The sequence below is a fragment of the Chaetodon auriga genome, chromosome 17, assembly GCF_051107435.1.
Source record: "Chaetodon auriga isolate fChaAug3 chromosome 17, fChaAug3.hap1, whole genome shotgun sequence".
Taxonomy (NCBI): Eukaryota; Metazoa; Chordata; class Actinopteri; order Chaetodontiformes; family Chaetodontidae; genus Chaetodon; species Chaetodon auriga.
This window is the reverse complement of record NC_135090.1, coordinates 21538908-21595921: the sequence shown is the minus strand read 5'-3', so window position 1 is coordinate 21595921 and position 57014 is coordinate 21538908. Positions and strand designations below refer to the sequence as shown.

General features: G+C 43.3%; 4 protein-coding genes across 4 annotated transcripts; 1 reads left to right on the top strand and 3 right to left on the bottom strand.

Annotated features, from left to right (window-relative positions):
* Positions 1-8683: 8683 nt before the first annotated feature.
* LOC143335158 (cell division control protein 42 homolog) lies at positions 8684-19021 on the bottom strand. The gene is made up of 6 exons (XM_076754363.1): positions 18946-19021; positions 15560-15664; positions 10398-10470; positions 10075-10184; positions 9439-9636; positions 8684-9341 (listed from the first exon to the last, which is right to left on the bottom strand). The coding sequence occupies exons 2-6, from the start codon at positions 15662-15664 to the stop codon at positions 9252-9254; spliced, it is 576 nt and encodes a 191-aa protein (XP_076610478.1). The 5' UTR covers positions 18946-19021; the 3' UTR covers positions 8684-9251.
* Positions 19022-22952: 3931 nt separating this feature from the next.
* LOC143334819 (gamma-enolase) lies at positions 22953-42227 on the top strand. The gene is made up of 13 exons (XM_076753737.1): positions 22953-23411; positions 32382-32467; positions 33001-33096; positions 33431-33489; positions 35129-35198; positions 35958-36091; positions 36208-36299; positions 36413-36543; positions 37137-37334; positions 37422-37623; positions 39250-39358; positions 39506-39564; positions 41220-42227. Exons 2-13 carry the CDS (start codon positions 32383-32385, stop codon positions 41287-41289), a joined length of 1305 nt encoding a protein of 434 aa, XP_076609852.1. The 5' UTR covers positions 22953-23411; position 32382; the 3' UTR covers positions 41290-42227.
* A 1097-nt stretch (positions 42228-43324) lies between these two features.
* Positions 43325-47077, bottom strand: LOC143335154 (triosephosphate isomerase). The gene is made up of 7 exons (XM_076754357.1): positions 46818-47077; positions 46016-46139; positions 45745-45844; positions 45381-45498; positions 44703-44788; positions 44351-44438; positions 43325-44027 (listed from the first exon to the last, which is right to left on the bottom strand). Exons 1-7 carry the CDS (start codon positions 46927-46929, stop codon positions 43909-43911), a joined length of 747 nt encoding a protein of 248 aa, XP_076610472.1. The 5' UTR covers positions 46930-47077; the 3' UTR covers positions 43325-43908.
* A 1028-nt stretch (positions 47078-48105) lies between these two features.
* Positions 48106-56765, bottom strand: gnb3b (guanine nucleotide binding protein (G protein), beta polypeptide 3b). Its single transcript, XM_076754356.1, has 9 exons — positions 56494-56765; positions 53509-53625; positions 52801-52946; positions 52385-52448; positions 51444-51600; positions 51261-51327; positions 50366-50567; positions 49832-50048; positions 48106-49217 (listed from the first exon to the last, which is right to left on the bottom strand). Exons 2-9 carry the CDS (start codon positions 53575-53577, stop codon positions 49111-49113), a joined length of 1029 nt encoding a protein of 342 aa, XP_076610471.1. The 5' UTR covers positions 53578-53625; positions 56494-56765; the 3' UTR covers positions 48106-49110.
* Positions 56766-57014: the final 249 nt, after the last annotated feature.

The following is a 57014-nucleotide window of genomic DNA, read 5'->3' as shown; positions in this document are numbered from 1 at the left end:
TCAAGTTGGAAAATGGTGTAACATTTTTGCTGTTTTAAATCTGTGATGATATATTTAAAGTAATAGCTACAAGCAACACAACTAACACTTGTTAAATCAGCGTCAACAGTTTGACAGAAGACAGCTGAACATAAGTAATGTACCCTGTGTTGTTTTGTGACGATCCGTGTGTTTAGTGGCATTTCACCAGACCTTTGCTAGTGGTCAAACAATGGTAAAGTAAATGTTTGTTGCTAAAAGATCACAAAAGCAACCGTCATCCTGGAGCACCTTGATACCGAGGTTGTGGACCCGTGATTTTCTGTTAATACCGTTCTCTCAGAATTTCATCTTATCTAGCCCAGTGAGAACTTTCCTCCAACTCGTCCATTGCGGTAACCCTAACCTCAGAACCCATCGGCTATCGTCTGATGATTTAACCTCTGGGGCCAACGACTAATGTTTCAGAGCTTCCTGTGTAGCCAGCAGATATTCAGTAACAGATATTGGGCCAAGGCTTCCTCTTCTGGTCATTGTTGACTGTCCGAACTTGCCTCCCCTCCTCCATGAGGCCTCTTTGGTTATATTATGACTGTCTTCTGATACCTGCAGAGACAGACATGATCTTCATCCATGTCCTCTATCACATTTGATCTCTCTGGAAACAGAGCAATGTTTCTGAAATCTGTTATAGTTGTGATTCCGCCTGATGTTAAACCATTATCGTAATCAGAGCTGCGTGGATCCTCCAGGTGCAGTCACCGTGACTTACTCATGTTTGCAGCTGCATCAAAATGTGAAAGTCGAGGTACAAGGACACAGGGAGCTGTACATACTGATCGCTGAAGAAATCAATGGCAGAGTGGCTGATGGGAAGTCTTTCAGACATGGAGCAGTGACGCTGAGCAGCAGCTGAGGAGAAGCCGGTGTCTGATGATGCTTTTTCTCTCGCCGTGAAGTCTGTGCTCATCCAGAGATGAGTTTTTAAGATACATTGAACAACAGGGACTTAATTCAGATTCTTTGCTTCAGGACCACAAACAGCTGTTATGCTGTATGGGGACAATTTCCATCTTGCGTTTGACTGCAGATGAAATTATCAAACATGTTTAATAGTGACAATAACATAAATGGCAGTTAATCTGACCCTGATTTGACAGTTCTGGAGACGCTGTCCTTATCAAAGAAGGTCCTAAACCTTAAAGAGCTGTGTCTCCAATGGACTGTTTCTGTTATCAGGCAGCCATTGGTCTTCATTTATTTCTATAAAGTATAAAAATCAGTTAGCAGGCTGCTGACACTTGGTTGCGATGTGTAATCCATCAGTGAACACGAAGTCTGGGTTTTGACAAACTTTGATCAAAAGGTCAAAAACATGCAACATCACAAGTATGGTAAAAGTTTAGTTACAGGAAGTGATGTTTTGAGGTGTTCTGGCAGTTTTTGCCTTAAAGTTTTCTGCTTCCATGATTACGCCTCTAATTCCTGTTTACATCTCCTCTCAGGCTGCGGTCAAATCTGACAACAAATCAGAAGTCCTGAGCGTCAAACCTCCTGGAATCCACTCTGAATAAATGATTAATGAAGAGACGAGGATGACAGCAAAAAAGACATTTTTTTTCAAACTTTGAAATTCAACCTCACAGGCCTGCATGCACGCACACACACGAGCCGCCATTTTATCTTACCCTCTTACCTTCTCCAAAACACATGCATGCACTCGCTCGCTCTCTCTCATGCACACATTATATGCTCGCACGTCCGCCGCGCAGACACGCGCACCCAACCCCCACCCAATCCTCTGAGCGACACACACATGCAAACACGCACACACCCTTTTCCCTGGTACACCACCCCCCCCCTCCACACACACACACCAAAACACACATACCTCCCCCTCACACACGTATACCCCCCCTCCCAAGCACGCACACACTCTCGTGCACGCTAACACACACACCCTGTTCCCCTCCCCCCTCCCATTCCATACCAGGGCACATCGTGACAAAACAAAGAACACCCCATAATAGTCAGAGTCGCCCAGTATGCATGGTAACCAGTTATGTCAGAGATGAAGGCACTGTGAGGGTGTGTGTTTCACTGTATATATGAACACACACACATTCATACAGCTGTGTGTCTGCAGATAATGCTCACTTCATAAGTAAACACGCAAACACACACATTGAGGATACACAAAATTACACACAGACACACAAACATTCCACAAACCCACATATATACACCACCCACACACACACGAGAACATACACAGACACACAAAATTACAGGCTTACGGGTATACATCCAGACACTCATGCTAAAACACAAGAGCGCATGCAGCCACATGTACACACCCAAACACACACACACACACACATAAAAGTCCACAGAAATAATGACATTCATGAACAAGAACAGTGAGGCAGAGGAAAGTACACAAAACACACACAAAACCCGACACAGACGGACACAAACCGATGGGAGCAATTCAAAAGGAGCACGAACGCAAGATTTAACGTCCGGACACAAAAAGTGACACGAAACATGAAGGAAAGACGTGACGACAAGGCTTAAAAACACGTAGCACACGGACAGACGGACAGACGGACAGGAGGTGGACGCACAAAAGTGAGGTGACAGATCTGAGCACAACACAGAGACACAAAAGTACAAACCGAACAGACACACCAAATGAAACATACTGCACACAGTACGTCCATCATTGTATATGGACACAAACACACACAAAAGGAAAGAGAAGAACAAAAGTGAAGGTCAGAAAGCCTCAATTAAACACACACATCCTTAAAAGTTCAGACACACAAATATAAACAAACACCAGCTGAAAGACACAAAAAACTGAATTCAACACAATGTTGCACACACATAGGACAATACATTCGACACACGTGTGCAGGAATACATGTGAGGCCACAAACACACACAGGAAACGATTAACAGGGAAATGAAAGTTAGAAGGTGTCTCTGGTGATGGACAATCACTACTTTTATTTTTAGAAATAAAACCGTTCACTGATTGAAAAACCAGTTCTTGATGGATCAGTGATCAGAATAGTATTTAGTTTCAGCTCTCGTGAATGTTTGATGGTTTGTTTTGTCCTTAATTCTGATCATTTTTAGGGTTTCAGTGACAAACGGTGTCACAGTGCAGCGTCACTGCATCCTGCACGTCTTTTTCTTTACATTCAGCCGTAAACAGACGTGGTCGCGTCGTTCAGACTCAGAATAAAGAGGCTCGACGTTCTGCTTCTCCTCCTCTCTAACGTATCTTTGTTTAGGCAAACTGTGCACGCGTGCACGTGTACACATGTGCGTCTGTGCACGTGCGTGTCCTCCGAGAGACGAGGAGAAAAAAAAAAGGAAGGGAAAAAAAAGAGAGAGAGGTCAGGTTTCTATCCCATGATGCAACTGTCCCCCCTCCCCTCTTTCTTCTCCAAGCTGGTTGCCAGTGGCAACGCACTTATAATGAGGTCAGATGGACATCCAATAATATTCACCAGCCAAACCAGCAAGCAGCGGAGAGCGAGGCGTGTTGGGACAGACAGCAGTCAAAGTGTCAGAGGCTGAATCAGCAACAAGACAAGATGGCCACCAAAGAAATGGAAGACGCTGGCACTGACTCATCAGGTCCCACAAAGCAAAACTGAAACTGACCTGGAATCAGGTCATTCACTGCAGCGCTCACGTTAGCTCACCTGGTCGTTACCTGGTCGTTAGGTAAGTTTGGACATGCGAGAAGTTTGACTTCAGTCGCAGCTTTAAAAGACAGAAAAAGTTCTGAAATGTTTAGAAAAGAAAAAAGAAAAACATCCCAGAACAAAACTGAAATGAAAAACGTCACCGTCAGAGTCACAGCTGAAGCACAAATCTTTCATCAGAAAAAAGTACTTCAATTCTGAAAAACAGAAGTACTTATCATGCAGATTGGCCCCATTCAGACATTTGATTGGGTTATTATATGACTGACAGATTGTACTGTTGAATTTAACCAATAATAATGCATTTTGTTTTAATAAAATCATGTTTTGGGACAAAGTGTTTGAGATGCAACTGTCGACCAAAGAAGTGGAGTAAAAAACACAGTATTTTCCTGTAAAACTCAGTGGAGCAGAAGTATAAAGTTGCATTAGCTGTACCTTTAAAATTGTACTCAATGTTCAGAGTCCATTCATTGATTTTGATGCCATGAATCAAATGAATGGAAGCCAATGGTGGCCTGGAGGTAAAAAAAAAAAAAAAAAAAAGAATAGATGTGGTCGACACACAGCTTAAAGCTCATTCATGACTCGACCTTTGAATCGCAACATTTAATCTACGAATCAGTTAACAGACTCATTAAAAACTCATTTCTGAAAACACACGATTCATCTTCTTTTAATTTAACTTTAACTTGATGAACTCAAGCTCAAGTTTTGGGTCCTTTTTTTTTTAGACTAAATATCTTGAAATTGGAGACTTTGCAAGTAATAAATGCTTCTAAAATGAAAGTGATTTGGTACTTTCCAACAGAACTACACACCTGCCAGTGAAGAGAAACAACACAACCGAGATTCACATTGACAGGAAATAGAGTTCAATGAATAAATAAACTGTTAGATTTTTCTCAGGGGGGTTGTAGTTGGGGGGTTGAAGCGTCATGGCCTCCGTGTGAGTCAAACACACAACCAGCATAAAAGAGAAAAACATACAAACACGCGATGACCGCTTTTGTCTGCTCTGGGATTCTCCGTCATTTTAGGGATCAAACACTGTCAGAGTGAAAAATCAGCGGCGAATATCATCATTTTGGTAAAACAGTGTATTAAACTGCTGTTAAATGGCCTTTTTCATCAAAATGGTTTAAGTCTCTGGTTTCAGAACAAAGACCTGCAGGAAGCCTGGCTGATGATTTGTTTTTAATATACCTTCAGTCCACAGTCATGCTCCCACATCAACAGCCAACGCTGGGAGGAGTGAGCGTGTTGTAATAATGAGGAGAGCTCCCCGCACTCCCTATCAGCACAGTGATTACAAACTGTTGTGAAATGGAGGTGACTCAAGCGTTGAGTGAAGACCTCAGCTGAGAGGACTCAGTCCTCCACACCTCAAACCCAGAAAGGACAGAGGGATGATGGGAAAAAAGGGAAGAAGGGATAGAGGAAGGGGGAGAAATGAAGACTAGATTCTGGCGGTGGATGAAGAGCGAGCAGGTTTCTTTGGTGGCTTCGTCAGTCAGACAAAGGATTGAGCCGCTCTGAGCCTCCATGCCACATCGGTCTGAAGGATCCATTTTAGTCTGCCAATCAAAATGAACCCAGGTCATTTACATACTGTATTCACCAGGGCCTTCTCAAAACCAGTGGAACACCTCCCCCTAGTGTTCACTGTCGGGCACTAAATTAACTCTGCAGTCACCAAACTTCATGACAAACATGTGAGCAGGGAACAGACTGAGTGCAGAGTCCAGAACGTGCCACTGGAATAATTAAACTCGTAAAACGAGTGCTTAAATCAGAAAATAATTAATTTATATGTATGTTTCTTTTGAAATGACACGTCTATGAAGAGACGTATTAGTTTAAAAAATGATCTTCAAATGTGCCAAACAATAGTTCTGCCTTATCATCCTTATCATTTTTAATGATTTCCTCAGCCGTTTTCATCAAACTTATTATAATTACACTCTAAAATGCCTGTTATGCCAGTAATCCTGCATTTTTTTTCTCATGTACTTTTAATGTATTTTATGTCGACTCTTATATATTTCGTGTCCAATAAACAAAAGACAGTAAAGGTTAGGTTGAATTTTACTTTCGTTGTTCTGTTTACAAATGTGTATTCTTGTCAGATCTTAAAATCTATTAATTCATTTCCATAATTCAGTATCTTTAATTTAGAGGTGTTGTCCATAACAGAGTCATTTATGTGGAAAATTCACACCGAGAAAAGTATTTTCTGAACATCTAGTACAACTACATTTCCAGATACCTATTATTTGTTTTTTCCCATTAATCACAAGCAAATTAAACTGTTTTATTTTGACCATTTTAGGCATTTTTATTAAAGACAGTAATTTTATGCAGAATTATGAACGACAATGCAGAAGGAGGAAACAACATTCAAGTACTGTTTTTATTATTTCCAAACACCCACCAGTTCCAACATTCATCTTTCAATACAGAGCAGTTTTCCACATCTGTAATTATTGCTCCAGCTGTTAAGTTTTTTTTTTTTTTTTCCTGCCACTAGAAGCTTATTATGAGGATTGTTTAGTTTGTCAAACCAGGCTGACTGCGCTGACTCTGGCTCAAACCGTTGGCACTCAACCGTCAAGTAATAGTACAAATATCTAAAAAGAAAAGAAATAAAAACTCAAGTGTCCAAAAAAAGCTAAAATAATGTTCCTCTAGAAACAATAAGGAGCAAAGAAAATATATATAATACTTGTAATTAACCATACATCATCAGAGTAAAGTGTAATCTCCAAAACACTGGAAAGAAGCAAAGTGGAATTTTAGTTCATATTAATGGGGAATGCCCGCAGAGTAATGATTTCAGTCACTGTCTCTTTGGCCCTGGACCAAGATTAACAACCTATAATACACACAAATATGAAATCTCATCAATTATTCCACCTCTAACATTAAAAACTGGTCCTCAGATCCTCAGTTAACAAACTGCTTTTGCTTGTTTGTTACATGTAATTTAGCGAAAATGAAGGTCACTCGTCTTGATTTTGTTTTACATTTTGAGTTTTCTGGAGAGTGAATTCGAACAGATGACTTGAAAAACGCTTTTCGAAGGGACACGGCTGCATGCTCTCATTCGAAGAAGATAATAGCAACATAAAACAAAGCTAATTTGTGTTAAAATCCTCAACAACGATTTGAAGTGTGTGAAGCTGCTGAAAGACATCTAATGGTTTGACTGATGGCCTTACAGGTTCAGCTCTTAAAGACCTGATTTCTGGGGTTCAGCTGAGATTCTGAGATGCCCACAAACAGGATTATTCTGCTGCTGGCCAAAGGGACAACACAGATGAACCTTTACACTGAGCGGTAATCACCTTTAAGGCCTCCAGGAGGTGCTAACACACCCGTGGGCACTTGAGGTTCCAGTCGGGCCAGGAGGAGAGCGAAGCAGGAGCAGTGTCAGTGAATGTGAGCCAAGGAGGTTACAACACCTGTGACACTGACAATTAGCTGTGTGTCAAGAGTTGGCTTTTTTTTTTTTTTGGTAATGTAAGAGGAGTGCTGGGAAACCGAGGCTATGAGATAAGATCCCCTCTGACTGCATCGAACCACCAGCTGTTAGCTTAGCTTAGCATAAAGACTGGAAATAGAGGGAAACGGCTAGCCAGCACCTCTTAAGTTCACTAATTAACACAACCAAAATCTGGCTTTCGTTGCCATCAGACAGAGGCAGGGCAGGCTAGCTGTTCCTGGTCTGCAGCCTCTGCGGTAAGCTAAGCTAACCTGGCTGCTGGCTTTAGCTTCAGCACAGAGCCAATAAGCTTTCCATTAAGGGTCGTTAGGAACGGCTGGTTGCTGCCAAAGAAAACATTTTAGGCCAATAATCCAACCCTGACCCTGACTGGTGGTCAACTTTAATCTTAGACAGGAAAAAAGTTTCAAAGTATCCCTGACATCTCGGCTCAGCCAATGAAAAACGTGAATTAATAAATTTAAGTTAAAAAAAAAGCATTTCACAAAGCTTCTGCTGTTTTTTTTTTTTTAGGATTTGGCAGACTTCAAGCAGTAAGGCAGCCATGTTCTCGAGGAAGAAAGAAATGTTTTAAGGCATTTGCAGCTGACAGTTTCAACACACACAAAACTGAATGAATGAGGTGAAATCTCGCACTGAAGCTGCAGTAAAATTAAGGCGCTCGTGGGTTTTTTGTGGGCTTAAAGGTGAAATATGAAGCACAACATGACTAAAATCAGATGAGTCCTCATGAGCACTGTAGAAGTGCTCTCTATTAATGTCAGTCGAACTGTGATCCTTCGGTTTATTTACCGTGAATCAGTTCAGTTCAGACGGCAGGTGGTTTACTCATCCTCCTCCTCCTCATCATCATCATCATCAGAAAAGCCTTAGCTGTTATTGTCCTGTGTCGTGTCATAAAGAGATTGAGGCTCTCCTCTGTGACGGAGCAGGAGTTTGATACCAGCGTGATACTGTCTCAAAATGACTGTAGTATGGATTCATTGATGCTAAAATATATATGACACCTTTAATACTTAATATTAGGTGGGATGCATTTGAGAGCGTTCAGTTACAGCCAAACGTGATGAATGTCCACTGACGGTGGAGTTTTGAGGATGTGACGTGTCCACAGTGACCCGGCAGGAGAGAGAAAAGGCAGCGAGCCCGCAGAGAGATGACAAATCAAATGTCCAACTGCTGCTGATCACTCCGCGTTTTCATTCATGGAAGCGAACTGAACACAGGACATTTTTAGAAGCATCGTTTTCACGTTGATGTCGAGTCTTCGATCGTCTCTCTCGCTGTTTGGTTATTCCCAGTATGCATGTAGGCATCATTAACATGTACGTGTGTGTGTGTGTGTGTGTGTTGTCAGTAAAGCTCTACTGGAACTCTAATTTGCCAGTTCTGCTCTAAGTAATCTGAATCTCATCTGGATGAAGTCAGGTTACAGTCACCACTGCGTGTTTTTTTTACGTTTCTTTTTTTTTTTTTTAGCAACAACTCTCAAAATCCTCGAGTAAACATGACTGCTGACCCCCCGATGAGCCAATGAGCTGCAGGGACTGTTGCTCACCAACTGGGTCATGTTTTTATGTCTGCCTCTTTCCATTAAAAACATCATTTTTGCTTGAGGAATGTGTTGTTTTTGCTCCACCGGCTCCTCTTCTCGTAGTTTTAATCAGATTGCCGGCCGGTAGCAAACATCAAAGATTGAAACGACGCGTCTTCTGTTTCAGCTGTAACCGTGACTCCATCCACCTGCCTCCTCCTGTGGCTAAAACCCCGTCTCCTGGTTAGTGAGGAGTGTTGTTCACGTGTGTTAGTCATTTTATATGGAAAAGTATCTGTGATGAAAATAAAGCCTGTCTGTTCCAACGCCACGCCCGCATCAAGTCACCACGGCCGAAGGCACTGTTTAAACGTGTCTACCTCGTCCACCTTCACACCCTCCACCTCCTGCCCCCTCTTCCCATCTGGGTTCATCCCCACCCACCCACCCCCCCCCCCGTCCACCCCCCGTCCACTTCCACCTCCACCTCCGCCTCCTCCTCTTGTGTCGTCTATAGCAGGATGCAGCGCTTCTTGGGTTTGGTGTCTGGAGGCTCCAGAGCTGCCAGGATGGCCTCATCAAACACGTTCTTCAGCCCCCGCTGACAAAGAGACAGAAAGGGAGACACACTCGTGAGCTTAGTCGGAAATTATCCCCCCAGCAGTCACCATGAAAACATCACTTCCTCCTCTCTGTACCTGTGTGAGAGCTGAACACTCCACATATTTGACGGCCTTGAGCTCACGGGCCAGTTTCTCTCCGCTCTCACAGGCCAGCGCTCGCTGTTTGTTCTTGGCCAGTTTCTCCAGAGTGTTGCTGTCGTCTCTCAGATCCACCTGAGTCCCGACCAGCAGGAAGGGCGTCCGCGGGCAGTGGTGTGAAATCTCTGGCACCCACTGTGAAGAGACGAGGCCAAAGGAGGGTGAGGAATGTAATCTGGGAGGCCGGGCTCTGCAATCAACACTCGTCAAGCTCAAAGTCATAGTAAAATATGCGTCTGAATGCTGAATAAAAAAAAAAAACGAGTGCATCTGACTTTCTCTCTGACATACAGCTGTGTGTCTGATGCATCTTTTCAGATTTTGTTTTGTGGATAACCTCTCTGCCATCTCTCCAGTCTGGGACTTTGAGCAGCTTTATGGAAAAGACATAACCACAGTAATAGAAACTGAGTTTACAAAAAGGGTGAGGATGTTATCTTAAAACTAAAGGTCTTTGCATGTGAAGTGTGTTACTTAGGTCTGAAAAATGGTTGATGTTAGTAAACAATAAATGAAACCTGTTTTGTTTAAAACTCACAGCCTAACAAATAAAAATGTAACCACTGAACTTGCCTTCTCTCTGACGTTCTCAAAAGAGGAGGGTGATACGACAGAGAAACAGACGAGGAAGACGTCGGTCTGAGGGTAGCTGAGGGGTCGCAGCCTGTCGTAGTCCTCCTGACCTGCAGGGGGAGACACACAAACACTCTAATCAACAGCAAACACTATGTATGAAATGCACATAAAGCTAAAACACACCCACCCTGTTCTCAACGTTTCTAAACTCAGAGCTTTTTGATCACAGTACTGCAACAAATACTGTTGCTACTACCACTGCTGCTGCTCATAGTACTACACACAGTACTTTATTAACTGCAAGCAGCCTTTATCTTTACCTGCAGTGTCAAACAGTCCCAGCGTGTACGGCTCCCCGCCGATCATCACCGTCACGGCATAGTTATCAAAAACCTAAGGAGGGGTGAGGAGTGAGGGGTGAGGCAGGGGGAGAAGAGAGGAGTGACGGGAGGAGAGGGTGGAGGTTAGAGAGAGAGAGAGAGAGAGAGAGAGAGAGAGAGAGAGAGAGAGAGAGAGAGAGAGAGAGAGAGAGAGAGAGCACAAAGGAAGGAGAAAACAGGAAGTAACAACATTAAAAAGACATATGATCTCAGACAAAACAGGAAGTGTACGTCTCATCTTTATGAGGCTCGTGAGAGTCCGACAAAAGAGACACACACACACACGCACACACACACACGTTTTTTGTACTGTACTTGTAAGGACACACACCCCTCTCCTGTAAGCCAAACCTAAATCTGACATTAGAAGAAGTGACGACCTGAAGACAGAAAAGTGTCCTTTAGTTTGCACATGTCCAAACTGACAGAGTAAACAGGGCAGAATCTTTGGCCGAGGGAGTGGGTGCTTCGTCATAAATAAGCCACAATGCCCCCCCCACCAGTCAAAGGTCAGAGGGCTTAAACAAGAACGGACATGAAGTGCTGCAGAAGCTGGTTGTTATGTTCAACAGCACACAAACACTGACTCACGGCGGTAACCAGCTTACTTTGATTACAACATTCAACAAAACAAAAGACTCAATGTTCCTGATTGCAAGCGTAGACGACAGTAAGCAGGAGTCTTTTGTTTTGGCGTCCACGGTCTTCTCCTACGCACCTGTCCATCTGTGGGTGTGTAAACACCTCTGAGATCACAACATTTACAAAACGCCTCTAACATCCCACATCAGATTTATACGCCTTCCATTAGCCGTTTAATTAACAGCTAAGTGCTTGATATGCCTCTGCACCACGTTTCCCTCTTTGAAAACAACCCAGAGCGTAAAGCATCTGCTGACATGCACGTACAAGACGGAGAAGCTGGACAGAAACTGACTGCAACTCTCACACTGTGACCTAAACCTCCAGCAGAGCTCCACTCTGCTGCAGCTCTATTTCTGCTCCACTCAAACATTTGGGACAAATAAGCAAAAATCACGGTTTGAAAACTCAAATCTGCTTCTTCGCTTGCTCGATAATCCAGCAGTTTCTCTGAGTTTTTAACTTGTTTAATGTGTTCATGGCAGACAGAAGGAGATGAATCGCACAGTCAGCACTGACTTTATCAGAAATACAACATTTCTCAGGCTTCGTTGTTTCCATACAGCTGTGTTGATCTCATCCACACTTATACTTTTTGGGCTCTGACACAGGGAGATGACGCATTGTCTTAATCCTGCCTACAAAGCTCTGATTATACGCTCAATTATTTCATCGACTGTGGGAAACCGCAGCTAACGAGCACAACATCAGGCCTACTGTCTGAAGACACCAGAGACGAGGGCAGCAAGTCAGAGGTCTGCAGCCCGGACACTTCTGCAGGACCAGGCAGGCGTGGTCTGATGACATTTGACTGACAGCGCTGTTCCCTGTTTATTCTTCTATCTATCTTTTATAATTTGCAGGTGGAAGTAGGTGACATGACCTTTTTCCAACAAGGCTCATCAAACCAGAATAAGACAGAGTAAGAGTCTACTAAATAGGTTTTAATAAAACCTGAAGAAACAAGCTGAGCGGTGTCAGCGAGCAGCGTTTTGTTTTGCTGCTGTTCAGGTGAACAGACTGTGAGCTTGTGTCTCTCCTCCCTCCTGTTTCATCACTCGTGTACCTTCAGGCTGCTGCCATGTGCAATGAGAACGGCCCCAACACGCCTGCTAACCTCAGCTTTGTGAGCGTGGAAGCGAGCTGGAGCAGGGAGTGTTTTATGGTCGCCGTGTGCCTGCCCGAACGCACGGCGCAGCTTCCACACGCCGACCCGCTGCGGTCTGCCGTAGCCTGCGGACACTGTTTGGTTTTAATGAAGCTCCGTATGCACAGACAGGTTCCAGATCAACTGGAGGATGTAGCCTGTAGGAGAGGAAGCTGCATCGAGTATTACAAACAGGGATTCAAGCTGGGTTTACTCCTGTATCTGTTTAGTCTATATTTAAACAGGCAGGCTCACAGCAGGTGACTGGAAATGCTCGCCGCGCAGTATCTCCTACGTTTTGGGTTACATCAAACAGCAGTACTTTCCTGGTACTGACTGAAACCGTGGCGCCGCGTATTAAACATTCAGGTGGTGAAAGCAGGCAACGAATCTGCACTTGCTTTGTGGATTAAAAACTAGGGGAAAAAATTAAATTGATGGCGATTTTCCATAATGAAACTGAAGGAAAAGTACATAAAAAGAAACATTAAAAAACAAGTAGAATTACTGCTTCATGGAGGATGCAGTTTACATCCATGTCTGTCCAGACTCGTAATATATGGACTTTGAAGGAATTTAATTTACATGTATGATTGCAGGGAATAATCAATGTCAGTTTGCTTTATCAAACGCGATGTGTTTTGTTTCTCCAGAACTGAGAGGATACCTTTCAGACAGACTGACAAAGCAGCTCAGGGCGTAACACGCCGAGAACGACGCGCTAATCTGTTCAAGTCGAGACAGAAACACTGTGTGATATGCTGAGGCACGGACAGACGGGGGGGGGGCATGGAAACACACACCCCACACACACACACACACACACACACACACACACACACACACAGCCTAAAATACTTCAATAAAATCCACACACATGCTCATTGTTCACACACACAGACCAAAGCACATACAGGTTTGTGATGATAATGTGTTTGGACAGAGCTCAGACTGCAGAAGCTGCTGGAAACAGTCTGATCACAACACGCTGGTCACTGTGGAAAAGAGCTGCGGCGGCACGGAGGACAGGCCTCAGCGCTGAGTTATTCAGTGTTACAATGATTTTACTATTCTCTATAACTGATTTACACTTTCCTCAATCGTTCTGCAACACATGCGGTTCTTATATTTGACCAAACCTCGGCCTGAAACGAACTGCATCACAAAAACACTCCTGATAAAAAGTTACGGATGTGCCGTTTAACTCTGCGAAGACCAAACGTTTATGAGGGGTTTCTTCCTGGAGGAGACTTCCTCTCTCCTGATTTCTTATTGTGGTGAAGAGCTGACTGACAGGAAAATGCTCAGCGCAAACACAAACACAATGAAGTGAGACGAAAGAGAAATCATGATTATCGTCATGGAAATAATGTGCTTACTGCCGAAACCCATAACTTCTATTACAACTTTCATCTTAGAAACATTAAAACTTCTGGAAATATAACGACTTTATGATGTACACTGAGACGATTTGTTTACCATCAGAGTTACAGCTGGTTCTCCCCTTAATACCTCTGGCTATATCAGGATTTTTGAATAATTGATAGTTTGATTTGTCAGGTGTTTCATTTACCAGATCAGACAAAAACTGACATTTTCGTCTGCGTATTCTGTGCATAAATTTTGATTTAAATTCCAAAACTAGAGCTGCAACAATTAGTTGACTAATTGATGCCAAAAATACTACTACTTTCATAATCGACCAACCGTTTAAGTAATTTGTCATGCAAAAATCTCAAATATTGGGATTTCCTGTTTAATTTCACATTAAAATGACTATTTCCCACTAAACTCGTGACTCTTACTGTAAAAATAACTGCAATGTGATTTTTTTGCACATCGTTCAGCCCTATAGGATGCACATTTTTCACCACTGTCTGCAGACAATCAATCAATAATGAATCCTTAGTTCCAGCCCTTTATTGTGATAAAATGACATAAAGCACGATATCGTATTTCATCCAGCTGCTTTAACAAATATCCAAAAATGTGTGACGAAAAAGAAATATATATTGTGTGTGTTGTGTGTGACAGTACTGACAATTTCAGTGTAATGGTTGAAAATCACGGCAGGGCCGGGCCGGTGTGAGCGGCAGATAGTCAGACAGGAAGAGGAAGATAAAGTTGAGTCAGCACTGTTGGTTCTGCAATGCTCTGATCAAACTGTGCTGACGAGTGACGGACAGAGAGACGGGGTACTGACAGAAAACAGTAGAGAATTACTCATCAAACTGCAGTCAGCAGTCAGAAGCTGCCCATCAATTAGGCATTTAAGATATGTCCATCAGGACAGCCCTGCTGGTAACAGTCAGTCAGCTGTTTTCTGGCTGTCACAAACCAAAAAGTCAGAGTTTGCAGGATACGCGAGCTGAGCTGATGGTCTGAACCGCGTTTTGTATCAGACTGCAGGACCTGCGAGGCCGCATGCATAACGTGCTCCTTCAGCATGACACGACGCTTCTGAATCAAACAGGAAACGGCTCCAGAAAATCTCAAACTTTCTAACTTGCAGGTACATGAAAATAAGCACCCACGCACGTCTATCCACACACACACACACACACACACACACACACACACACACACACACACACACACACACACACACAGAAGGCTGCAATCCTAAGAATCCACCCCAACAGCAAGCACCAGATACTTTGAGGTTTCACGCAAACAACAACGCTTGTTCTTCAAACTGCTACCTGTTACATAAATGTTTGTGTTTCTACGCAACATGTCAACACCAGCAGGGTGTGTGCTCGAGCCCAGCCTTCTGAAAACACGACAGTAAAGGAAGAGTTTGACGTTGCGGGAAATAAATTTAGCTTTAATTAGGGAGTTATGGAGGTGCTGGTAGGCCAGCTGGTTTGCTTGTTTACAGTCTAACAGCTAACCGTCTCCTGGTTGTACCTTCATAGTCAGCGTACAGACATGAGAGCGGGATCAATATTCGCATTTAACTCTTGGCAGCAAATATTCCTTGACAGTTAAATCAAGTTGATTAGAAATTGGGGTTTATTTCTGCAGTCTGGAACATGGATAGAATGAAGTCCAACAGGGCAAAACAACAAATAATCTAAAGTGTTTGCATTGTGATGATTTTATCCTTTGATTTACTGTGAAGGCATTTTTTAGTGGTAAACTAAACGGCCCTTTTTGTGTCGGCAATTAATAACCAAGTGTCACTTCCTGTGTGACAGGAAGGAGCTACAGTGGCATCGAGCGTTAAGAACAGTGAACCCTTGCTGCTGTGTGTTTTCATAATGTCACTTCCATGTCAGTTACGATCGGCTCGCTGCAGTAAGTCACTCACCGTGGGGACGTACTCAGAGGGAAACTTGTTGGTGGTGTAGGAGATGAGCAGGCAGGTCTTCCCTACTGCACCATCACCCACCACCACACACTTTATGGTCTGCATCTGAGGAGGAGGAGGAGGAGGCAGGAAATGAAGGAGAAAATAGAGACAGAGAGGATGGGGAGGAAGAACGAAGGTGAGAAACAGAGAAAGCCTTTGGTTAGAGACAAGATCACAGCACGTTCAAGAGGTTATAACTGAAAAGCACCAACGTGTAACATTATTTACCTCTAAATGGTTAACTGATCGGTTGACATACAACAATGTGACACCACAACAAGCACAAGAAGGCATTGGTGCACATGATGATTGAGACTGGGATGTCTACATGACTGTGAGTCAGCTGCCTTCACAAACTAATAAAAACTCAAACAAGCAAACCTGTTCTGGAATTAATTGAAACGAAAAATACAAAATTCTACCAACTTTGCATCTAACGTGCAAGAATTGATGTCCTAATAGCTCAACAAATGTGTGCTGCACCCTGAAGAAGCAGTTATGGTGCAGCTGCTAAATGTTTGGATTCAGGCAGCAAATGTGATCAAACAGCTGGTATGCGGATGCTGGGGAATACTGCAGGATGCGGGGAAATCCTGACGCGTCAACATGCACTGGGACACCTGCAATGATGTGGACGCACCAACATCGCCTGTTGCCTGAAAGTCTCCAGTAACCTCTGAGGTTTTTGCTATTTGCTATTTTATTTTGACATTTTGTAAACAGCTATCAGAAAAATCAAAGGAATAACACTGGACTCATTAATAGTGAAAGAAATAATTTGCTGCCACTGCAATTTAATCATTATTAGATAACATAATTGTGCCAAAGGCATCTTATCAAAGAGCAGAATCTGTTTTCGCTTTATACCTGAAAGGTGGACAGTGCAGTGGTGCATAGGTTCTCGGTTCCTTTCCACAGCTGTGGACGTATTTCATAAACCTTAAAATCCAAATCCTAAATCACAGCATTTGCCAAAAGCAACAGACAGTTACACATCCAGCAGCCTTCAGCCTGTATGTGGCAGGTTGACTGGGATGCCATGACCAAGTGTGAGAAACAGTGGTAGCTGTGAGAGGCAGTGTTTAGTACACACTGGCTGGAGATCCTGTGACCATCCAGACGCCGAGCAGCTCACATACCCAGGCTGGCGCTTCATTAAGGGGGACAATGGTAAAGGGCTATGGGCTGCCACTTCATCACTGGCTCTTTGTTTGGGACTTTTGGCAGTGGCAGCACTCAGCTGAACTCTGATGAGTCAGGGACAAGTTAACTGGTCATCTGCAGGAACCATGACACCAGTTACGTCTATATAAGTCATTCCTCAGAGATATTCACATCCACATGCAGACAATCCTCAGCGATTAGTGGCAAACATGTCATTTCAATGCACTATTGTGTCTTGAACAAAATGTTATCTGCATCAAGTCGATCCTGTTTTGCCATCTGCAGCTTTTAGAGATGCAGCAGCTGATTGCTTTCATTACTGGTTCGGTTTTTATTTGAATTACCAGGCGTGTTTGGGGAAACAGAGAAAGCGAGAGCGGGGCAGCTCCCAAAATAGAAAGTCATTATGTTGGTAATGTTTATATTGTGGCGGGTAGTCACAAATAAATGAATATATGGGAAAACCTGCTTTAACTCTTTCAGCTTTTACAGGAGCAGTGCAGAGTGTTACTGCTGAAAAGAGCAGCTGATGAACTGATTTGTCAAAAGACAGCAAATATGATCATCCTTCCAAGTCAATAAATAAGAAAAAATGTCTCATTTCTGTCACCTTGGGCTCTGGAGCTGTTTTGTCATCATTTTATGCGTTACATAGTTAATTTAAAAAATAATAATAATAATAAGGAGATTAATTCATATTAACAAGAACAATTATTGTGACCCTAGTCGTGTTTCACAATTAGGATTTTTTTCTAGATGAATTACTCGACTGACAGACTTAAGAATTAATCGGCAACTGTTTTGATAATCAATTACTCCTTTCAGTACTTTCCTCAAGTAAAAAATGTAAATATTCAGCTTCTCACATCTGAGGATTTGATATGTTGGTAGAACAAAATAAAGGTAACTGAATTTGGCTCTGGGTAGTCATAATGACTGTTTTCACAATTTTACAGCCAAATGATTAATTAGACAATTAATTGCAAATTAATCGTAATATTGAAACTAACTGGTAGTTGATGTATTACGTGTATCTGAACATTTCCTGTAAGACTTGAACATGTGCAGGCTGTGAAAACAAATTTCCCTCATGGGGGCGAGACTTAAAACCTAAAGACATCTAGTTAAAAAAAACATGAAAAACAACACATTCATATGTTTGAGAAGCTGTAACCACAGTGTGTTGGCCATTAATTCATTTTATGTGTATGACCTTACTGATTTATGGACTTATCTTCTCAACTCTAATTCTCACCTCCAGGCCAAAATATTCAAAGCATTCATGATAAAAACAGAAAGTAAATCTTCGCAATGTGAAATGAAAGCAAACGTTTGGCCCTTTGGGGTTCAATATAACGATGAAACAAACATGAAAGCAGTTATCAAAGTTGTGACTAATCAATTTTCTGTGAGGTCCTGCATGTAAGTAACTAATGCAGTTAACAACACACAGGGAAACAAGCCATCAATAAACCACAGACGGATTGAGTTCAGTTTACTAAGTTTACAACATGCTAATGCTAATATGCTATAATATGATGAATATAGAAAATATCCACCTCATTTCGCAGTGTTTGTGTCACTTCCGCAGAGAAAACTCTGACAAGAACTCAGAAAACCTCAGTTACAGTCTTTATCGCAGGCCAGCTCGTTAGTTAGTTTGTTTGAACAGAGTTAAACTTATCAAATAATTATGTCACCACTTGCTGACAGCATTTATGTGGAGCTAAAGCTTAATGTTGAAAAGTTTACTCCTGCGAGGCTAGCCACTGCTAGCTAAGTTGGCTCGGCAGCTAACGTGAAGTTACATCCGCCAGACCCCCCACCCACAGCGAAAAGGCCTGTTTTAATAAGTTTACAATGAGTTTAACGACAAAACAACATCTTTGAGGCTAGCTTCTTGTACCCTGCCTCACAGAAACTGAGTCCTATGGTCTCTCTGGTTTACCAAGAGACGCACCGGTAACTTTGAGCAGAGATTTAGCAGCCAAGCTAGCAGAGTTAGCTAAAGGAAATTGTTTGTTTTGACAGCTGCCGGTTAGCAGAGTTAGCTGTCAGCAGGCTAACAGTTACAGCTTTTACAAAGAAAAGAGTCACACTTAAGTATACTGCTGTTTCTCTGCTGATATTTCAGTATTTCTGGTTAGTAAATCGAAGTTAAAGACAGTGACAGTTACTACCTTGTCTGTTCTCAGCCGCTGGAGTGTTGGTAAGGCTGTGCTACGTTCAAGCGCTTCCCGTTAACTCCCCTTTCCCCCGGTGCGGAAGTCGGAAATATGACTCGTGGTGTGTTCATGGTCTACTAAAATAACTGTATGGTATGTGGTGATTTTTCCCGTCCATAATCTGATATCTGGTTCCATAACAAAGAATGACAAATAATTTTAATTTAAACATTACGCTTCTGCTATTGACTCTTCTGACTCGAAAAAAGACAACTCAAAAATTAAATCTTCAAAAAATCTTTTATCTTTCTGTATTTAACAATATATCAGCAATCCCCCTCTGATTGTTTTTCTTTTTACTTACAATACTGTTTAAATAATTGTCATGTCACTATATGCCTTTATCTCATAGCTTTTTTATTTATGATGCATGAAATGATGTTTGAAGTAGGATATGGAAGAAGCTCGAGTGTAAAAATAGTCACAGATTGTCACAGATGTGAGTTTCCAACATCAAGACTGTGCCTCCACAATGACACATAATACTGAAGCATACAATGATATTTTACACAATCTCATGTCAGACTTTTTGGCAACAGTTCGGGGCCTTTTCCTGTTTCCCAATGTACGTGTGTGTCCCAATGCACAAACTATAAAGAAATTATTTTGAAGGATGACCTTGATTTGAGGTATTTCAAACAGATCCTGAAGGCAGCATCGGGGCTGTTTGAGTCAGCAACATCTGTGGGTCCATCTTACAGTAAAAGCTATGATGTACAGGTTGTAAGTTCACTTAAGTTTAAACCAAATATGTGTGGTTAATTGTTCTAGCTTAACTGCAATCGACAATAACATTGTCTTTAATTTATTTATACATTATATTATCAATGTATTATTATTATTATTATTATTATTATTATTATTATTATTATTATTATTATTATTATTATTATTATCATCAACTGACTCCTTGCCCCCTGAGGACTAATGTAGACTCAAAGATGGGCTGTAGTTTCTCAATGACCACCAGAGGGAGATGAAGCACAGACTGTTGGTGTTTTCAGGGTCGCTACATCGCCTCCAGTACAAAGCCATTTTAGTTGCCTCAGCACAACCAAGGGGTGGTGACACGGCATTCACTGGGTTGCTCTGTCCATGCTCATCTGCTTCAGGGGTCTCCATAGAACCATTGGCATGTTTGCACACAGGTGATATTCTGGATATGAGTGTGTACTGCGTGCATCAGCTCTATACATTCACCATGATTCTCCTCTAAAATTTCCCTTACAGGGACTACAAAATGTGCCTCGTTAATGCAGCCTGTCTTATTTGGAAAATGTGGGATCTTATAATGAATGGTATGAAAATGAGCTGTATTTCAGGCCATTCATGTGAGTTTGAAATGGGCGGCACTTCTGCTTTACTAAACATACATTTTATGACAGAGGTGACAGTGGGAGGTGGGTTCAGGCTCATAATGCTGCCTGTACATTTACCACTCATCTACCCAGAAGAAGGTTTTGGATCAGACCAGCAGAATTGGTCTTTTAAGTAACATAAATGAAACTTGAGACTTGTATTTGTTTCCTCTGAGACTTGACATCCTAAAGTCTTACAGGAGCTTTGGAAAAAAACAACAGTCCAGCATCAAGTTTTATCAATGCTGACTCGCTGTGCCGTCTCAGCTCTGTTCATTAATCAATGGTTTTAACACTGATACATCTGATAGATTTTATGTCTGGATAGCATGTAAACATAGCATCTGGTGTGTTACAGCAAATAAAAGCCAATAAAAGATCTCATCTTGTGAGTTTCTCAGGTGGTTCGTTTGGATTAACAGAAGGGATAACTTAACATGAACAGTAATATACAGAGTTCATCAAGAGGAAATCAATGGAGGAACATGTAGGGCCCAGACAAAATAATAAAGACATTGTGTATTATCCTTGTAATAGGGATGAAAAGTGCTTGTTGTGGCTGGCCTGGCTGGCTGTGTTGTGCTGTAGGTGGAAAGGAGCTCGCTGAGGGAAAGGCCAGCCGACCTTCAGCGGTAACGCAGCAGAAAATGAGATAATTACAATGCAAGGCACTTCTCCATTACCCTTTCCCTCCGGATGGCTTCTCTCTTTCTCTCACTTCACAAGCATTTCATCGCACTTTGATCTCTCCTCGCTGCTCTTTTTCCTTCTTCCCCTCTTTGTTGCTGCCTCCTGGTTTCTCTCTTCCCTCTCACGGCCTCTTCATCTTCCTCTCTCTCTGAATGTGTGTGTGTGTGTGTGTGTGTCTCTATCAGTCGCTCACCCGTGACTAACCAGGGGGATGGATGTCAAGGACGTTGTGCTGCTTGTCTCCCAAAGATAATCCCATTAAACTCAGGAATTTAATTATAGATTATCTCTCTCTCTCACACACACATACACACTCTCTCTCTCACACATGCACACGCCCCCACACACTATATACATAATACATATATACATATACATCCACAAATCACTCACACACAGGAACACATATTAATAGAGAAAATGGTAGCCTACGCCAGGATAATATTCGCCCATGCGGATATATTTTGTCATACACAAAGGTAACACACAAAGACATGAACACACACACCAAACACACGCTGGCTTCACCCCGTTGCCCTGTCAATGTGTATCAGCGTCACCCTCCAGTCGGCATTAACAACTTCACCGGTCTGTTTTTAGAGCAGCAAGGACGCAGCTCAACATGATTTTGCAGTGAACAAAGGAAGCAAAACAAATGCACAGAACTCGTCTGACACACCGTTTACTGTCGCTGCCAACCACGATGAAGGTGCAGGATTTTTTAGTTTTACTGCACCTCATACAGTGTATTTTATGGTTTGTGTGTTGTGTATGATGTGCTGGCTGTAGCATTTTACTTTCAATGAATCATCATAGTAATTTTATGACACCTTAATTTATGTAAGTTATACTGCATTCAACATATTATTGATTATATTAATGAAACTGCTGTAATCCAATGAGATATGGCTGCAGACAATACTAATTCCTGACATCCTTAAATGTAGTTCCTATTCAACAGCAACAGTTGAACCACAGTTTTAAGTTAGACCATCTGGCAGGCCTACTTCACAAAAACAAAACAAACAGAGAGCAGCTAACTTCCTCTGCTAGCTTGCTAGCCGCTTGCTAACCTCAGCCTCTGGTTCATAGATAGATACCTATGGACAAAAAAGCAAAAGAAAAATGGTATACATGTGGATGTTATAGGTCAACTTACAGAAATTACTACTCGTTTTCTCATAGAGGGTACGAGCGGATTTCCAAAAATCTGAACGTCATTTGTTCTGCGCTGTCTCTCTGGTTATAGTGTGGGTTGCCAGATAAGGCTGCTGAACCCTGGTTTCGTCCTCTGCACAGGTGCGATGATACAAAACCTGGCAACCACATTGTGATGACAAGATTCTGGGAAGCTGCACGGCACTTAGCTGTTGCTTGCCAAGAATTAACACGTAACACTGCTGAAAACCCTGATATATTTGTGTAGCCCACAGATTAAACAAATGAGATATGTGTTAATGGAGTTTTACAGGTGCCAACAGGTATAGATTTAAGAGCCAGGCTCGCTGTTTCACCCATTTCTCCAGGCTTTATGCTAAGCTAGGCTAACTTCTCCAGCTCTGTACTTAACACACAGACATGGGATTGATACCGGTCTTCTTATTGATGCTGGAAATAAGGCAAATTTGCATGTTTCCAAAAACGCAGGGATTGTTGACTTTGGATGCTGATCTTCATCTTTCTTTTTGGATTGGCAGTAACCTGGCAGCACACTTGGATCAACTAGGCTTTAAGTGCCTTGCTCAAGGGCACACTGAGCATCAGCGGTAATCGTGGGACTGACCAAGGAGCCTGACAAATCCAAATAAATCGATCATGTAGCGACGTTGTAGCGAAGCACCTTCTCCTCTTTCATAGGGATTTCTGCAGCTGCATTGTTTTCAGTGCCTGTGTGGTTAAATGCTCACACACACTCACACACACACACACACACACACACACACACACACACACACACAGAGCATCATCGTGTCTGAGTGTGGTGGAGAAGGATGGATTATGTAACTGTATATACATCGGCTGAACCCCACTGCAGCACCAGAGAGGAAGACAGGGACACACACAGGGAGAGAGACCCGGTCCTCCCTTCATCTATTTTTACCTCCTCTGTCGGGCGACGAGCCTCTGCACCCCATCCTTATCCCTTCATCCCACCCCTTCGTCCATCTCCTCCTTTTTAATTAACCCTCCTCTTCTCCTCCTCTTCCTCTCTCCATCTCCCTCTGAGTCATCTCCCCTCCCCCCTCTGTCACACATCTCACCCCCCTCCTCCCCTCCTGTTTTCCTCTCCCTCTCCGTCTCCCTCGCTCTGCCTCTCCAGTATTTTCTCGGTCGCCGTGAAAGGCAGAACGCGCACACACACACAGGCGGCAGGTAAAGGCAGGAAATCCTCTCTTCCTCTTTTCATCCACTCCAGAGATTTTGTGTTTTTGCATCCGTTGTTTTTTTTTTTTTTTCTTCTCTTTGATCTCATATTGATTGGCTGCTGCTCAGTGCAGGAAGGATGCAGAATGATGCTGTGAGATAGAAATGCTTCAGTTGTAGGTGCTACTGTGTGTGTGTGTGTGTGTGTGTGTGTGTGTGTGTGTGTGTTTTTGCTTTATGCATTTTCTCTGATTCCTTGGAAAATGGCTGTCGTGTGTGTGTGTTTGTGTGTACATCTGTGTGAAAGTGTGTGTGTGTGTGTGTGCATATATAGTACATGTGTATATATGTGTGGATGTGTCAGTGTCAGGTGTTACTGTGTGTATGTGTGAATGTGATATTTCTTCATGGCAGTTAAATGTGTGTGTGTGCGTGTGTGAAAGGAGTATATGTGTGTGCGAGTGGATCCTGCAGTCAAGCGTGTGTGTGTTAGACTGTTGATGTGTTTTAAAATAGCAGGCACAGGAAAGTGTGTGTGTGATTTTTGTGCATGTATTTTCTCTCGGATTTTTTGGAAAACGGCCATCAAGTGTGTGTGTGTTTGTGTGTGTGTGTGTGTGTGTGTGTGTGTGTGTGTATGTGTGTATGTGTGATGGGATCAGGCATTCAATTATGGTTGAGTCCTTGGTATGTCAAGTGTGTTAGATGGGTGGTGTGTTTTGGTGTGTGTGTGGGTGTGTGTGATTTCTTGGAAAATGGCTGGGAAGTGTGTGTTTAGGCTGCAAGGATATTAGGTGGCAATCAATGATTAGCAATTATGGTATGGTGTGTGTGTGTGTGTGTGTGTGTGTGTGTGTGTGTGTGTGTTTGATGTCTTTTAATATGGCATGCATGGGAATGTGTGTGGTTGTGTGATTTTGCGCGCGCGTGTGTGAAGCCTGAAAGCGTTCAGTATGTGTGTGTGTTTGTTTATGTGTACTGTGGCAGCAGGAACATGGTCGAGTCGGTGTGACGTGTGGGTGGATGTGAAGTATGTGCGTGTGTGTCAAAGTACTTGAGATAATTGCAAGTTCAAGCTATATATGTGTGTAAGAGTGCTCCACTTCCTGTGTGTGTGTGTGTGTGTGTGTGTGTGTGTGCGTGCGCGTCTGCCATACGTGCAGCGACCAGCCTTCTGTTCTCCTCCTCATCTTCCTTCTCTTTATCCCTCCATTTCTCCTCTCTTCTCCAGCCAAATAGGGTCATTTAATTATTTATCTCTCTCTCCTCGTCTCTTTGTCTCTCTATCTCTCTCGCCCTGCCTCATTTTCACTCACTTTCCATTTCGTCCTCTGTCACTCCCTCTCTCTCTCTCTCTCCTTCCTCTTGGCCATTCTTATGTCTCTCTCTCTTTCTCTCTTTCTCTCTGATATTTATATTTAAATCTGTCTCTCACCACTTATTCCTCCTTTCTGTCTTTTTCTCTTCACTCCGCCCTGCCTTCATTTGTCTCTCTCCCTCCATCCGTTAGCGATTTCCTACATCTCTCTTCCTTTCTCACTTTTATTTGCAAGCGCTGCGTACAAAAAAAGTTTTCCAATTAATCACAATTTCCAGCTTAGTGATCCATTACTGACTCTTGAAGTCTTAGATTTATTTTTAGCTTTCCTCTGTTAAATAATGTTATTGACCTACTGTAAATGACACAGCTGTATTTTTTATAGTTATTTCATCATAGTGTTCGTTCAGTTGTCACAGAGTTAACAGTTCACTTTGAATTCTGCGTTAATTTTGGATGAATTCAGCAATGCTTCAAAAAAACCTTTCTGAGCTCCTTCCAGCTCTGACAAGCTTTTCCACACAGGCTCATGAGTATTGTAGTATTTAGAGTACTTAATGTAAATCTGTCATATTATCGAATCATCCAGGAGACTTCTGTGTTTTTGTGCTGAGGAACATTGAGGAAATCATCATTTTTACAGCGGGGATGAAATACTTGACAAACCTTCGGCTGCTCCCACTCAGCAGCTTTTTTGGTCTGTAATTTCAAAGCTTTATTAATTATTTATTGCTGAAATGTGTTTCCAATTCAGCTCATGATTTGCACTTTGAAGCAATTTTTCATTCCAGAGAAAACAGCTGGTTTGCAGGCAGGATGAGAAGGATTTTACTAAAAAAACAACGATAAGTAATTCATCTCAATCATCACTTACGACCCACCGTGTCTGTATCCGCAGACTCTGCCTGTGTCTTCTTATTTTGCTGTGTTCGGGGTGTTTCTGGGTGTTGATCTTTGGGCAGTAGGTGTGCAGCCCCCCGACCCAATAACAGCGTGCAGGGTCTTAAAACCAGGTACCAAATCACCAGATCAAGCAGAGTCCAAGAGGAGCCACAGAGGAGGGTCCAGCTCTGAATGTTGTGTCTGACAAATCCTCCTCATTCTGCCTTTAAAGAGTAATATAAGTTCCCAAAGCCAATTCTGGGATGTGTTCTCATGTCTGCAATGAGTGTATCTGATGTCATTTAAAGAGGTACTCTGCATTGTCTGCAAGAGACAAAATAGGCGAAGGAGTGGCCCCGATATCTTGACCTTTTGTCCAGTCACAGTACGTAAGGCTTTCTGCTATGAAGTCACCCTGATGACATCACCAGGGTTATTTTTTTCCAGACTTTAGAAAAGAAAACATCAGACAGCTGATTCAGCAACACTCCTCAAGATGAGTGAGCTGATCTTGGTGTGTAAAATAGGCGGAGTGCCCCTTTAATCTTTGAGAATCGAACCGAATCAGACTGAAACGAAGCAGGATGCAGATATTCAGCATTTTTATCCATCCTTCACTCTATTTTGTCTTTCTCGCTTTATCTACGGCTCTTCCATCTTCTCTGCCTTTGCGAGATTTTCTATTTCCTCTCCTCTCGCTCTTTCTTCAGCCACCTGCATTTGTCTCTCTCTCTGCAGTCCATTCTCTTTCCCTCCATCCTCGGAGTCTTTATCCTTTTCTCTCTCTCCTCACACAGAGATATCATAAATATAATGATGATATACCGTCCTCCCTGTCCTCTCCCTGCGTGCCTCCATCCCTCTCTCCCTTATTCACTCCGGCTCCCCGGCTCACGTGTTTTTTTTTTTAGTGCTGGTATATTTTCTGCTGAGCACTGCAGTCTCTGGTAGGTGTGGTGTGGTGCGTTCATGGGTGTCCTCCCTCTCTGCTGCTGCTGCTGCTGCTGTAGAGCTTACGTAACTCAGAGCAACGTGCACAAAAAGAGCACTGGGCGAGAGACATAGACAGAGATGGAGAGCGAGAGAGGAGTAATGAGTTAAATTCATTGAGGTGGTGACAGGCTGGAAAGGAGGAACGTGTGTTTATCGATACGAGGCGAGTGTGTGCAGCAAACATTGAGAAACACCTTGCTGGTGTCGTGCATACATGACCGACATCCAACCATTTAATACCACACAGTGAAAATACTCCACTGCAACTAATAGTACTGCATTCGGTACTAAAGTGAAAGTATATAAATATTAGCAAAGTATCAAAAGTAAAAAGACTGCATTCATGTGTTTGCTGCATTTTACTGCTGTATGTTTAAGATTGAGCTCATTGAACTGCTTTATGTCCTGTTGGCTGCTTTAATCTACAGCGATGCATCATATTCTGTGAGAACATCATATGTTTGCAGTGTGGCTGTCCTGTGAGAACCACGTATCTCCAAAAAGTTTGATGAGCTCAGGAAAACAGCCTGTTTTCAGCTTTGTGACGATGTATTTTCAGCTGATCCAAGAGGCTTTTTAAAGAGTTTATTGAGCTGAAGAAGGATGAGAATTTTCTCAAGACATGAAGGAACACTTCATCCTTCATCCTTCATCCTGTCACAAACGTTCACATTCACCAGTTTTGGAGATACATAGTTTTCATTGGACAGGAAGGGCATGAAAAATCCACCACCCTCGTCCAAAGACGGACTTTCTTGCTCTTTATATGTCACCTGACTTCATCCTTTGCTCCCGTCATAATTGCTGCTGTGACAGTATCCACACACACACACACACACACACACTGCACAGTTGAGAGTGACAAAGCAAAATGTTTTAGCTCTTTACTCGACGTCTTGTTGCATTAAGACGCTGTCTGTCTGAAATCTGAGACTTCCCTAAGAGAGCATCTACTGGTCATGAGAGGAACAGCAACACGAGTTGACACGTAGCTAATTCTTTCAGTCACACTAAGGAGCGTGACATTTTGTCCGCTACTCTGCAAAACTGACATACTTTGTGTTCAGTGCCAATTAGCAAATGATAGCATGCTAACACACTTGACTAAGATGATGAGAGTAAATATTATCTGCCAAACATCAGCACGTTAGCATTGTCACTGTTAGTTAGCATGCTGACATTAGCATCTAGCTCAAAGCGACACTGTGCAGCCTTACAGAGCTGCTAGCATGGCTGCAGACTCTTTGAAATAGCATTTTATGTATTACAGCTACAGATATTTATGTCTGTCATGTAAACACATGCTGACTAAATTTCATTGGGTTAAGAATATTTGTGAATATGTAATATATTCACTCTCAAAGTGCCTGCTTTGAAGATGCGATCGGAACAAGAGAAAAAAGGAGAAATTGCTGAATTTCTGATGTAAAACTGTTGGCGTGCACTCTGCATACTGCTGCTCCACCCTCAGGAGGGTGTTTGGAAAACTGCAGTAGTCTAGGGTGGGGCTTCAAAACAGCAACATAAAAGAGAGAGAGAAAAGAAACACCATAAAATTAATATAGGCCAGTCGAGAAAATCACCCACGCATCAATCCCCTTGACTCCGTGTGTGGAAGTTTCTGTATGCTGGCGGCGAGTCAGACGCCTTATCTGCTGTTTCTTATGCTGAGCACCATTTATACATTTTGCTGACGCTTTTATCCTCTGTGACTTACAATGAGTGTAAGAACTGAATAAGCACAAATTCGTAGGTCGCCGACGTCGTAATCGACCAGCATTGAGGGGAACAAGGTTCAGAGCTGCTGTGAAAATGGATGGAAATATCCCTGAGTCGCTCAGAAGGATAGAGGAGGTACGAAAGAGGAGTGCTGAGCAAAGGAGTCAGAGGACAGGCAGAAAAGACAGGAGGAGTAATGTGACTTAGAGGCAGGTTAAAAGCAACACAAGGGAGGATTTATGTCCCGGAGGAAGAGATAAAAGGTAGCAGGGAGGCTAGCAAAAGAAAGAAATGCGTAGCTTAAATGTCATCAGAAGGTTTTCTAGAGACAGAAAATGTTTGTGTTCAGGCTGTGAGTCAAATAAACACCAGAGAGAAATTATAGAGGAACTGAGACAACAAAATAACGGATGATACAAACAGAGACCCCACCATTAAAAAGCTCATCTGAAGGTTATGTTATCACTGTTTCTGTGGCGGCAAGTTTACACGCGAGACAACTGTTACACGATCACGTTAGACTGTGGAGAATAACACGAGGCAGTCAGCCGAACATCTAGCTAAGTGTTATTGGATGCCACCATGAATCTAGTCAATTGTAATTAATGCGGCATCACGTGAATGAACACAAGCAGTTTGTGCTTTGAATGATTTCATTCATTCAACATTTGAAACATCCATTCAGAGGAAACGCTGCAGTGCAGGCGGAGGTCAAGCGGAGCTAACGGGCTGTGGAAACGTAGCTAAGCTAACGAACAGGGGAGTTACTGATGAGTGACGTTTTGCTGCCTTTTCATCTTTTTAAAGTTAAAGTTGGTGGCCTATAGACTGGAGAAAGATCACTGAATTCACCGTGCAGCTGTTGCATCATGTTGACATCATGAATCAATCAACACACCTTAAATGAACATTCCACTTGTTTTTATTGGCTGTCCTGCCTGACACGCACTTTATCTCTGGATCTTCAGAGTCCTTGAACACGTAATTTCAAGCAGATTACATGAACTCAAAATGTTCTTCCTCACTTGAAAAAGTGGCAAAGCATCGTTCATGCACTTAGCTACAGCTAACACATCCTCATTTTCAGTGGTAAAGAGAGGAAACCGTGAGGACAAAGCTTTAACTTTAACCCAAACCATGATCCTAACAAGTCGCTTTTGTGCTTAAATCTAATCAAATGTTGTTCTTGGCGGCACAGACAAACATGGATTTTATCGTTTAATTTGGAGGACTATTTCCTTTGTGCTCACCAACAAATACACACTGGTGTGAGGAATTTCTGGCTACATTTCTGTATCAACAGTTCATGAACTATCGACTTTGCTGTATGAATCTTTTATTTTTTTTATTTTTTTACTCAGCTCTCATTATGTGACGAAGTCGTGTTAATACACACCCTGTAATGTGCATGTTGCCGTTAATGAAACTGAGCCACCATTAATGTAATTATCTGCACCTGCACTTCGAACTCAACATGAGAAAAGGAAGCTTTAAACCACTGCAGCATGAAATACAATTTCCCCATGGACTTGACTTCAAACGGCACAATATCTGGTTTGTTCTCTGAGGGAAACACTGTAAAGCTTTGCATTGATTAATGCACACTAAAGAGGAACAATGAGAAAAGATGTCTCTACAGGAGTTGACACACCCTCTGCTACGAATCTCTGCTGTATTTGAAAGGACAACTTCAGTACAGTGACACGTTTCTGCAAGCCAGCAGGGAGCCAGATTTAGCTCCTCACCGAACGATGAAGTATTCATATGCTACAGACACGAGAAAGGCATAAAAATCCTTTTCTGACATATCGTTGCAGTGCTGCGTGCGTGGAATATCAACGAGGACGACGAGGGAAAACACTCACGGAGGAGATCAGTATGGATGATTGTGAAATGACAGTGAGGAACGAGCTCGTAATGTTTTGGACTTTAGGTTTGTGTGCGTTAGTAATGTCACAGTTATACAGAAATTTAAAATGCATCAAACAGAATTGATGCATTTTTAATCTGTGGTGTGGAGCAGTTCAGTCTCTCGCAGTGAGAAATGAGTCCTTTCATGTTAATGATTAGAAGTGAAACTAAGAAAAGGGCTGCACAGTGAGATGACCTTATTTTGAACATAAAGCAGGTGCTCTTTAAATTAAATCTGATTTCTGTCCTTGAGATCACATCTAATCTGAATATGTCTTCACAGGGGTGTCAGTTGCAGCAGCTATTTGAAAATCCATCACTTAGTTTGAGTGTAAAATCCCTCTTATTGTTCTCAATAACCAGCGAGTTTCAAACTATTAGCTCTAACAGTAACATAATCTCAACTGTAAACAGCACAAAGACAATATATTTAATGTCTGACTCCATCAGCTTCATTGATTTTTATGTCAATCTGATGCAGCAACACGTTTCACAGACTGGGAAAGTTGTGGAATGCTCCAAAAACACCTGTTTGGAACATTCCACAGGTAAACAGGCTCATTGGTAACAGGTGAGAGGATCATGATTGGGTATGAAAGGGGCATCCTGGAAAGGCTCAGTCGTTCACAAGCGAGGATGCAGCAAGGTTCACCACTTTGTGAACACATGATTGGATCAAGGGGATTAACACATGGACTCAGAGACACTTCAGAAAATTTTTGAGCGTCGAGGTTGAAGCTGCCGTGCACTAACCTCTTTAGACGAATGCTCTTGTGGTCAAGTTGTTTTTCAAAGCATCAAATGGGACCCAGAGATGCATCTTTCCTGCGTTAGTGCTGCAGGATTTTCCGAAGTGCTCTCCTGGGAGGGAAGAAGCGACAGCAGTAAACAGCCGTGGTTGAAAGCAGAACATGCAATGATTGTGAAGGAAGCACCAGGATCAGCCTGATGACTAAAATGCACCCGTAAAATCTCTCTTCTTGTTTTCTTTAAGCAGGTAAAAGCCTGAGAGTGCAGACAGAATATCCAGTGTAGGTTGTCATCTGTCTCTGTCCATTTTAGCAAGATACTGACGTGCTAGCTCATAATTCTTTGAGTTTGTGATAGTTTAACCATCCTAATCCAGTATATTTCCTGTTTAAACAGGGTGTTTGGACTGGGACACTGAGGACATTTGCTGGGGACTATTTTCAGTGGTGGATTAATACACATTTGGAGCTCTATTTATTTAGTAGAACTGGTATTGGGAACAGCAGCATGATGCATGTTGACATGGAGCTCCGTGACACAGATACATACACCACTTGGCTTTGTTGACAATAAGAAAAATAGAGAATATCACCAGTTTCAAATCTGGATGAAAGCAGCGCAAACAGATGCATAATTTACTCTGCTTCAGGAGACTTTTACTGCAAACTGCTTCCAGAGACAGAAAAGCAAATGCAACGTGTGTGGCCATGTATTACTCATGCTGTGGGGACATAAATCTGTTTTCACAGCCTCAAAACTGCCAAACTGTCAGTTTGTTGTCAGGTGGGGTATTTTGTCAATGTGTACTACACACATTCTCATAATGCAATTCAATACAACAGATCTGTCTCTATGTAAGAAAATTATGATGTTTAAATCTCCGTCACGTAAATCACTAAATTGTAGAGTAAAGACTTGGGTTAAGGTTTAGGTTACAGTTAGGTTCTGGTTATGGTTAGGGTAAGTCCCCAGGAGTTGTTATGTCCCCAAAAATGATGGAAACATGACTGTGTGTGTGTGTGTGTGTGTGTGTGTGTGTGTGTGTTTGTATATGTGTGTGACACTACCCAGTCCTCTGTGGTGAGGTTTGATTTTCACCATGAATCTGCAGTGACGGTGTTTCATGTCTCCCCTGGCAGGCTGCTCTGTGTGTGTGTGTGTGTGTGTGTGTATGTGTGTGTGTGTGTGTGTGTGTGTCTGTGTGTGCGCAGTGTAAAAATAGACCTTCTTGGCCATGAAGATTTCTCTTTCCCTTCTCCTTTCTCCCTCTTTTTCAGTTCAGTCGGAAGTCGACATAACTGTCAATATAACTGTCAAAAACTGACCGTATCTCCAGCAGGATTCATAACGCACATCACAGGATAAAGCATCATAACGAAGCCTCTTTTCTTCTCCGTGTCTCTCAGGATGTCGATCGTCAGCATCGTTGCCAGGGAGATCTTGGACTCCCGGGGAAACCCCACTGTGGAAGTGGACCTTCGCACAGAGAAAGGTGACCGCCGCCGCGCCTGTCTGCAAATATCAGAGGAAGAAAATAACATGATGCTCACCACGACGGTGTCCGCTCACATTAATCATGTCAGAAATTTGCCAAAGAGCATTAAGAAAGCTTGTCAGTGCAACAGCAGCTGGGCTGTAATTGTAAATTGTTTCTGACATCAAACGACCGTCATTTGACCTCTGTCCAGATCAATCAGTTCCCAGTTCAGTGAAAGCTGGGGATTGGAGTCTTCTGCAGGACGAAGATGTCAAATCAAATGAAATCTGACTTTAAACTTTATTTACTGGTGAGATTAGATTAGATTTATTTAGATTTCTCTGTCAGAAGTTGAGGACCATAGAGGATGAAATGTGTAAAACGGCAACGTACAGATGAGCACTTGAGCATCACAATCCTGGAATTGAAGTCAAACAAAGAAAAACGTGCACATTTGAAACTATGAACCGCACACCGCTTTCCTCGTCTCCTTTGTCCATTTCTCACATTTCAAACGTTCATTCTTTCCCTTTCTGACTGATCTTCAGGTTTGTTCAGGGCTGCAGTGCCCAGCGGAGCATCCACAGGGATCTACGAGGCTCTGGAGCTCCGAGATGGAGACAAGAGCCGCTACAAGGGCAAAGGTACGGAGACAGATCAACTGAAGCTAACTGCCTGCTAGCACCAGCTTAATTTAGCATACAGGCATCATGATGGCACCAATGACAGTGTTAAACTATCCTTTTAACGGAGCTTGTTTGCTGAAAATGGCGATGTGAGGTTTAATATTAAGGTGGTTAATGAGAGCCAGAAGGACTCAACTGAAACAATAAGCTAAAAAAGGCTAATATCTGCTTTGACCTGCAGAACCTGTATTGAATCTTTCCTCTTCCTTTCCTTTTCCTCCTCCAGCTCTCATTCTAGTTGCTATAATTTCCCTTTTCTGACTCACTTACCTTCATTTGTCCTCTCTTCCAGGTGTTTTGAAGGCAGTTGGGCACATCAACGATACTCTGGGTCCGGCTCTTATAGCCTCTGTAAGTCACCAAAATGTTAACACAGTGTATTTGTCAATATAATATTTAAATATACAAAGTCTGACTGTTGTTCTCTGTAACTGCCAGTTTTTCAGGTTGTAGCACCAGTGAAAATTGTATTTTTGGCAGAATTTCTGGCCTCCCAGTCAACAAAAAGTACTTAAGTGAGTTAAAAGCTGTGATTAGTTAAAAAAAAAAAAAAGGGGAAGAAAATGAAAATGCACTCTAAGTGATGCTGGCCATTGACCGGATGATGAAACCATGAAGTCTCTGTTCAGACATGTTGTAATTATGAATCCTGTTTTATGTGATGAACAATGAACATGCTGAATAAATAATAAGCCACACATTAAAAGCAGCCTACAGACCGTCTGGAAACACAGGCCTACCTGCACAGCCAATCGTTCACATGCTAACAGTTCCTCCATTTATTCACCATGCTGGTGATTTCAGCGCTTAATCTATTTGATTGATCTGTTAACGGGGGAAAATGACTCAGCCTTCATCAGTTTCTGTGATTGCTGATGTTATTGTGTTGGTGGGAGATCTGAGCACATCTAATGAGATCGACCACAAACATTATCGCCATCTAATCTGCAGCGTTTCATTAACTCACTTGAGTGTTTGGCGACTGTTTGTCCAACCTCTTTGTCTTTCAGCCATCTTCTCCTCTGCTGAAGAAACACTTTGAAAATTCCTCCTAACAGGTTTTTCTTAAGGGCGAAGATGCTTTGTGAATAACTTTTATCTTAACTATGATCTAGTCTTAATTTTGAAGGGGAAATCCTTAGAAAATATTATAATTCTAACTTTATGAAGGCTTTATGAAGACGACCCCCAGCCTTGAAACATCCCTTTAGAAACCTGTGAGTGCTGACGAGGATGTTGTACTGACGTGTCTCCGCGGTCTCATTGGTCCAACTGTGTCAGTTAGGGAGGCTGAAAATGTCCCGTTTGGACTTTAAATGTGAACAAAACGACCTTGAACAGCAGGTGACGCTGAGCGCAGGTTCAGTCCATCGATGTGCAGATCACATCTGGATGGACAAACAGGAAGCTGCGAGAATAAGATAAAGTCTTTTCAGCTATCGGTAACGGTGGAGAAAAGTGTGTGTGTGTGTGTGTGTGTGTGTGTGTGTGTGTGTGTGTGTGTGTGCAGATACTGTGAAAGAAAGATGATGATAATGTGTCTGTGTGACAAAAAACTGTGAGTGAGTGACAGGAAAAGTGAATGAGGTGTGTGTGTGTGGCTGTGAGTGTAAGAAAGTGTACGAGTGTGTGTGAGTACAATAGTATGAATCAGATATCTGCTGCAGTGCAGTATGGGTAATCTCCTCCAGCAGCAGATGTTTTGCCGGGAAATGAATTTCGGTCATCAGTCAGGCGGCAAGGAGCAGCCGAACGGCTCCGAGCTCCTGAACGAACAAATCAGTCAGTGTGTGTGTGTGTGTGTGTGTGTGTGTGTGTGTGTGTGGTGTTATAATGACAACAATTACATTTTTTTTCCTAAATCAATCTGTTATTTGTATGAAACAGACGCTTCAAACCTTCATGAACAGAACTCAGAATGGGCTTCTGGGGGAATGTTGCTGCTGTGTGTGTGTTATTCCAGTGTGTTTCTGGGCATGTGTGTCTGCAGGGCATCAGCGTGGCGGAGCAGGAGCAGTTGGACAACATGATGATCGAGATGGACGGCACAGAAAACAAATGTGAGTCAAAACAAGTCGCGATGACTAAGATCACGGCGGCGGAGGCCACCAGCCTCCCGATCCGGCCGCTCGGCGTCCACTGGTGAAGTCACACACTGAAACATGGTTTCACTAAAGGCATGTTTGTCACAAAGAGGCACCAAGAGGCAGAAATAAAGACAAGACCAAGACACCGCTGTTCCAAACACGACCGAGTCAGACTCACATCCTTTAGAAATAACTGCCCTCTTCATTTATTTGAATACATCAAGCCAAGTGATCATTTCTGCCTGCAAGGAACGCAGCAGTGAAAGTAATGGAGCTGGGAGAAATTAATTTCAGCCGGCACGAAAAGCTGTCAGACTGAACTGGAGCTGAATGTGTTGTGAAGAGATTTTAATTTATTATCTGTCTGTGCAGAAAAACACAATTATATCCAGGTTTGCACAGATAAAATGAGCTCCAGTCACAGAGTTCCCTCTCCTGACTGCACGGCATTGGGGTTAAAATAGCAAGTTACCATTAACTGTTTAAAAAACGAAAATAAAAAATGAGTTTTTATTTCTCAGAATAAATACTGAACTTTGAGTGCAAAACTTGAATGAGAATTTCGTTCGTCGTCTCATCACACTCGACCTGAAGCTCCTCCAACATGTTTAACTGCTGCAAAAGCGCAAAAACTCACAAAGAAAAACCTGCGTAGGAAAGAATGTTAATTCAGAAATACCGCAGGATGGGTTGTAAAGGCAAAAATGACTTTATTCATTTCCCGTATAACAGCTCAGTTTGGGGCCAACGCCATCCTGGGAGTGTCTCTAGCCATCTGTAAGGCCGGTGCAGCAGAGAAAGACGTCCCCCTGTACCGCCACATAGCCGACCTGGCCGGAAACACAGAGCTGGTGCTGCCGGTTCCTGTAAGACCCAAAAACTCACTGCTCAACATCCACACACACAGATCTGTGAATGTAGTTCTACACTGAACTTTCCTCTGTCCTCTCATTCCCTCTGCCACTTCCTCTCCTCTCTTCAGGCCTTTAATGTGATAAATGGAGGTTCCCATGCAGGTAACAAACTGGCCATGCAGGAGTTCATGGTTCTCCCTGTTGGAGCTGAATCTTTCAAGTAAGACTGTTTTTCCCCCTCAATTATCCCTCATATCTTTGATTCTTTCTCTCCTGCTGATATTGGCTCCTGCCACCTCTTTCGGTCTCTTCCTCCTTCCCTCCATCCCTCAGGGAGGCGTTGAGGATAGGATCGGAGCTGTACCACACGCTGAAGGGGGTGATCCAGGAGAAATACGGCCAGGATGCCACCAATGTGGGAGACGAGGGAGGATTTGCTCCCAACATCCTGGAGAACAGCGAGGGTGAGAGCCTTTAAAGTCCAGCTTCAGACTGTCTATCACTCTTCTACAGAAGCTTTGATTCTGAGGGTTTGGCAAGAAAATCTGACGTTTAATCTTTTTATGTCAAATGAAACATTTTGCTTAAACGTGAAATTCATCATCATTAATTTACATTGGAACCATTTGCTGCAGCTTTGATTCAATGGTAGCAGCTTTTAGTGACAGTAATGAAATGATGCATTGTAACCTTTAAAGGACCAGCGTGTAGGACTCAGTGGCATCTAGTGGTGAGGTTGCAGATTACAGCTAACTGAATGTGCCTCACTCCCCTCTTTCCCGGCATGCAGGAGAATCTACTGTGGCCACAAAAAAATGCAAAAATTGCAAAAGGCCCTGGTTGGAGTCAGTGTTTGGTTTGTCCTTTCTGGGCTACTGTAGAAAATGGCAGTGCAACATTGCAGACTGTGGACTTTGAGGGTTAGGCTGTTTGTAGCCTGAGAGGCAAAGCCCAGGGCACAGAAGTAATAAGCACATCATTATTTCCATCATTATGTCTTATGTTTCCTCCCGTCTCCATCACTCTCTTCTCCGTCCCTCTCGGTCTCACCCCTCAGCTCTGGACCTGCTGCAGACGGCCATCGAGAAGGCCGGCTTCACGGATAAGGTGGTGGTCGGGATGGACGTGGCCGCCTCAGAGTTCTACCGTGAGGGGAAATACGACCTGGACTTCAAATCCCCTCCTGATTCAGGGAGACACATCACTGCAGAGGAGCTGGCTGACATCTACCAGGGCTTCGTCAACAACTACCCAGGTGGACTAGATTGGTTGTTTTTGTTGATCTCCGGCCAGACGCAAAACAACTTTCATTAACTTTTCACCCCTCGTCCCTCCTTCCCAGTGGTGTCCATCGAGGACCCGTTCGACCAGGACGACTGGGAGGCCTGGTCCCGTCTCACGGCCCAGGTGGGGATCCAGGTGGTGGGGGATGACCTGACGGTGACTAACCCCAAGAGGATAGAGAAAGCTGCCGAGGAGCGAGCCTGCAACTGCCTGCTGCTCAAAGTCAACCAGATCGGCTCCGTCACTGAGGCCATACAGGCGTACGTTTGCTTTATTTTTTAGGTTCAAACGTAGGAAAAATTTTATTAAAAGACTTCAACTTTAACAGCTGTTCAGTATAAGTTACATCTGCTCTCAGCTGCTTTTGGTTAAACTGACATATAATGTAGAAACAGGTCAAATCCGTCATTGAAGTGATAAAATCGGCCTCATTAGGAGGCCTGCGGGCTGTGCACATCTCATCACTGTCAGTCTGATACGCTGCACACATGCTACACACACGGCTACTCTCCACCAAAAGAAAAAAAACATGGCCGCCTCAGGCACGCCGGTGAACTTGGGCTGACCAAAGAAGGTCATCCATCTTGGCTGACATGACAGAGAGGCCTATAGGGAGATACAGAGAGAAACAGCTGCCCTGCCATCGTTCACAGATGTGGACACACACAAACGCGCACACACACACGGCCAGCATGTTGTCAGTCACTTCACATCATTACCTGTCAGCCATGTTGACCTTGTGCCGGAGACGAGCAGCGGCAAACGGACCTTTACAGAAGATTAATGGAGGACAGGAAGTGACAGGAGCTTTTCGTATGAAGATTCGCTGTCAGTCGAACACATTGATGCAGATGACTTGGACTGTTCGCGTATCTCATGTTTGTTGATGTCTTTGTGGAGAGACTGTGTACTCCAGTCGTGAATGTGTGTCATCAATCTCAGACTTAACGAAACGTCACTCAGGGTTATGAAGCTATCAGTCATGGCAGTGTGGCTGGATTACAGCAGGAGGAGGGGAGAAAGATAAAATGAGGGAAACGATGCCGGTGACAGTAAAGATGATGCATCGCGTCCGTCACACAAAAAGCCTCCTGCTTCGTTAATCTGATATATTCTTCTATTAGCTCAGCGGGCTGAGTGGGAAACTGAACGAGGGCTTGTTCATTTGATTAAAACCTCAAATTTGACCCGAGGCATCAACGCGGTCTTCATTTTCATGTGGTTAGCAGGTTAATGTGTCAAATGAGCTGCAGTCACAAGTAAATCACGGTCAGATGAATTAACACTGAGAATTATCACGTTAAGCAGACGTGCACAATGTTTTAATGAGCATCTGAGCTCAGGCACAGTCTGCACCCTGCATTCATGCTGAGAATTAGCAGCTGACATATGTCGTGCAATTCACAGCATAGTTGAATCTGAAAGCTGTACAGAAGCAGAAGAATAAGCAGTGTGAGCCGTATGAGAGGATATTAAAACCTGCAACGCCCTCAGCTGCTGCAAGAAACAAAGGTAAACACGCAAACTTAAAATATCAGGGCTGCTTCCCGCTGACTTTGATGCTTTATTCAACATGTTATTCATCGTGCATCATGTTTCGGAGAGAAGCAGCGCCTCTCAGCCTGCACAGTTTTTACCTCCACGTGTTGACGGTGGATTAGCTGCTGCTCCGCGTGCACGAGAAGAGTTTCCAGCTAAAAACCAAAGCAAATTAAGATAATGTGCAGCCTCTCTCTCACTCCTCCTGGACACTCTTCCAAAGAGTTTGTTTGTAAGGCGAAGGCATGCAGTCACATCAGGACATCGAGGTCGAAATCGCTCAAATATGTTCACCCAATATATATATATTTTTTTATTTAGGAATAAACTGTCTGCTTGTCTCTCAGGTGTAAACTGGCTCAGGCCAACGGTTGGGGCGTGATGGTCAGCCATCGTTCAGGAGAGACGGAGGACACCTTCATCGCTGACCTGGTGGTGGGACTCTGCACTGGACAGGTACACACACACACACACACACACACACACACACACACACACACACGACTTGGAGGCTTTCCTGAACCCTGACTGGAACCACTACATGCACAATGTTTGCAAAGACGATAACTTGAGCTTCAGACCTTCACCGGCTCTCTGTTGCAGATTAAGACTGGCGCTCCCTGCAGATCTGAGCGGCTGGCTAAGTACAACCAACTCATGAGGTGAGTGTGCTGCAGATAAAGTCGTCTCCTCTGTTTCATCTGACTGAACCCTGAGATGCAAAACTGCTCCATGCTGCATGTCGAGTGGGTTTAACAGAGGCCGGGAGGAATGACCTCTTGTTCAGGAAATACTGACTGACCGACTGACTGCATGGCAAAATAACAACAGAAAAGCAGCACAGAATTTCTCATTTCGCCTTTAAAATCTGGAAGCACACGTGAAGGCTGTCCTTAGAGACAGGAAACTGGAGCAGCAGGCTTTATAAACCCATGGCCACTCCCATCTCTCAGCTGCGACCAGTTGCTTTGATGACACACCCAGAAACAGCACCTGAGCCTGAAAGTCAATAACTTTAAGTCTCCTAATCAGGAAAAGAAAAGTTTGTGAATCAAAGAAAGTGTGTTGTGTGTGATGACATAAATACATATTCTATTTCAGGTTCAGCCATTCAAACAAGTGAGTGATATGTCAGAAGTTCTTCTTTTGGAGAGAAATTAAAGACTTTTGGGGCAGCAGAATTTAATGTCTAATGATTTTATTACATTTTATTATTCTCTGTTTTATCTGAATTCATCAAGACTTCATATAAACCTGCATAAAAGTTTGGGTTGCAACTTTGTATTTAAAATGTGTTAAACTGTAAAAAACAATAATAATAATTAGAAACTTGCTGCTGCTGAAGGTACAGTCAGTTCAAGCTCAGTGAAATATTTAATTCCCACTTTTTTAACGTCCTCTGCGGCTTCTTTTGGCTCCAAATCTGGCAGCAGCTCTGCTGTAACGTGGCTCTCCTTTAGCGCTTGGCATCACTGGGCTAATTGACGTGACAGGCGACAGCAGCGCCGGTGTCACCCCATGTGTCCGAGCCAGTCAGCAGCAGGAGCAGGAGGGGAAGAGGAGGAGGAGGAGGAGGAGGAGGAGGAGGAGGAGGTGGGATCGGCTCAGCGTTGTAATCCCATCGGACTGCCGAGGAGATGCAGGAGAGGTTGGGGGGGTGGAGGGACTTACAGGGGCATTAACCAGCGATAAACGCTAATCAGTGCAGTCAAGCGTGCACACGTGCACAGGAGAGAAATGAGTTATTTATACTGAGAGAGGTGACACGTCGCTTTTCAGAGGGACAATTCCAACATTGAATTTTCAATCATTTTAACGACTTAAATCAAAATGAGTTAATTTATGCACATAACATAACATACAGCTTCCTGCTGCCCCTCACTAAAGCACCAAATGTGTCTTAATCCGCCACTGAAAATAGTCCCCAACAAATGTGCTGTTACCTCCTGTTCGTTTGATCCAGTGAGCAGCTGTTTCAGGAAGGTTTCAGCTATATTTGTGTTTTTAAAGATGAATGTCTTCAGTAGGAACCGGCGGGTGAGAGGGAGGGCTCTGCTGACAATGAGAGAAAAACACAACATCAGCTTCGTCTTTTAAGTCCAAAATGTCACTTTAAGGAGTTTGTAGGTTTGCTGGAAGAAGAGCTCGCTTGGTTTTAGCTTTTAAGTTTTAATTTGTCACTTTTTGGAGCAGAGCTGACACCTCAGCGCTGAGGATGATTCACTCTTCTCTGTGACAAACATTGTGTTTCAGACAGAAAATGTTCTTTTCTTTTTAACATCATTTCTCTCTGCTCTTCCTCTTTTCTTCTGTGCAGGATCGAGGAGGAGCTGGGCGACCAGGCTCGCTTTGCAGGCCATAACTTCAGGAACCCCAGCGCCCTGTGAAACTGACAGACGAATGACTCACACACACACACACACACACACACACACTGACAGACAGTACAAACATGGAGCGAGCCATGCACAACGTAAGATCACACAGATTCATGAAAAAACACACGAGCAAAAGAGCCAAGCAAAAAAGAAAAGAAAAGAAATTATGCACCTATAGGTAGAGAGATGATGCTGTATGCGCACACACACACACACACACACACACACACACACACACACACAGAGTACGAAAATGCAACTTGCGCTCATGCACTTGCAGGGAATACCATAAAAATATCTAATTTCTAAGCCAGACATGCACTGTTACTGTAGTTTTAAAGGAATAGTTCATGTACAGCCAGAGGACAGACCTGCGAGAATAAAGATTATTGTTGTAAAAACAGAGAGACAAATAAGTAGAGATATAATAGAATAACGTAGACTGAAGCACGCAACTGAAAGAGACGAAAATACATTTAAAAACACCAAAAGAGGACGACGCACTCGCAGAGAGAAACACAAAGCAGCAGTTTCAGGGACTGAGTGAACAAACAAGAAAACCACACAAACACCTGAACACTTACACACTGAGCTGTGTCACACACTCACCTGGACACTGACGTACCTGCACTCCGCCCACCTCCGCCCCCCTCCCCCCTCTTTTTGCCTCCTTTTCCTTCTGGTCGTGTCCGTTTCTCAGTTTCAAACCCTCTTTTTCTTCCCGCCCTGAAGTGATTCTGATTATTTGTCCTTTATGCTTGAAGTCCTGAAGAAAAAGAAGAAAAAAACAAAAAAAAAACCTGAATCCCTTCATTCCTTCTGTTCCTCCTGAATGTCCATAGAATAGCTGTGTCTAAAAAGATGAAAGAGAATTAAAAAAAGAACGCTTGTCATTGAAAATAATGTGAAAATATGTGAAATAAAAAGATGTTAATTTACAATTTCAATCACAGTTCAAAGCTTTTTGTCTTGTTTGTGTCTGTTTCTTGTTCACTTCAGTCTGTTTTCCTGAATTAAATTAAATTATGTTGTGATTATCAGTAAACTCTCTCAGCAGCTGTAATTTTAAATACGTGTGTCGCAAAAACACACAAAAAGTGTGTAGATGTCTGTTCTGAAAAGTGAGTCTGACATGTTTGTTATCTGTGAAAACGTCTGTTTTATAATTTCATTATCATTTTTAATGAAGCCCTAAGCTTCACATCATGAGTGTGAGCACTCACTCGAGTATACTTGAAGTGTAAATAGTAGGTCAACTTAAAGATTTCCAAACTTTAAGTGTACTGAAGTACACAGGAGAAAATCAGGATTCATGAGCACTCAAAACACACTCGTAGTACAAATGTATGATATCGCCAATGAGTTGGTAATAAATTATACTTCAAATGAAGTGAAATTACAGTACACTTTAATTAAGCATGCTAATAGTTTCATAAGTACACTTTATTACTATTAAAATTGTACTTAACTACAATTTATGATACACTTCCAATAAAGTACACTTTTTATAAGTACTTTGAAATACCACATGAAGTATTGCAGAATTCATCATTTCTAATGCATCGAAGTGGAACTTAATGACATCTATTCAAAGTACACTTTTTAAAAGTACGTCAAACATACTCAATTAAGCTTGTACTTGTACTGACTTTTCAGTACTTAAATCACATTTTCAGTACACTAAAGTATACTATGAGTTCTTAAGTATTATTTCTTTCTGCCACTTTATCGGCAGTGATGGAAGAAGTACTCAGATCTTTTACTTGAGTAGAAGTAGTAATACCACAGAATAAAAATACTCTGTTACATGTTAGCATCTTGCATAAATGATGTGCACCAGCACGCCGAGCTGCGTCTGGAACAGAAGCTGTCAAAGATCGGTCACGCTGGTTTTCTTGTCGGCTTCGACGGTCACGCAGGATAAAAGCTGACTCCAGGTCAGCTGGGTCGCGCCAATGTCGGGCTCATGTGGTCTGATCTGATTAAGGTGACAGAAGCCAAAAAAGGTTTGGGATCCAAACAGCCAGTAAACACAACACGAAGCCTCCTTCCACATGTTATTTCTTTATTCATCCAGCTCTTACATTGGTCACATCCTGCTCATTAACGTGCTGCCCAGTCGGCACAGTGCAGGTTTATCCACATGAAGCTTTAGTGCCTATTGGTGACAACTTCACGATAACTGACTCTTCATGTTTGTGCAGTGGAGTGAGAGAGAGCGCATCATTAATACAACATTACAACAGTGAACACACAAAACAACCCGGCAGCATCATATCATTAATAATATCAGAATGACTTATTTCCTCTAATGTTTCCATTTTCCAGATGTTTCCTGACTTCTTGACGCCTCTTAAAGCCTTGCAGTGAACACATATTTCATCCTGCATCACTATGAGAAAACGGTTAAAACAAAGTAGTTTGACTGACAAAAAAGAGTTGAGATGAGAGCAAAACAAAAGGGAAGTGACACTGAACTCTACCGTCCGGAACTGACCTGACTCAACACATATTTTACAGAATAAAACTGTCTGTCTGCGGATCAGTCGGCCCGGTCTGCACACACATGGCGACCATCTAAAGGGAGGGTGCTTTCATTGGTCCACATGGAGCCGCTTCCTGTTTCTGTTACGCACGTGCGTTGATGATGTCGACAAATTCTGGTTTCAAGGATGCTCCGCCCACCAGGAAGCCGTCCACGTCGGCCTGAGACGCCAGCTCCCTGCAGTTAGCGCCCGTTACTGAACCTGGAAGACGGAGAGAGGAAAGAAGGCGGTTATGTGGCAAATGGCGGCGGAGAGGAGCATCTACTGAATGTACTGTGATGTCACAACATGTTCAGATGCCCAGGTGTGCTGCCGGACCGGCTTGGACCTCTGTGCCCTGGGTTCTGCTTGTCAGACTGCATACAGGCTGCTTTTTACAATGTGACTAAAAACTATTTGAAAAATAAAATCGCTGTGACTTCCTGCTTTTAAAAAAAAATCCAGTTGAGGGAGTATAATTACAATATTATCCTAAAAAGATGCTAAAATATATATGAGTCAAGGTGCGACAGCCAATCACTGACCTCCGTAGATGATGCGCACGGAGTCGGCCACGTCATCTGACACGTTGGCCCTGAGCCACGCCCTCAGCTTCTCATGGACCTCCTGAGCCTGGACACACACACACACACACACACACACACACACACACACACACACACACATAAGGAGGGTAATCCTTTGCTTTAGGTAAAAATAACCCGCTGACAGCAGCTGAATGTGCAGCCTACAGGTGTCAGCGCGTCGTGGGTTGTGGTGGCAGCTGGCAGCCAGCTGAGTTTACGCTGGAGAAACTGGATCTGCGGGCGTGTGAAGGCAGAAGCACCCAACACGTAAACGCTGGCGACAGTGAAGAGATGGAGGAGTCAGTGTTACCTGTTCAGGTGTGGCCGTCTTGCCCGTGCCGATGGCCCACACAGGCTCATACGCCAGCACCACTTTGCCCCAGTCCTTCACGTTCTCTGGAAGACAACATCATCTCGCCATCAGACAACCGAGCTGAACTCTTTACAAGCCAGCCTTTATCAAGGTGTTTCCTAAGGTTTACCATCGCAAACGTCCACACTGAGGTAAAACACCTGAAATCACCGAGCAGCTCAGAGGACAAACATCGTAACAAAGCAGCTGAACGTAACGGAGAAGTTCTGATGAGTAAAACATCCTGAAGGCTGAAGATCCATCAGCTGCACGAGGAACAAGACGACGTGTCTCGAGACATTTCTCCAGCAGCAGAGACCACTGACCCATCTGCATTTTAAATGAGCGTGTAGCCTACTTAGAGGCAGAATTAGGCTACATGAGGTGGAGACGTAACCAGGGGAAGATCATCAATAAAATAATGTCTTTTCATCGAGTGTGTCGCTGATGTTTTACGTTTTTCACAGATTATATTTAGGAAAAAAACCAAAGAAGTTTAAACTGAAGAAGAAATAAAAATACTGAAGTTCTTTGGTGAGAAACGTTCGTCAGTGTACAGAAACACCTGTGAAAAACCAGGTAATCAACAAAAGAAAAAAAGGGCAGAAATGTTTCAGTTATTTTTTCTTTGTTCACCTGCAATGACCTGCGTCTGAGCGTAGACGACTTCTTCTGTGGTGCCTCCCTCGCGCTCCTCCAGCTTCTCCCCGATGCAGGCGATCACACCCAGATCGCTCTCCAGAGCGTGAGCCACCTGAGGATCAGCCACAGAGACGCCAAGCATCTCGAATTAAGATCAGAGATATTTGTCTTTCAACGCTGTCATCCAGCAGTGATGTGACCGGCGCCCTCCTCCACAGGCCGCCTCCCAACACCGAAGAGGATCATTATCAGCTGTGATCAACGCAAACGTCTGTGCTTTAACTCGTGGATCGACTCAGACAACACACACACACACACACACACACACACACACACACACACATTCAAAGTGTCTCACCTTCTGACCAATCAGCTCGTCACCTTCCCCAAAGACGTGGCGGCGCTCAGAGTGTCCCAGGATCACCCAGTCTGCCCCGCAGTCCTTTATCATGGCCGGACTGGAGGGAGAGAATGTGTTAAGATGAGATAAGATAAGATAAGATAAGATAAGATAAGATAAAATAAGATAAGATAAGACTTATTAATGCCCCACAGAGGAATTTTGGGTGTTACAGGCAGCAGCAGTGTGAAAAAGAGAGGAGGCGTCCTTTGAAGGACTTCCTGGTCACCTGATCTCCCCTGTAAACGCTCCCTTGGCCACCTTGTAGCAGTTCTGGGCTGCGACCCCGATCCTGGGATCCAGACTGGACCGAGCAAAGTCCAGGTAGATGGAGGGAGCGGCACACACCACCTCTGAAGATTAAGCAGAAGGTCTGTTGTTTTGGTTTGTCGTGACTTTTCTCTTCTTCTTTGCTCTTTTTATTCTTTTCTTCGTCAACCCTCCCAGTGCCACGCTGATGGTCCCGCCCACTGTTTCCCCCAACAGTCAGCTGTCCGTCAATTTAATGTGCATTTGGGTCCTGGACTCAAATGGTTAATTAATTACGGTTACAAGTTCAGGTACCCAGCAGTATATGAAGTAGTTGATGAATACATTAATGCATTATTAATTGTAATCCAACAATATGTTACATATGATTCTGAGTACTTTTACTTTTAGTACATGAAGTATACTGTGATGCTGAAACTTTGAAGATTGCAGGACTTTTACTTCTAAAACAGAGTATTTGTACAGTGTGCCATGGCTTCTTTTACTCAAGTCACAGATCTGAGTACTTTTGGTGTAAAGTGGAAAATAAGACGAGTACTTGAGTAAATGTACTTAGTTACTATCCTCCGCTGAAGACAGAAACGTCAGAGGCCTTTGTGCGACGCATCCTGATCACGTGACTCCCAATGTCACTGCGTCACCTGAGCAGCAGCATCTCCTCACTGACTGGTTCTTTATCGATATCGATCTATCTATCTATCGATCGACTGATCTGTGCAGACCCACAGCGGACCTGCAGGACGCACTCGTGGGTCACTCACCGGTCTGGTCGTGCAGGCTGGCGGTGTTCAGGGTGGTGATCAGCTCCTCCAGACTCTCCTTGTTCCCGTTCATCTTCCAGTTTCCTCCCACGAAGAACCTCCGGAGCGCCATGGCCGGCTGATGGTGGCGGATGCCCGGTGAGGAGAGCTGGTGGTGGGTGTCCGGAGGGTCAGTTCACCTGCAGGACGGCTCCGGCTGGTGTGTACGTCAGGTGCTGTCGGAAATATGAGAACCCAACACCGTCAGGACCTGCCTCTTCTTCTTCTGTGGGTTTATGCCGCTGGTCAAACAGCTTTATGGCGCATTACCGCCACCTGCTGTTCAAACGTGGACAGACAACCTGTTATTTTACATTAGTATTTTATTTTTCTTTTCTTTTATACTTAAAACACGTCACATTATCTGTGAGGGAAATAATACTTCTTACTCCAGTGTGTTTGGATGATGAAGTTACTCTGCAAGATTTTCTATAGAAAACACGATGAGCTTATAAAACATGATGCTTCACAAACATACTGTAATTCTTTAAAGGTACCATCCTGTAAAAGCTATTATCATTATTATTAGTATACATTTCTTACTTTTTTTTTCATTAGTCATCTCTTTTTATTGACAAGAGTTAAACCCAAGATAAAATATTTAACATAACGTGAAATAAACTGAGTAACTGATAAACATGGTCAGATGGATGTTATTCTTTGCCCTCTGCACATACAAATACTTGATTTTATTGTTGATTTTATTCTGTATCCTTTTTTTTATTCTCTTTTTTGTTCTTTTTCTATGTCTTCTTTTATTCTTGCTGTCTGTAACGACTGCACTTCCTCAGCGTGGGATCAAAGTTTTATCTTATCTCTCCTAATGCTAATCTTTCACTAAAACATGAAGCTGCACATTGACATTCGCTGATTCGGGGCTTAACGGTCGAGTTCGCTTTTACATCAAACCTGCTTTTATCTGCTTGATGTTTAGAAATAGAATTCATGTTGAAATTGAAAAATCAACCTTAAATCCTCTTTAAACGTCTCCATACCTGACATGGGAAATACTTGCTTCTGATTGGCTGTCAGGCATCCTTTAAAATGTTGTATCAGGACACCTCAAACAGAGTTTAGGTCAACACTACTATCTGCTAAGATGGACCACACAGCACGACACCATGGCAGCAATACTGATGATCCTCCTGCAGAAATCCCAGAATTCCCGCGTCCACGTTTTGTATAAATTCAGTTGTTTAATGATCATCCCGATCCATCAACACACACAAACACAGACTCCGACATGGTGTTAATGCAGAATTCTATGTTTATTAGAAAGATTTTCAACAAACATTTCGTCTTTTTACAGAGGAACTGCACAAGTGTAAAAGTACTACAAAATGTAGCTGAGCCCAGGGGAGGAAAATAAAGTTTACAGGTCTTTACAGAGTGTTTCACAGGTCAGACCGCCACCCGGCAGCCACCCTCACAGCATCGCCAGCCTCGCTCCACCTCTGAACCTTCACTTCGTCTGGATGCATCATCGGATTTTCACGGCGCAACGGGGAAACAGCAGCCGCCATCTTGGATCAAAGTCTGCTGGTTGTTAGCAGGGGACCCAAGATGGCAGCTCATCACATATACTCCCATTCACATATACTCTGGATATGTGCAGCCCAAGAAAGAAAAAAAAATGAAAGAAAGAAAAAGACACTGTACATCAACTGTCCATCCTAATGTTTTAAACTATAAAATACAAATAAATTTACATATCAATCTTTCTCTAAATAAGTGCAGAGCTCTTTTACAGGTCAAAGATCTCAGTTACAATAAAAATAAATCTGTAAGCCTACAGTCTCACTGTATTTTCAATATTTACGTGTTCTTTCTTTTTTTATTGTCAAAAATCTAAATGTGTTTAATTGACATTCTCAGTAAGCGCTTACCTCCTGCTCGATAATCGTTTGGAATAACGTGCTATGTTTTAGGTTTTTATTTTTCCCAGTGTTTAAATCGTCTCATTAAACTCGTGTACGTACAGCGGGATGCATCGTGGACTCTTTACCTGATGCCATTTATACAACTTGACTCATTCGCAACCTCTCATATTTTGCATACATGAATGAGGAAGAGGCAGAGAGGGAGAGAGAAAGAGAGGAAGGCCTGCGCTCAAACATCGGCTTCAAATATCCTCCAACCTCACTGCTCTCCTCCCTGTCTTCACCCTTCTCCTCCCACTTTCCTCCTCTTCCTCTCCTCCTCCTCCTCCTCCTCCTCCTCTCCCTCTCCAGGGGGTTTCCTCCGCCAGGACGCCTCAGTTCCACAGTTTGAGGAAGCTGTCCCAGGATCCTGTGCAGACACCCATGCCGTCATCTGGGACGCCGGTGCAGCTCACCCTGTTGTCATGGCCGGACAGCACACCTGGAGGAGGAGAGGAGAGAGGAGAGAGGAGAGAGGAGAGAGGAGAGAGGAGGACAGGGCAGGGGGGAGGGGGGAGGAGATGAAAGGAAAGAAAAGAGGGAGAAGTATGAAAAGGAGGGAAAGAAAGGAAAGGAAAAGACAGAAAGAGGAGGAGAGGAAAGAGGAAAAGGAAAGGACATACGAGGAGAGAGGTGATGGGAGAGTGGAGAGGAAAGAAGGAGAGAGGAAAAGAGGGGAAGAGGAGACTTTCAATCACTCGATCATTACTACTGATATCGTGCCGTATTTGTACTGAAACATTAAACAAAACCAAATCAAACTGACATTCGGAGCTCGTTCGCGTCACCTGAGACATTTTATCATCCAACATTTGCGTATTTAAATGTTTTCATTCCTTGAGTTTTTACATGAATATAATTGAAAAAAATGTGTAAACTCAGCTTCTTTCCTTCATGCCATTTATCACTGAAATTCCAGGCTAACTTGTGCTACACATCACTTGTCATGTGACCCTTCTGAGTGTTAATAAAGTTTACTGTAAACGAAAACGGACTTTTAACAGATTTCTTTTTAAGCTTTAAATCTTCAAATGCGAAATAAATAACTCCACTCACCAACTTTCTCTCCCTTCAGTGAGTCCCAGATGTGGCAGTTGAAGTCGTCGTAGCCAGCAAAGATAAGGCGGCCTGAGTTGGACAGAGCCAGAGACGTGACGCCGGCGTTCAGGCTGGTGTCCTGGTAGCCAATCACCTCCTGGTCGGAGCGCAGGTCGTACATCTTGCAGCTGCAGTCGTCGGAGCCCGTGATGACGGCATTTCCGCTCTGGAAGAACTGAGGTGGAAAGAGAGGAAGAAGCGGTTTGTGTTTGTATTTATGTAAATATGTGTGTGTGAAGATGATTTAAGCAGATTGTAAATTAAAAACTGACCCCCAGCCAATCAAAGCAAAGCAAAATAAAGACTGCTCTCCAATAAACTTCAAAACTTGCACATCAGCAATGACAGAAGTTAAAAAAAAGAGGAATATTTGTGCCAATCTGCTGAAAAATCACAAGTTTAACGAATGTGTTCTTCAAATCCTCTCCCGGCTTTAACAAACAGGGATACACGTCGTATTAATTCTGGTGTGTGTGGTGTGATGCTCCTCACAGCGATGGCGTTGATGTCGCTGGTGTGTCCAGAGAAGGTCTGCTTGCAGGTGCCTTCCCTCAGGTCCCACAGCTTAGCCAGAGAGTCACAGGCTCCAGAGATGAAGGTGTTCATGTCGGGGGAGAGAGCCAGGGACATGCAGTCTCCGATGTGGTTGGTGAAGATGATCTTCTGCTTGCCAGTCTCCAGGTCCCACAGACAGCTGGAGAGGAGAGGCAGGAACGAGGATGAGGGCGCGCAAGGAAGAGAGAGGAAGAAAGGATCGGTCCTTATTATGTTTGCATCTTGATTTTTGTGAAAACATAATTGCCAGTTTTGCATCGTTTTTTTCTGTCGTTCACTTTGTATCTTATTCATTTAAGCTTTCATAAAAGCTCCAGCCAGAAGCTTTAATTAAATCTTGTGAGGCTGTTGGCAGATGGATAAAAAATGATTTTTTCATTTAACTCCTGTTAAGACAAGGAAACTGCTGTCCCACAACACAGCATGCAGACAAACTGACGGCTGGATGGAGGTCTGAGGGCTTTGACGGCAACACTCAAAACAACAAAATAAAGTAGCCTCATAAATCCTTTGAAATCCAAATCTTCACAGCTTTCTGTTAAGTTTGACTTTTTCGAAATCAGCATTTGTCTTCCAGTTTTGCCCATCTGAAAACCATATTTTAGGGTTTCAGGTTATTTAGCCTCACCGTGGAGCTCAGGATTGGTTGCATTTTAACAAACGTGTAGGAAAAACAGCTGCTTTGTCAGCAAATAGCCACAGCCCGTGGAGCTGCTTTAAAAATGTGATTGCTCTCCCTAAACGTGACGTTTTGCAGATGTCTCCAGTGGCATCGGACTCCACTTTGATAACCATGTACAGGAGCGGAAGGCAAAATCCATCATGAACTCACCAGGTGGTGTCACCTGAGGCTGTCAGGATCTCGGTGTCGCTAAGGAAACGGCAGCAAGACAGGTAACCTGGGCGGGACAGAGAGAAACAGTTTCGTCAGAATCAGCTCATTTCTTTTTCTGCTTTCATGTGACATGAACGTGATGTTGAGGATCGTTTCGGGCGGCGACAGCGTCATCCTCACCTGTGTGTGCGTCCAGCTCCCTGAGGGTCTTGGGGCTGGCAGCCTTGATGTTGTACACTGTGCACATGTTATCCAGACCACCGCTGGCCACCAGGTTACCAGAGGGGGCGAAAGCGACGCTCATCACCCAAGCTGACTTTAGTGGGACAGCAACCAACTGCGAAGCAGAAATTTAGTGATTGACTTAAAACCTCCTGTAGATATCAGGGTATAACCTGCATGTGCTGTTTGAAACCAGTGTTTACTGGCTGCACATACTGGTCACTGATATTTTCTGTCAGCACTCAAAATCTGTAAATTTGAACTTTTTGCAGCCGGAATTTAAAATCCATCAAATCTTTCCACCACGATTTCATTGCTGACAAGGTGGAAACAGAAGTTAAACCATCACTGAATACTTAACTCACCACTGAAATCCAGCCTAATCTAATTATCCAAGGATTAGAAGCTCCCACAGGAAGGTTAAACTGGCCCAACCAATCACAGTTCAACTAGTTCAAGGAAAATTTCTTGCAGGTTATTCTGTTTCTCAGCTGCATCGTGCCAGGAGCAAACATTGCCTCACCGGTATTTGACAGATAATAATACGAGATAAATTATGGAATCAGTGTAAGCCTGCCAGCGGTCCAAACACACGTCTGTGAGCCTCACACTGCAAACAGAATGTCTGGTTTAGGACCATTCAATCAAAACAGACACTTAAATAAATGAGCCTGCATTTTAAGATAAAGACCCAAACACATCTAACAAGACTATGACTGAGCACACACAGATTAACTGAAGCTATTTGAGATCAAGCACCTCTGCAAGCACAGCAGAACAGCTGAAGATCTTCTCAACGCAGCAGCATTCTGTACAATAAACAAACCCTCGATATACAGTAAAACTGGAGGACGTTTGTCCTCTTCGTCTCCTTTTATATGCCGTATGACTAAGCTTACCTTGTTCCCTGTGAAGGTGTCCCAGATGAGAAGCTTGCCATCCTGTGATGCACTGACCATCTGCCTGTGAGAGAGACGACAGATCTCCATTATATTTTAAAGCAAACACTAAAGTAAAACGCTGAAATCCAACATTTTCCACAAGATGTGACAAAGAGGTCCAACAACAGTCAAACTTCCACATGTAGAGAAGCCATTAGCCATTAGCCTCTTAGCTTGACCTCCCAGCAACCTGAATGCCTTTAATCCTCCCTGTGAGGAAGCTAATGTGCACCCAGATAACTGGCTCCTGTTTAGGTCAGAAAACCTAAAATCTTCTCCTTGTCTCTTCCCACTGCTGCTGCACTGAACCATTGAGATAACTGTATCACAGGCTGTTTGACATGTCGCAGCAGGGAAAGCACAGGTGTCCTCACCTGGAGTCAGCTGACCAGTGCATGGCATAGATTTTAGCCAGGTGACCCTTGAGTGTCTTCCTGAGCTTCAGCTGGACCCTGCCCACCGAGGCCACTCCCCCTGCTGCTCCTGACATGCTGCTGTCATTCACAGCCTTACGGGCCGCCTGGTGGCCACACAGAGGATTACATGTTGGGGAGAAAGAAGAACAGTCAGGTATGTAAGGCTCAGGTTTGATCTTTTCACCTGTGTTCAGGTGACCCTGGAAAACAGATTTGCAGATGCTGCACTCATTTGAAGGCATGAGGATAACTGATACTTCTAAGTATTAGTATTACTATTGTTAATAACAGCACTAACAGTAACAGTAGCAGTAGAAATCGTATTAGCAACAGTAGACAGTAATAGTGTATGGTGTTACCAAGATTTACCTGTTGTGACTGTCTAAGGAAAACTATGTATCTCCAATTTTTCCTGTAAACTGAACTATTGATCTATTCCGTCATTGTTATCCTGTGAAAATCATGTATCTCCAGTTTTGAGTGATGTTGAATTTTTCAAGTAAACTAAAAGATGAACTATTTCTGTACAGTTTGAGAAACTTCTTAGGCTAAATAAACATTTTTAAGAAGGACTGGATCATCTGACAGTGTGTAACAGATGGTTTTGGGGCCTCGTGAAGCTCCCACATATTTTAAAAAGTACCGTATTTTTCATGAAGCGCTCACCTCAATCTGTGCACGGAGGCCATCGCACTCCTTTTTCAGTGCATCCATTTCAGCTTTCTCAGCTGCCATGGCGTCGGTTGCAAGGGGATGTTACTGACGGAAGAGGAAACTGTCACTCTGAGACAGGAGAGAGAGAAGAAGAGAGGACGGGGACGAAGAGGAAAAACACAAAACAGGTCAGTCTTGATGTTGAGGAGAAGAATAAAAAAGACGATTTAGACTTAAACTGTGTTGATTTTGTAGTATCGACAGGTCTTCTGGTGAATGACGTGGCTCCAGTTTGGATGTAAGACCTCTGCTGTTAAAATCCTCATGTTGCCAGCTTGACCCTGCAGGACATTACAGCACAGGTACACACCGATCCACTGACCCGGCTGTGCATCACTCAGTGACCCTGATACCTTGATCTGGAGCACTTGGGTTGCTGTTACACCATCAAGTCTAGAGCAAAGATTAGACACATACCTGACAGGTTTAATCCCTGCCTAAACCAAAGTTGTAATTCTGTTACCTCTCACACTGCTCTAACTGAGATGTGCAAGGTGTGAAGGAAGGGAGAGATGACAGGAAGGACAAAGTGAGGGAAAGATAATGAACGTGGTAAGAACAGGAAATAAGATTTGAAGTAGAAATATGATTGGAAAGAGAAGGAAAGAACACATTTTATAAAGGAAACAAGCTAAAGGAAAGGACAGAGGAGAGGAGAGAGGTATGAACAAGGAAGGAAGGAAGGAAGTGAAGAAGGAAACTAAAATCTAATTTAGACTTTTCTTGAGGTATAAACACATCACACCCTGGAGTGTATCGGTACATTTATTCATGAGCTTTAATGTTCACTATAAACCCGAATAACAAGCCTCCTCTTTCACTTTGATGAACTGACCCACTTTAAGTCGTTTCATTCAAGCTGTTGCATCACAATTTTCCCCTGAAGGAATTTCTGACCAGCTAAGATATTTTGACGTGTGGTGCTTTGACGTTAGTTTCTCATCTTGGGAGAAACACCAGCTCTGTAAAGCACATTTGACCATCATTTTTCAGATGAAATTCAACTTTGCTGATCGGTTTCTAGGCACTTCCTCATTAACTACCATCAGCTTTGTAAAATCAATTTGAGTGGCCTTGTTAGCTTGAACCCACACAAACGTGCATGAACTTCGACAACTACACTGAAGTCTGCACTCACAAACACCACAGTCAAAGAAAGAGTGAAGGCTGTTTCAGGTATTTCATGTAATAGATGTCTTAAATGTCCCCACTGTTGTCTCTAACTGACATGTTCCTTTACTTCAACATAATTTTCATGTCCCAGAAGCCCTGCGTGCAGGAGCTCACTGTATGCACTAATGCTCTGTAATAGGATACTGACATCTGACTAATTTAACACCAGCTACCTCTGCACATGATTCTGCTCACTGGAAACACCAAAACCCTGCTCCTCCGCAAATGGGGAAGAAATAATCATTAATGCTGAATAGGAAAATTCAAAGTGTCATTCAATACTGCAGGATATTTAGGCAATAAAAAGACACTCTGAAAGGTCGTTAAGCAATGCATCATTGGCAAAATGCATGACTGAATTCTGTGTTTTACAGAGAATTGACAAGGAACTTCAACCTCTATTTGTCAAGCAAAAATGCTGAATACTGGTTGCAGCTTATCGAATATAAGCTTTTCTCTGTTTTATGTAAAATTTATAATTCAGACATTTGAATTTTACAGATTTAAAATGTTCAGTGGGCAGAACAAGCAATTTTAAGTTGTCAGCTTGACAAATTGTGAAGGGCATTCTCTATTTGTTTTGCTATTTTCTGACATTTCAGAGGCTAAATACATCATCGATGAATGGAAAATGAGTCAAAAATTAACTGAGAATGGAAAGTTGCATCCCTGCATGTGTGTCTTGTGCAATAAGGTCTAAAGATCCATTAACAGGTGCGAGGTGAAGGTTCAGGAGGCGGCCTGGGTGCAGCACAGGTAGCGGCCCGAACCTCTGACAGGATCCAGGATGGAGGGTGGAGAGTATGGGAAGGGCAGCCGTGGCGGCGGCGGCGTTGGTGGGGGGTTGCTACAGGGCTTTAAATCCAGGACAGGAGATCTTAAGGGAAGCTTTACTGGTCAAATCTCCTGTCATCCGATTACTGACTGCTCTTTACCTCAGGATCAGAGAGAGGGAGGGTGGGAGATGTGGTGGTCTGTTACAGTCAAACATCAACAGCTCCTCCTCTATCGTCCTGCTCTCTCATTTGACAGAAGTGACAGAAACGTATCGCTCTCAAGTGATTTTCTAGAGCTAAAAACAATCAGAATACCAAAAACGCTTGAAATCAGTAAGCAACAAAACCTTGTTTGCAACAGCAGCCCCAGCAGCACCAACGCTGCAGCATAGAAATGTGCAGACAAAGTGAGCAGGATGAGGTCTGTGCTTGTGTCAGGCTGCAGCTTACTGCCGGCACACCTGAGGCACCAATCCTCTTTGGCAGCTTCCCGGCAATCCAAAGATCACCTTCGAAGGGTTTAAGGAATCATTACACTGGATGCAATCTCACGCGGGACTCATAAATTATGCTATGACTCGTAAGAAATAAGTGTTTCAAGATGCCTTTAAAAAAATACTGGGATCCAGTGGAGTGAAGTTGTCTTCTTGCATGAAAAATGGTCCCTGAATTTTATGAAGCACTCTGGAGTGAAGACTGGAGGAAAGCTTAGCTCCTCCAAAATCACTGGAAATACAGACAAACTGCAGCTGAAGCCACATTTCATGCCTCGCTGGTAGCCATGTGCAGAAAATCCCCCGTTTCTTACGTTGCACATGGAGGGAAGTCTCCAGTCTCCAAAAGCAAAAATCCACTTTCTTCCTTTAAAATCTCACCAAGTAAGATGCTGCAGCTTCACAGCATTTCACGGCAGCTCCAAGTGTTCGCCGACAGCAGAGGAAGCCCCAGGAGAGAGCCCATCTACAGAGGCATAAAAGAAGAAACTCACCTTTTCCACACACAGCGTGGTCCCTTCTCTTCTTCTGCACCGGTGCAGCTCCTGGTCCCAGACGCCTCCGGCTCTGCGTTCCCCTTTGAGCTCGTTTAGATCCCACAATCCCAGGGTGCACAACCTGCAAGCTGGCTCCTCCGACACTCTACCCCGGCAGACTGCTAGCAGCTTACTTGTGAAAAACTCTCTCTTTCTCTCTCCCTTCCTCCACAGTGAAGAACAGATGAGGATTGGAGGGGATGAAGGAGATAAGGGATGAAGGGATAAAGCTCAAAGATGGAAATAGAGAGGGAAGGAGAAGGAGAGAGAGAGAGAGACAGGGAGAGGGAGCATGGCGAGAGGAGGCACGTAAACCGATTGGGGGGAGAAAATCAGGTTATGAGGTCAAAAGACAAGCAGGTGAAGAAATGAAAGAGGAAGACAGGAAGAGAAAGGGAACAGGTGGGGATGAAATGTGAGAATATGAGAGGAGGAAAAAAGATGGTGGAGGTTTTTAAGGACATCACACTTGTTGCACA

Coding starts and splice junctions, on each gene's coding strand:
- LOC143335158 (XM_076754363.1), bottom strand. CDS start 15,664: ATGCAGACCATAAAGTGTGTGGTGGTGGGTGATGGTGCAGTAGGGAAG. Junction 9,637..10,074: donor TTGAGAACGTCAGAGAGAAG/GCAAGTTCAGTG, acceptor GTCTCTTCACAG/TGGGTGCCAGAGATTTCACA. Junction 9,342..9,438: donor AGTGTTCAGCTCTCACACAG/GTACAGAGAGGA, acceptor TCTCTTTGTCAG/CGGGGGCTGAAGAACGTGTT.
- LOC143335154 (XM_076754357.1), bottom strand. CDS start 46,929: ATGGCGCTCCGGAGGTTCTTCGTGGGAGGAAACTGGAAGATGAACGGG. Junction 45,499..45,744: donor ACGAGCTGATTGGTCAGAAG/GTGAGACACTTT, acceptor GCTGATCCTCAG/GTGGCTCACGCTCTGGAGAG. Junction 44,789..45,380: donor TCAGACGCAGGTCATTGCAG/GTGAACAAAGAA, acceptor GTTGTCTTCCAG/AGAACGTGAAGGACTGGGGC.
- LOC143334819 (XM_076753737.1), top strand. CDS start 32,383: ATGTCGATCGTCAGCATCGTTGCCAGGGAGATCTTGGACTCCCGGGGA. Junction 36,092..36,207: donor AGCTGGTGCTGCCGGTTCCT/GTAAGACCCAAA, acceptor TCCTCTCTTCAG/GCCTTTAATGTGATAAATGG. Junction 36,544..37,136: donor CATCCTGGAGAACAGCGAGG/GTGAGAGCCTTT, acceptor CTCACCCCTCAG/CTCTGGACCTGCTGCAGACG.
- gnb3b (XM_076754356.1), bottom strand. CDS start 53,577: ATGGCAGCTGAGAAAGCTGAAATGGATGCACTGAAAAAGGAGTGCGAT. Junction 52,947..53,508: donor GCCTCCGTGCACAGATTGAG/GTGAGCGCTTCA, acceptor TGTGGCCACCAG/GCGGCCCGTAAGGCTGTGAA. Junction 51,328..51,443: donor GGAGCTGGACGCACACACAG/GTGAGGATGACG, acceptor TGTCCCGCCCAG/GTTACCTGTCTTGCTGCCGT.